This window comes from Perognathus longimembris, unplaced genomic scaffold, assembly GCF_023159225.1.
Source record: "Perognathus longimembris pacificus isolate PPM17 unplaced genomic scaffold, ASM2315922v1 HiC_scaffold_5660, whole genome shotgun sequence".
Taxonomy (NCBI): domain Eukaryota; kingdom Metazoa; phylum Chordata; class Mammalia; order Rodentia; family Heteromyidae; genus Perognathus; species Perognathus longimembris.
This window is the reverse complement of record NW_025961112.1, coordinates 269926-340952: the sequence shown is the minus strand read 5'-3', so window position 1 is coordinate 340952 and position 71027 is coordinate 269926. Positions and strand designations below refer to the sequence as shown.

Sequence of the window (71027 nt, the reverse complement as noted above, 5' to 3'; positions counted from 1 at the left end):
AATAATGAAATAATACAATTTTAACTTTCTGTTATAATTCAGAGAAACTTTTTAGAGAAGTATTTTGAGACATTAACTAATCCAATCGAAGGGGACAACATTGAATGGGAAATACTGACATACCATTTCCGCAGCAAATTAAGTTTCCTGTAGTGAAATTATGGCAATGAAACCAATGTGCTACAAAAAAGTCTCTGCTACTTGAGCTTTAACAACTCAACAGAGACAGTGACATTCAGTACCAGGAAAATCTGTATATGATCACATCACCATAGTAACAGTATGTCACAGAACTTTCAGATTGGATCACAATTCATGCTGTTGGGCCTAACACTGTATACACAGTATACACAAACTATACACAGTATAGTTTAGCAACGAAAGAATCTCTTTTAAGGCTGGGAATGTGGCTTAGCAGTAGAATGCTTACATGAAGTCCTGAATTCGATTCTTCAGCACCACATAAACAGAACAAGCCGGAAGTGGCGCTGTGGCTCAAGTGGTAGAGTGCTAGCCTTGAGCAAGAAGAAGCCAGGGACAGTGCACAAGCCCTGAGTTCAAGCCCCAGGATGGGCAAACATAAAAAAAAGTATAAGAAGAGTGAGAGGAAGGGTGAGTAGAGGAGGGATGGGTCAAAATATTGAAAGGGGTGGCATTGAAAATATTGGTATTGTATTCATAAACTTCTTGATCAAATGGAAAATCCTTTGCCCCACTACTTAATGATACTCCTCCTCCTAATAATAACCATAATGATTATAAAATGAAGTTTTCATTGGTACATATTCCACAAGTGTTTAGAATTTTCCCTCTCCCAAAGATGTAATTTGGTTATTATATGCTAGATGAAATATACTCCTGACTTCTCAGATTCTCATTGTAAATCTGGACTTGAGCCAGTAAAGATGAGGGTATAGTTATGAAAGGAAATGTGAGGGGATCCTAGAACCTGTTCTTCTCCAACAGATTAAAGGAAACATGAGGGGACAATCTGGATCATTGGCAGCTGCCTGAAGCTATAGGGGCTTCTGGGGCTATTTTATTTCTGTCATGGTCATGCAGACTAAAGTTTTGTCCAGGAAAACAGCTTAAGGCTGGTGCTTAAAGGAGGATCCGGTTGAGCTGACCAAATGCTATTGTTTCAGTCTTATTCTACAAAGCAAATTCTTGATTTCAGAGTCTTTTTGATTGCTCAATATAGAAATCAGACCAGGTTTCTAGTTTGTGGAATCCACAATATTAAAATCCCAGTGAGGCTGGGGATATGGCCTAATGGCAAGAGTGAGTCAAAAGAATCTATTCAATTACTTGAGGGTATAAAGGACAGGAATGAAGTGATGGGTTTTTCTGGACTGAAGAGGGGCAAAGTCTTTCCTGGAGCTAAAATGTCTCATCCCAATAAAAGGGTGAGACTCTCTAGTATGTCACGAAGACATGAGTTGGTCCTGGGGCTTGAACTCTGTGTCTATGTGTCTGATAATTCAGATTTGAATCAAAAACCTGTACTGCCCTATGGCCAGCTGCCGTGTGTCAGCGGCTGATGGTGAGCATTCTACGAGGGCCTGTCACTGTAGGGATGTGGGGATGCCTTCCAACCCAACTGTCAGTCTGCTTTGAGCTCCTAGCGGAGGCAGAGTTGAGGTGCTCTCAGAGGGATACCTACACTACTGTGAGATGGGAAACCTGAACTGTTGCTACAGAAGTATGTCCATGTTGACTTTCTCAATGCTGCCCTTTGACTGGTCTACTTCAATTTACTTACCACATAGTCTTAGTGTGTTTTCATCCTCCCCAATACCAATTTCTCTAATGATTTTTTTTTCTTTGGCCAGTCCTGGGGCTTGAACTCAGGCTTGAGCACTGACCCTGGCTTTTTGCTCAAGACTAGCACTCTACCTACCACTTGAGTCACAGTGCCATTTCCAGCTTTTTCTGTGTATGTGGTACTGAGGAATTGAACCCAGGACTTCATGCATGCTAGGCAAGCACTCTATCGTTAAGCCACATTCCCAGTCCTCTCTAATGATTTTTAAGTATATTTCTTACATTTATAATATCGCTCAATTTTTATGTTTGATTCCTCTTTGATGGCAGCTGTCCTAAAATGATGTACATTTAGAAAAATGACATTTCTAATATCGATATTGCAGATTTCCTTTTGGAGAATAAACTCAAAGGTGCACAACCATACTGCTCCATCAACTCAAGAGAAGGTTGACAATAAATGTAGAAATAGATAATCCACGAGAGGAGAATCACTGGCCAAACTCTTCTGAATGCCAAGGTCAAAACCCAAATCTAGCAAGGTTTAGTGAATCAAGTCTGTCACATTAACCACATGGGAAGTAGATTTGGGAGATTGTGTTTCAAGACCTGCTCACACCCTAGATTCTGTCTGGAAAACTGCTTCAATCCAGAGGGACATGCTGTGTTCTCAGTAACAGAAGCAAGGACAAACAGGAGGATCTAGGCCAGCCCATGTACAAGAGAGGCCCTCTCTCAAAAATAAACCAAGCCTGGTAGATAACCTGATTCACAAACCTAGGCCTTTGACTTTAAAATACCTAAGCTTCAGCAGTTACTTTTCCACAATTCTTTAGGACAATGTTCATTAATTCAGAGAACTGTAATTAAAATGTATTTGAAGTAAACCACAGTAAAAGGAATCCTCATTTACCAGAGTTGTAGAGATGGTTAAATATACAGAGTCCAGAAAAAATTATTGAAGTCGTCATTCATTAGTTCTATGTCACACATACGTCCCTAAAAAAATATGGCTTTATACAAAGTAGAGCTCTATAATTCACAATTTTGAGGGCTTTTAAAAAATAATTTAAATAACCACTCCCTGCCTCTCACATCACAGCTTTTGAAAATTATTGCTTTTCTTGATGACTTATTTCAGGTTTCATTACACATGAAGTCAACACACAGAATTCAGTACATTGCAACTATGATCAATAATGTAGAAACATATACTCTCTATATTACCCCTAAATGCAGGAAAACAGTCACCTTATCTAAAAATAATGTTAACACCATAACCACAACACCCCCCAACCAATCCATGAAGCTGCTTCTTATGCTTTTCATTCAGAGCGTGTGGCTCTTTCAAAAACGATGTGGCAGCTGCTCTCTGTTCAAACAAAGGAATAAGCTTATCACAGCAACTATTTCCAGGCCTCAGGTAAAGGGTGATTAGAAACTGAATACACTTTTCAGTGCAAATAGGAAATAGGGTCATCCGTAAGCAGCAATGGTCCTGTGGGTGCCGCTCACACACCTTGAACTCCCCAAGGACAGTCATCACCCACTGTACCAACAACGGCAGGGAGCAATCTCTAGTGCTCTTAGCCAAATCTCTAGTGCTATTAGTGCTGTTAAGATACTCGTTAAGTTGTGTGCCACTTCTTTCCATACCCTTTTTTTAGGTTTAAATACTGAATACTACTGCTGCTGAGGACCATGGCATGCCTGAGGAGATATTCATTCGGCAGACCATTTTCTTCCGAAGTCTTAACCTGCAGTTGCAGCTTTCCCTCCTCATGTTGAAAAATTAGTTAATGACTGCTTAAAGCAGCCATCAAAATAGGACATCATTTCTCATAAGCCAGCTAAAGCTACAGAAATCTCCAGATCTGTGTAGGACCCTGACTCCTTGATGGTAATGTAGAACAATTTGATGCAAGTACCAGTGCAGATACAGGCAACTGCAGCTAACCATGGACTCTAGGACGTGTTGGAAGAGTGCTAAGGCAAGGCACTCTCATGGGCTCTTAGACCATTTGCAGCACACTATGTACACAAGTCAATCCAGCACAGTGAATGGTAATTGTTAATAATGCAGTAAAACCCTGCCAAGACAACTGCTGCTACATCATTCATGTATTTATGCTTGTCTGAAAAATTCACATAAATAAGACTAAAGCTGTTTCAAACAAACTAAAAAAGAAAAGAGTCCAATGGATCCACTAATGCTACTTTAAAAAGACATGCAGGAATGTAACGTGACATGTAATTTTGTTTAAAAAAAAAAAAAAAACGAAGAAGAAAACCCAAAAAGTATACACTAAAATGCCAGTGGGCTACAATTCATTCAAAGCATCTTTAGTGTTCATTCCAAAGATCTTGATCTGCTCTGTAATTACTTCACAAGATCTAGCTCAGCCATCTTTTGTAACGTTTGGTTTGGCTGGTCCTCCTGTAGTAGTAGGGGCAGTCTTTTTGAAGCTTTAAGTATATGGTGGTACTTCCTGCTGGTCTTCTTCCAAAGATGGGGCACTTACTTCTGGAACTATGAATCTTCTACAGCATTATCTGAAATTTCTATCTTTTCACTTTCTGAAGGCTCATGTGCTGATTCATCTTGGTATGGTACATCATCTGCGGTGGGGGAAAGTCTGTCATCCTCTACCACTGGTTCACTGAGATCTGGGATTTCCTGGTTATGCATCCTCTCTTCCATATCCTGATGATGGTCCTGTAAAACTGTCTCCTCTACAGAGAACTTATCCTGAATTTCTTCATACAATGTCCCAGGTTCCAGGGTCTGCCCTCTCTCAGTGACATCAGCTGCTGGAAGGACATCCTCATCCTCAGGCCGCGGTTCTCCTGCTAGTCCATCTGCATCTAGCTGCAGGTCTTCATGTTCTGTGTGTACCGTTTCATGGGGAAGAGACTGAATCTGTTCTTTTATTTCATCTTCAATATTCTGGGGTTCTGAGCCCCCGGGATCCTGGACCTCGGGCTCATCGTGTGGCTCAGCCTCCTCCGGTGGGAATGTTGGCTCAGAAGCAGATCTTTCTTTAAGTCCTAATAGAACCTTGGCATCATCCACATCAAAGTCTCCATCACCATCAGCATCATAGACTCCTAGTTTTCCTAGGACTTCCTCATAATCACCAAGATCAAACCACAGGACAGCCACAGATGCCCACACTCCTAGCAATGCCATGACCATAAACCACGTGAAAAAGGAGCTTCCGGAAAGTCCTCCTTTCCTCCCGTTCTTGTGTCCTCCATGCTTCGCCTCTCTCCGAGCGCCGGAGCTGCTACTGCCACCGCTGCTGCCCGTGCTGCTGCTGCCGCCCGAGCCGCCCGAGCCGCTGCTGCTGCCGCCGCCACCTCTGGCGTTCTTGCGGGGGCCAGCGCTCACTCCGCGCGCGCGGGCGGGGGGGCTGGAGAGGACCCGGGACGAGGGTGGGGAGGGTGGGGAGCCGCAGGTGCCCCGGCACGGATGACACACACATACACACACACACACACACACGGAGGACTTTCCCCGCGTGCCGCCTGCGCGCGCCCAGCCCACGCGTGCACCCCGCCGGTGACTCTCCCCGCCAGCGGGAACGCGCGGCTCGCGGGTCCCTCCGCCACGCCCCTGCCCTGCCTCGCCCCCGCCCACGGAAGCCTGAGTGACAGCGGGGCCAGCCAATCGACAGCGCCCCTACCAAGGGGCGTGTCCCCATCGCGCTTCTCTCCCGCCCCCCCAGCTCCGCAGTCTCCGGGCCTTTATGACGCGGCTCCGCCTCTGAGGAGCAACATCCACTCTTAATGGCAACGCTGAACACATTTTCATTGTGTAGATTATATATTTCACTTTTTAGACAACAATTTCATATTCCCAGTATGGTAATCTATGTATCTGATAAATTCAATTTTGAATCAAAACCTGTACTATCCTATGGCCATGTGTCAGAGGCTGATGGTGAGCATTCTACGAGGGCCTGTCACCCTGGGGATGTGGGGATGCCTTCCAACCTAACTGTCACTCCACATTGAGCATCCTAGAAGAGGCAGTTGAGGTGCTCTCAGAGTGATACCTACACTGCTGCAAGATGGGAAACTTGAACAGTTGATGCAAAGGTATGTACATGTTGACTTTAAAATGCTGCCCTTTGAATGGTCTAGTTCCAATTTACTTACCACATTGTCCTAGTGTGTTTTCATCCTCCCCAATACCAATTTCTCTAATGATTTTTTTTCTTTGGCCAGTCCTGGGGCTTGAACTCAGGACCTGAGCACTGTCCCTGGCTTCTTTTTGCTCAAGGCTAGCACTCTGCCACTTGAGCCACAGCACCACTTCTGGCTGTTTTCTATTTGCGTGGTGCTGAGGAATCAAACCCAGGGCTCCATGTATATGAGGGGAGGACTCTACCACTAGGCCATATTCCCAGCCCCAAGACAGGTATTTTAAAGTATAAGATATACTACCAAAGGCACACTATACACATGGACATGTTCTCAAATATCACACTATACTCCAGCATATGCACAAATATTAGGGAAAAAAACCTATGTTTTAATGGGAATAAATCATTACTTGTTAACCACCAAACATCTAGCCAAGCAAGATGTCCACCCCTGAATCTACTCTAATACATTTGACAGGTTGTTGTTGCTGTCGTGAGGAATCACCACCTGTGAGATCGAGATCGTTGTCGAGTAATCCAGACTATTATGGCAGAAGAATTCGTCTCTGGCCACCCAATAATGGAGACCCTGAGCTAGAGCCAAATGAAGGTACTGGGGAAATTCAGTCATGTGTCCATTCAGTAATGACTAGGATAGTGTGTATTACGTTTAAAAAAAAAAAGATAACACACATTTACATTTTTGAGAAATTCTCATCATTAAGCACAGGTTAGAGACTGGGAGTCTGTTTGAGGAAGGAGTCATTGTGGATTCTTTCATACTGCAAAGGAAAAAAAATGCCTTCTGGGAAAGTGAACTGATTTTTTTTTTTTTTTTTTGGCCAGTCCTGGGCCTTGGACTCAGGGCCTGAGCACTGTCCCTGGCTTCTTCCCGCTCAAGGCTAGCACTCTGCCACTTGAGCCACAGCGCCGCTTCTGGCCGTTTTCTGTATATGTGGTGCTGGGGAATCGAACCTAGGGCCTCGTGTATCCGAGGCAGGCAATCTTGCCACTAGGCTATATCCCCAGCCCAAGTGAACTGATTTTTAATCAAACATTTAAGACTAGAAAAGTGAAAAAAAAAAAGAAATTTAAACCTCTTACTAAATTGAACTGTAGAAACACCATTACTGGAAATGAATTGGGACTTGAGACCTTTCAGAAAATGTGGACTTGAACTGTTACTGCAAAGTATGTACATGCTGACTTTCTCAATGCTGCCCTTTGAATGGTCTACTTCCAATTACTTACCACATTGTCCTAGTGTGTTTCCATCCTCCCCAATACCAATTTCTCTAATGATTTTTTTTCTTTGGCTAGTCCTGGGGCTTGAACTCAGGGCCTGAGCACTGTCCCTGGCTTCTTTAGCTCCAGGCTAGCACTCTGCCACTTGAGCCACAGCACCACTTCTGGCTATTTTCTATATGTGTGGTGCTGAAGAATCGAACCCAGGGCTCCATGTATATGAGGTGAGTAACACTAGGCCATATTCCCAGCCGCAAGGCAGATATTTTGAAGTATAAGATATACTACCAAAGGCATACTATACACATGTTACACACTATACACACTATGCACACTGTACACACTGCTTAGCTTTTTCCACTCAAGGCTGGCATTCTACCCTCTAAGCCATACTTCTACTTGTGGGTGTTTGTTTTTCACTGGTTCATTGGAAATAAGACTCCTGGGGAATTTTCTGCAGTCCACAGAGTTCTACATACTGAGTAAGCTAGGACTACAGGTATGAGGTACTGGTACCCAATTCCATCTCCTTCCTTCCTTCCTTCCTTCCTTCCTTCCTTCCTTCCTTCCTTCCTTCCTTCTTTCGTTCTTTCTTTCTGTTCTGTGTATGGATCCTGGGACTTGAACTCAGAGCCCAGGTGCTGTCCCTGAGCTTCTTTGCTCAAGCTAGTGCACTACCACTTGAGCCACAGCTTCACTTCTGGCTCTTTTGGTGAGGCAAGAGTCTCAAGGAATTTTCCGGCCCAGGATAGCTTTGAACCGTGATTCTCAGACCTCAGCTTCCTGAGTAAGGGTGATAGGTATGAGCCACCAGTGCCTGGCTTCCAATGTTTGTTTTAGACCCCGACATGTTTGTACTTCACCGTGCCTCAATTTCCCTATCTGTAAAAAAGGGCAGGGAGCAGTGGACAGGCTCAGGTGTGGCCACGATGTCAGAGGGTGGGTAGGGTGGAAAGGACCCCATGGTGGGGGGAGCCCCTATTTCTAGGGATTGCCATACTCCACATCCCCTTCACCTATCCCCCCAACTGTTTCCCACACTTGGTTCTCCTTTGCACTGCTCTTTGCCCGTCCTCAGGTAATGGAACCGTGAGTCACCCTGGGGCTTCTAGTGTGGGTGTGGTGGCAGGATTTGTCACTGGAATCTGTTACAATGCTGCTTTTCAGTACTGGAACTCGAGGCACAGACAAAGCCCTCTCGGCTGTGTTGGCCTCAAGGGAATTTGCCGTCATTTCTTACCTGTCCCCAGCGGGGCTCTGGATCCTGTTCACTCTCTCTCTCTCTCTCTCTGTCTTTTCCTCTCTTTCTCATCTTGCTATCTAAGCACTGTCCATGGCTTCTTTTGCTCAAGGCTATCAGGCTCCTTTTGAGCCACAGCACCACTTCCGGCTTTTTTCTGTATATGTGGTGCTGAGGAATTGAACACAGGGCTTCATATATACAAGGCAAGCACTCTACCACTAGGATGTATTCCCAGCCCCCATGTTAGTGTTTTTTAGCATCACAGGAAGGTTAACACACACACACACACACACACACACACACACACCCTGTGATTAGAATTTTCAGAACACACATATCAATGGACGTGGTCTCCAGAGGTACATGTGCACACACATGAACCAACACAACACAACCAACACAAGTGTGCACACATTTCCCAATGTATCAGCATAGAAAAGTGTTGGAAACAGTCATGCCAGGTATTTAATTCATGTCACGTTGTCAGACTGGAAATGACAGCCCTGTCTCATTATCCTCCTTTATAAATTAGAAATCGCAAATCTTGGAGTTGGAGGCATGGCTCAGCTGGTAGAGGGCCAGCCAAGGATCAGGTATCAAGTCCCAGTCTCAGATCTTAAAAAAAGAAAAAGAAAAAGAAATCATTTCATAGGTTTATGATGAGAATTTACCTAGTTAATGATTGTAAATCATTTGACACATAAAACTCAAATTCTTAGGGTCATGATGCAATAGTAAATTTGTAGCTAGCCCCCACCACCAAAAAATATATAGATTTTCAATGAAATTAAGGCTGATTCCTTTGCCTGTCTTTGCTACCCTCTGGTGGCCATAGTTGAGAATGCACATATTGCAAGGCATGACTTCTTTGCCATTAATCTTTTTCTTTTCTTTTTTTTTTTTTTTTTTTTGGCCAGTACTGGGCCTTGGACTCAGGGCCTGAGCACTGTCCCTGGCTTCCTTTTTGCTCAAGGCTAGCACTCTGCCACTTGAGCCACAGCGCCACCTCTGGCCATTTTCTATATATGTGGTGCTGGGCAATCAACCCAGGGTTTCATGTATACAAAGCAAACACTCTTGCCACTAGGCCATATTCCCAGCCCTCTGCCTTTAATCTTGTTCGTTCATTCTTTCTCCTCTCCTATCTGTCTCACCCTCCCCTCTCCTCTCCCTCTCTCCATCCCCTCAGTATTGGGGCTTGAGCTTAGGGGCCTAGACACTGTCCCTTAGCTTTTTCCACTCAAGGCTAGCATTCTACCACTTGGCCACAGTTCCACCTCTGCCTTAATAACTTCTGGGTAATAAATGAAGTGACCCCCCCCGCCATGTTTGTGAGACAAAAACCCTAAGCATACATGTAAAATACTTAACACTGGTCTTCACACAAAGGAATACTGCAGAAATGGTCACTACTGGTATGTACACCTATTTATATCCATTTCATGGGGAGAAACTTGAGGCTCAGGAAAAGGAAATGCAGAAAAAAAATCGGTTTTAGTCAGGTGCTGGTGGCTCACATCTATAATCTCAGCTACTCAGGAGGCTGCAATTTAAAACCAGCCTGGGCAGGAAAAGTCTGAGAGACTTTTATCTCTAATGAACCCCAAAGGGCCAGAAGTGGAGCTGTGGCTTCAGTAGTGGAGTACTAGCCTGGACCACAAAAGCTCAGGGACAGCGCCTAGGCCCAGAGAGTTCAAGTTCCAGGACCCAGTAAAATAACAGCAACAATATCTGCTGAAAGGGCAGCGACCTGGAGCCCCCAAGTGGGCAATTGCTGGGAAGACTTAGCACCTGCCCTGAGCTTTCCCTGGGGGCCGCTGGGCTGTTCCCACCCTGAGCTCTCAAGCAGAGCTTCTCCCTGGGTCACTCCCCTCCCCATTCCCTGGGGCTCCAGGCCTGTTGTGGACTGTTTCTTCCTGTCCGGAGGAGCCTGCAGGACGTGCCCTATTCTAACATCTCCTGCTTTGAGTGCTGGCCCAATCCAGGACCCAAACTAACTTCCACCATCCCACATGGAGTCTTGATAACAAACTTTCGATAAGGAACTTGTCATTTAGACTGATTACTATAAGGGAATTTGCTTTGTTTGGTCCAGAGCTCATATGAAACAAGACAAAGCTCAGTTGGCTGTCCGTGGTCCAGACAGTGATGTTGTGAAAAGGACTGAGCTCTTTGTAGTGTGGGACATCATATAAGGATATTTGAGAGCTGGTAAACTGAAAGGAAAAAAAAGTACATGAACTTGAACATTCATGAAGAGGATAGAAAAGAGAAGGAAGGATAAGATGGTTACAAAGAAGCAGGAAAAAATGCACACTTACCACTGTGCTTATTATGGTGAGGACAGATGACCTAGAGGTGGACAAAGGTAAAGCTATGAGAATACTCAAGGCAGTGCGAGGTAGACTTGGGTTGTCTCTGAGGGTGGAGGGAAAATACCATGTCTTCAGTATCCCAGCTTCTGTCCCTCCCAGAGATTCTGGGGTGCATCCTTCTAGGGTAATGTCAGGAAGAAATCACAGTTCACCTACCATCCTGACTTCTACCCTTTCTATTGGGGTCAAGATTGCCACAGTGCTGGAATCTCTTGGTTGGATGCTTAGATCTCTGGAAAGTAGACTGTTCATGGTCAGGACTTTGGGTGGTGTTCACAACCCCTGGTGGTGACGGTGCTCCAAAGCTATCAGTCCAAGCCCCAGGACTGGCAAAAAGAAAAAAGAAATGAGTGCTTCTCATGATCAAGTGAAGGGCTGGGAATGTGACTTAGTGGTAGAATGCTTGCTTAGCATGCATGAAGCCCTGTGTTCGATTCCTCAGCACCATATACATAGAAAAAGCCAGAAGTGGGGCTGTGGCTCAAGTCACCGAGTGCTAGCCTTGAGCAAAAAGAAGCTAGGAACAGTGATCAGGCCCTGAGTTCAAGCCCCAGGACTGGCAACAAAAAACAAAACAAAAAGTTATGCACTGCCTTACGTATGAAACAGTAACCCCTCTGTACATTACTTTGACAATAAAGAAATAAAAAGAATAAAAAAGAAGTTTAAAAAAAACAATAAATAAATGAAAAGGAAGCCAAAGAGAGGAGCCAATCAGAAGTTTTAAAATCATGGCTCAAACCTGTAATCCTACCAGCTCAGGTCACTGAAATCTGAGGATTGCGGTTTGAAGCCAGCCTGGGCAGGAAAGTCCATGAGAAAATTTTTAGTGAGTGCCGGGGGTGGGCTTGGACTTAGGGTGCTATGCTCATGAGGAAAGCTCTACTACTTTCTGTCTTGTTATTGGTTAGAGATAAGAGTCTCATGGACTTTCCTGCACAGGCTGGCTTTGAACCACAATCCTCAGATTTCAAGCCTGTCCCTAGTGCCCAAGGCTTTCCATGGAACTCTTATTTCCTATTAACCACCAAAAAGAAAAAAAAAAGGACAGAAGTTGAGCTGTAACTTAAGTAGTAGAACCTGTTAACCTTGTGAGGGGGAAAAAACTGAAACAATGTATCCATGTGGGGCTGGGGATATGGCCTAGTGGCAAGAGTGCTTGCCCCTTATACATGAGGCCCTGGGTTCAATTCCCCAGCACCACATATATAGAAAATGGCCAGAAGTGGCGCTGTGACTCAAGTGGCAGAGTGCTAGCTTTGAGCAAAAAGAAGCCAGGGACAGAGCTCAGGCCCTGAGTCCAAGCCCCAGGACTGGCCAAAACAACAACAACAACAACAAAAACCCACAAAGTATCCATGCCCCAGTTCAAGCCCCAGAGCTTCCACAAAAGAGAGAGAGAGAGAGAGAGAGAGAGAGAGAGAGAGAGAGAGAGAGAGAGAGAGAGAGAGAAAGAAGAAAAGATTGGCAGACAGGCAGAAGTGGAGCTGTGGCTCAAGGAGTGCAGCCTGCTAGCCCTGTATTAAAAAAAAAAAGTGGGCTGGGGATATAGCCTAGCGGCAAGAGTGCCTGCCTCGGATACACGAGGCCCTAGGTTCGATTCCCCAGCACCACATATACAGAAAACGGCCAGAAGCGGCGCTGTGGCTCAAGTGGCAGAGTGCTAGCCTTGAGCGGGAAGAAGCCAGGGACAGTGCTCAGGCCCTGAGTCCAAGGCCCAGGACTGGCAAAAAAAAAAAAAAGTAACAAAACATCCCAGCAATCCAATTGTGGCTCTACTTGTACACCTTCTTTGAATTAAGCATAACAACAAAAGCAAAACAAAAATCACCAGCTCTAACAGTGATGAGGTACAGATTTCAAGCCCTAGCAAAAGAATAAAAACAAAACAGTGGTTGACCTGGTGCTCAAGTTGTAGAGTCTGCTAATTTCAAATTGAAAAACAAGGCAAAAAACAAAAAACAAAACAAAACAGAGAGTAAGTGGCTATGTTCTAACATCAGGCCACAGGAACTGACCTAAAGAAGAAGAAGAAGAGAAAAAAAAGAACAATAAAATAGATTAAAAGGAAGATGATAAAAGAGAGAGACATTTAAAGATTTTTAAATTATGGCTCAAACCTGTAATCCTACCTACTCAAGTTGCTGAAATGTGAGGATTGCGGTTCGAAGCCAGCCTGGGCAGGAAACTCCATGAGACATTTTTTAGTGAGTGCCTGGGGTGGGCTTGAAATTAGGGTGTTTGGTGCATGAGTAAAGCTCTATTACTTTCTGTCTTGTTGGTGGTTAGAGATAAGAGTCTCATGGACTTTCCTGCACAGGCTGGCTTTGAACCACAATCCTCAGATTTCAAGCCTGTCCCTAGTGCCCGAGGCTTTCCATGGAACTCTTATCTCCTTTTAACCACCAAAAAAAAAAAAAAAAAACCCAGACAGAAGTTGAGCTATGACTCAAGTAGTAGAGCCTGTTAACCTTGTGGGGGGAAGAAAGAAACTGAAACAAAGTAGCCATGCCCTGAGTTCCAGCCCCAGACCTTCCACAAAAGAGAGAGAGAGAGAAAGGAAGAAAGACACAAAGACAGAAAGAAAGAAAGAAAGAAAGAAAGAAAGAAAGAAAGAAAGAAAGAAAGAAAGAAAGAAAGAAAGAAAGAAGGAAAAAGAAAAAGAAAAAAAGGAAGGAATGACGGAAGGAAGGAAGAGAGAAAGGAAAAAGGGGGAACAAGGTCAAATCACCAAAGCCCCAGAAGCAATAGTAGAGGGCATCTATGGAAATCATGTGTCTTTTCTATCCAACTAATTGGATTCCTTTCTATTAATCTTGTGGGAATTGTTAAGTTTATTTTCTAAAAAGTTTGGCTAGGTGGCTTGGCCCTTGGTAGTTACATTTTGGTTACATCTCTTTAAAGGTGCACATTAATGAAGACATCCTGTTTGAATCTCCTTGAGTTTTTGTGGCCTACTGTTAATTGAGGCATAGCATCCTTTACAGATGGAGCTGAGCTCAACCAATCTGAGCAGAGGGGCAGGCCCTGCTGTGTTAGGCCCACTGTGTTAGGTTCACTTGCCAGATTTGGAGCTGATGGTGCATCCTTCTGTAGATTTGGAACTGATGGTGCATCCTTCTGTAGAAGTGGAGTCCCTTTTGAGTGCTTTATTCCTAGGCTACACTCCAAACACGCTGAGCTACTTCTAACAAAGGCTAACACGTTTTATGGTTATTCTATCTGAAAACATTTGAGTGAAAATGATGAAACTGTTGGCTGGGAATGTAGCTTAGTGGTAGAGTGCTTGCCTAGCATGCATAAAGCCCTGGGTTCGATTCCTCAGTACCACACACACAGAATAGGCTAGAAGTAGCGCTATGGCTCAAGTGGCAGAGTACTCCTACTAGCCTTGAGCAAAAGCAGCTCAGGGACAGTGCCCAGGCCCTGAGTTCAAGACCCGGGACTGGCAAACAACAACAACAAAAAGATAAAACACTTAACATGAAATAAGAACAAGAATTTTTTTTCAAGTGAAAAGGCCTCTTAATGTGATCCTGACCTCATATCTACAATTTTCTTTGCACTAATTAGAAGAGGATTGTATGACAAGATTCCTAATGCTCTTACCATAGTAAATGTACAACCGTTCTTATTCTTATATACTATGTTAATGAAAACATTTAAAATATGGTAGTAACATTCGTATCTCAAGCTAAGAAAGGTCATCTTACCTCTCCCTGTCGAATTGCTGATTCTTCTTTAGGAAGAACTAGAACACAAAACAGGCATGCTCTGTTGTGTTCAAAGTCTCAAAATGACCCCTCCCTCTGTATCCATACCAATTTGCTGAAATTAATTATTTCAATTAATGGAATCTAAATTATGTGGAAGCCTGCATTAGAAAAGGCTATTTCCAGGTGCTAGTGGCCTAGACATCTGTAATCCTAGCTACTGAGGAGGCTGTTCTAAGGATCATGGTTTGAAGCCAGTCTCAGTAAGGTCTGTGAGACTCTTGTCGCCAATAAACTACCAAAAAGCCAGCAATGTAGCTGTAGCTCAATTGATAGAGCACCAGCCTTGAGCAAAAGCAGCACAAGGACAGCACCCAGTCCCTGAGCAGCACAAAATAAAGTAGTTTGTCAATTTTTACTTTTTGAAATATTTGGGAAAACTTCACTAGTGCAGTTTGTATTGGGAATTAATGTATATTATTAATGAAGAAATGATTAAAGACAAGGTATTGGATAGAAGATTCAAATACATGAACTGAATAATGAAATAATACTAAAATACAATTTTAACTTTCTGTTATAATTCAGAGAAACTTTTTAGAGAAGTATTTTGAGACATTAACTAATCCAATTAAAGGGACAACACTGAATTCGAAATACTGATATACCATTTCCGCAGCAAATTAAGTTTCCTATAGTGAAATTATGGCAATGAAACCAATCTGCTACAAAAAAGTCTCTGCTACTTGAGCTTTAACAACTCAACAGAGACAGTGACATTCAGTACCAGGAAAATATGTTTATGATCACATCACCATAGTAACAACATGTCACAGAACTTTCAGATTGGATCACAATTCATGCTGTTGGGCCTAACAGTTGCTATATACACAGTATAGTTTAGCAACGAAAGAATCTCTTTTAAGGCTGGGAATGTGGCTTAGCAGTAGAATGCTTGCATGAAGTCCTGAATTCAATTCTTCAGCACCACATACACAGAACAAGCCGGAAGTGGCGCTGTGGCTCAAGTGGTAGAGTGCTAGCCTTGAGCAAGAAGAAGCCAGGGACAGTGCCCAAGCCCTCAGTTCAAGCCCCAGGATAGGCAAAAGTAAAAAAAAGTATAAGAAGAGTGAGAGGAAGGGTGAGTACAGGAGGGATGGGTCAGAATATTGAAAGGGGTGGCATTGAAAATATTGGTATTGTATTCATAAAGTTCTTTATCAAATGGAAACTCCTTTGCCCCACTACTTAATGATACTCCTCCTCCTAATAATAATCATAATGATAATAAAATGAAGTTTTCATTGGTACATATTCTAGAAGTGTTTAGAATTTTCCCTCTCCCAAAGATGTAATTTGGTTATTATATGCTAGATGAAATATACTCCTGACTTCTTAGATTCTCATTGTAAATCTGGACTTGAGCCAGTAAAGATGAGGGTATAGTTATGAAAGGAAATGTGAGGGGATCCTAGAACCTGTTCTTCTCCAACAGATTAAAGGAAACATGAAGGGACAATCTGGATCATTGGCAGCTGCCTGAAGCTATAGGGGCTTCAGGGGCTATTTTATTTCTGTCATGGTCATGCAGACTAAAGTTTTGTCCAGGAAAACAGCTTAAGGCTGGTGCTTAAAGGAGGATCCGGTTGAGCTGACCAAATGCTATTGTTTCAGTCTTATTCTACAAAGCAAATTCTTGATTTCAGAGTCTTTTTGATTGCTCAATATAGAAATCAGACCAGGTTTCTAGTTTGTGGCATCCACAATATTAAAATCCCAGTGAGTCAAAAGAATCTATTCAATTACTTGAGGGTATAAAGGACAGGAAATGAAGTGATGGGTTTTTCTGGACTGAAGAGGGCAAAGAGCTAAAATGTCTCATCCCAATAAAAGGGTGAGACTCTCTAGTATGTCACGAAGACATGAGTTGGTCCTGGGGCTTGAACTCTGTATCTATGTGTCTGATAATTCAGATTTGAATCAAAACCTGTACTGTCCTATGGCCAGCTGCCGTGTGTCAGCGGCTGATGGTGAGCATTCTACGAGGGCCTGTCACCGTAGGGATGTGGGGATGCCTTCCTAGCCAACTGTCAGTCTGCTTTGAGCTTCCTAGCAGAGGCAGAGTTGAGGTGCTCTCAGAGGGATACCTACACTATTGCGAGATGGGAACCTTGAACTGTTGCTGCAGATGTATGTCCATGTTGACTTTCTCAATGCTGCCCTTTGAATGGTCTAGTTCCAATTTACTTACCACATAGTCTTAGTGTGTTTTCATCCTCCCCAATACCAATTTCTCTAATGATTTTTTTCTTTGGCCAGTCCTGGGGCTTGAACTCAGGGCTTGAGTACTGACCCTGGCTTTTTGCTCAAGACTAGCACTCTACCACTTGAGTCACAGTGCCATTTCCAGCTTTTTCTGTGTATGTGGTACTGAGGAATTGAACCCAGGACTTCCTGCATGCTAGGCAAGCACTCTACCATTAAGCCACATTCCCAGTCCTCTCTAATGATTTTTAAGTATATTTCTTACATTTATAATATCGCTCAATTTTTATGTTGATTCCTCTTTGATGCCAGCTGTCCTAAAATGATGTCCATTTAGAAAAATGAACATTTTCTAATATCAATATTGCAGATTTCCTTTTGGAGAATAAACACAAAGGTGCACAACCATACTGCTTTCATCAACTCAAGAGAAGGTTGACAATAAATGTAGAAATAGATAATCCACGAGAGGAGAATCACTGGCCAAACTCTTCTGAATGCCAATGTCAAAACCCAAATCTAGCAAGGTTTAGTGAATCAAGTCTGTCACATTAACCACATGGGAAGTAGATTTGGGAGATTGTGTTTCAAGACCAGCTCACACCTTAGAGTCTGTCTGGAAACTGCTTGGATCGGGAGGGCTATGCTGTGTTCTCAGTAACAGAAGCAAGGACAAACAGGAGGATCATAATCTAGGCCAGCTCATGTACAAGAGAGGCCCTCTCTCAAAAATAACCAAGCCTGGTAGATAACCTGATTCACAAACCTGTGTCTCTGAGTTTAAAATCCCTAAGCCTCAGCAGTTACTGTTCACAATTCTTTTTAATTTTAATTTATTTATTATTATTATTATTTTTTTGCCAGTCCTGGGTCTTGAACTCAGGGCCTGAGCACTGTCCCTGGCTTCTTTTTGCTCAAGGCTAGCACTCTGTCACTTGAGCCACAGCCCCACTTCTGACCATTTTCTGTGTATGTGGTGCTGGAGAATCAAATGCAGGGCTTCATGTATACGAGGCAAGCGCTCTTGTCACTAGTCCATATTCCCAGCCCTTAATTTTAATTTTTTATTTTGTCAGTTACAGGCTTGAACTCTGAGCCTGGGTACTGTCCCTGAGCTCTTCAGCTCAAGTCTAGTGATGTACCTCTTCAACCACAGCACCACTTGTGGTTTACTTGAGGTTCCTCGAGATAGTCTTTCAGACTTTCCTGTCTGGGCTGGCTTCGAACCCTGTTCCTCAGATCTCAACCTCCTGAGTAGCTGGGATTACAGGTGTGATCCACCAGGGCCCAGCGCAAATTGACACTTTTTTTTTTTTGGCCAGTCCTGGGCCTTGGACTCAGGGCCTGAGCACTGTCCCTGGCTTCTTCCTGCTCATAGCTAGCACTCTGCCACTTGAGCCACAGCGCCACTTCTGGCCGTTTTCTGTATATGTGGTCCTGGGGAATCGAACCTAGGGCCTCGTGTATCTGAGGCAGGCACTCTTGCCACTAGGCTATATCCCCAGCCCGCAACATCGACTCTTAATGGCACATCTGAACACATTTTCATTGTGTAGATTATATATTTCACTTTTTAGACAACAATTTCATATTCCCAGTATGGTAATCTATGTATCTGATAAATTCAATTTTGAATCAAAACCTGTACTGTCCTATGGCCATGTGTCAGAGGCTGATGGTGAGCATTCTACGAGGGCCTGTCACCCTGGGGATGTGGCGATGCCTTCCAACCTAACTGTCACTCCACATTGAGCATCCTAGCAGAGGCAGTTGAGGTGCTCTCAGAGTGATACCTACACTGCTGCAAGATGGGTAACTTGAACTGTTGATGCAAAAGTATGTACATGCTGACTTTCTCAATGCTGCCCATTGAATGGTCTAGTTCCAATTTATTTACCACATTGTCCTAGTGTGTTTTCTTCCTCCCAATACCAATTTCTCTAATGATTTTTTTTCTTTGGCCAGTCCTGGGGCTTGAACTCAGGGCCTGAGCACTGTCTCTGGCTTATTTTTGCTCAAGGCTAGCACTCTGCCACTTGAGCCACAGCACCACTTCTGGCTGTTTTCTATTTGCGTGGTGCTGAGGAATCGAGCCCAGGGCTCCATGTATATGAGGCAAGTACGAGCAGGACTGTGGTAAAGAAAAAAACAAAACTTCTGGCCATCTCCATTTTTTCCCTCAAAGCAGCTAGGTCATTTTGGTGTATGGTTGGTTGTAAATGGAAAGCTTGTCAATATATTTTTGAGGGTTCATTTCACTATAAAATCCACATCCACAGGCAATACCAATGTAAAGTTTTACAAAGTAATCCATTACCAATGCATTCTTTGGTTGGTTGGTTGGTTGGTTTTTGGTCCGTCATAGGGCTTGAACTCAGGGCCTAGTCACTGTTCCTGAGCTCTTCAGCTCAAGACTAGCACTCTACCACTGGAGTCACAGCACCACTTCTGGCTTTTCCTGTGTATGTGGTGCCGAGGAATTGAATCCAGGGCTTCATGCATGCTAGGCAAGCACTCTACCATGGAGCCACATTCCCACCACACACTAACACGTGTTACAGTGACAAGTAACACAAGGTTCATCTTTTTTTTTTTTTTTGCCAGTCCTGGGGCTTGAGCTCAGGGCCTGAGCACTGTCCCTGGCTTCTTTTTGCTCAAGGATAGCACTCTACCATTTGAGCCACAGCACCACTTCTGGCCATTTCCTATATATGTGGTGCTGGGGAATCGAACCCAGGGCTTCATGTATATGAGGCAAGCACTCTTGCCAGTAGGCCATATTCCCAGCCCCACAAGGTTCATCTTGATTGCAATTTCTGTGTATAGCCCCCAAACTTCCAGTCTCTAGGACACCTGGGTTAGATGGCATTCCTATCTACCTCCTGCCCAATCCCAGGAAGACTTGTGAGTTTGGAGGCTACTTGCTTGAAGTACATGTACACCCCCCCCCCACACACACACATTTTCTACATCAGTAACCAAATGACATGGTAGTAAATTTTGCTAATGGCATCAGTTCATTGTTTTTGATTTTTTTATTTGCCGTTTACCCACTGAGAATGGATTAGGAGGTATAGGGAAGAGAAAGACTATTGAGGTTTAAAACAGGTCTCCTAATAACTGTTGTCTTCGATACAAAGAATTCCAAATGAGTAGACAGGTATGACAGTACCAAGCTAGTAGAAATTGGTTTCAGCTTTTGAAAGGGAAGGTGTTCATTGAAGCAGAGCATGCATTCTTACCCTGCCCCATACCTTTTGTTTTGTCCATTGTTGGATTTGAACCCCAGGTCTGGACACTGTTGCTGAGCTCTTTTTTTTTTTGCTTGAGGCTATCAATCTACCACTTTGAGTTACACAGCTCTACTTCCAGTTTTGTGGTGGTTAATTCAAGGAAATAATCTCAAGGACTTTCCTGCCCTGGCTGGCTTTGAACTAGAATCCTAAGATCTCAGCCTCCTCAATATCTAGGACTAGAGGCATGAGCCACTAGTGCCCAGCTAGTGTGTTCTCACACTCAAACCCATTTTTCACCGATGAGGTTTCTTTGCTCTTCTCCTTAACCTTCTTTCTATTCTTGACTCAAGTTAACCCAACTAATGATAATTGAATAATTTCAAGCAACGCTGTCATTGTACTGAGCATCCACCTGTGTCTTCCTAGTAGCCTCTGAAACCATTCAGAATTCTCTTCCTCAACTCGGGACAAACGAGGATGAGCAGACAAAATCTGCAGTGTCGTATCGTGTCTTTGTGGGGAATAAAAGCATTGCTTCCTGATTTTTCTTTTTCTGTAGTAAAATTGTTTGTTTGTTTTTTGCCAGTCCTGGGCCTTGTACTCAGGGCCTGAGCAGTCCCCTGGCTTCGTTTTGCTCAAGGCTAACACTCTGCCAATTTAGCCAAATAGGGAGAGTTGAATAGGTATCTTATGGAAGAGCAGGTGAATTATGGATGACATTTTCCTTACACACACACACACACACACACACACACACACACACAATGGAATAGCAATGGAGAGGTATTTTCCAACTGAGATCTGATTGGAGACAGCATTCAAAATTGGCCTCCATCATTTACAATGTATGTCACTATGAACTTTAATTAGAGAAGCATTTTTCTTCCAAACAAAGGAAGTGTTATCCATGGGCTGGGAAGGTCGCTTAGTGGTAGAGAGCTTGCCTAGCAGGCATGAAGTCCTAGGTTTGATTCCTCAGCACCACATACAGACAAGGCCGGAAGTGGTGCTGTGGCTCATGGTAGAGTGCTAGTCTTCAATAAAAGAAGCTCAGGGTCAGTGCTCAGGTCCTGAGCTCAAGCCTCCTAATACTCTCACTTTGCCTAGGTCAAGGATATCTTGTGCTTCTTTGCAGCAGTTGTTTTACTGTGAAATTTTGGGTTGTCCTGTGTGGGGACTGCTCTCTCTGCTCCGGCTCAAGTGCTCATTTCCTTCTCTCTTATTATCCTCGCATCGCCTTCTACCCCAACCCTCGGCCTGCAGGTTTGTCGGGGTGAGACGTGGGGATGTCTCCGTCCTGGCGGGCGCGCGACCCGCGTGGTAATGTGACCACTATCCTACTCCGGAAGCAACGGACATAGACCACGGGTCAGCTTCTGAGAGCGAACTGACTTTATTGAGAGAGGGGCAAGGGTAGATGATCGGGGGGAAGGGGGTTGGCCAGGATTCCCATAGGCCATGAGCTGTCAGGTGACCTCCAAGGGGCTGGTCACTTGACCTCCAAGGGGCTACGTCACTCTGAGCGCGCCAAACCAGGGCGGGCTGGTAGGCGCCAGGCTGGCTGCCAGCTAAGTCGGGGGTCTCTTATCGGACCGGTTTCTCCAGATTCCAATGTAGAGAGGATGGAAGGGCTGCATTCCCCAGCTGGGGGAGGTGCCTCAGGCCCCTTCCATCTAGGGGGGAAGATGGACCCCAACAGTCCTGCCTTGATCTCTTTCTCATCTGCTCTCTGATGTCACCAAATGCACACACCTGTGCACAGGAGACAGCGCAGTCTTGTGCTCACAGGCACGGCTTTCTTGCCATTGCAGGATGACGCAGGAGGAAGTGGAAGTGACAGTGAGGATGGACTGAGTCATGTTCAAGAGGAGGACATGGATGGTGAGAGACGTAGAAGTGTCTGGTCTCTTGGTGCGCATAGCCATTCTGATCCCAGATATCTTTAGCCACATATTCTTGCATATTAGGGAGAGAAAGATGACATGAACTCGGAGTATGTGCTATGGATTTAGAGGCTTTCTTGTAATTAGTGTGCATCATACTCTGGAGAATGAATAAACACCTGGTCAAAGGACATAAATCACCCAGGTGGCAATCCCACATGGCACTAAGAACTGTGTGAGGCCTTACTCGTGAAAGGTCTCTCCAACTCCCAACATTGTTAACTCTCAGGAACAAGACCCCAAAATGTGCCAGTTTGGGCCCAAACCACATCCAAACAACATAGGGCACATATACTATAAGGTGGTCTAATGTAGAATCAGTGATTGACTTAGTGTCTCTAATAAATTTCTACCAACCGTTTGGGTCTCCAAAGCCTGGGATATGCAGGAATATGACTGGACTAGTGACGAGGAAGACTATTCAGGTAGGGAAACTCCTTAACAAAAGACCCAATGGTAAAAGTTCCTAGGAAGTATATGGTTTGCAACTGCTCTGAAGACCAAAGCAGGTAGAATGGAATGAAAACAAGAAGTGTGTACCCCCTTCATAATTAGTGACATAGTAATAACTACCAGATGATTAAAGGTATCCAACATTCTTTCTCAATGCTTCTCTCTACACAATCATGTTCTCCACAGCTTTCCTCTTCCTGCCTCCTCTGCCTCTGGCAAACATGACAGCATTTGGATCGACATAGCTGGGGATATTCTTCCCATGATGGGATGAGTCTAGTGGAGCAGGCTTAGCTCTAAGATTCAGGGCCACCAGAAGTTTTCTTCAGTTCTGTCAGAAAATTGAGTAACAAGTCCATTTTTGTCCTCTGCATTTTCAGGCCTCAGAGCATCACTTCCTGTTCATTTTTTTGGGGTGGGGGTCAATTGTGGGGGTTGAACCCAGGGCCTGGGTGCTGTTCCTGAGTTTTTTCACTCAAGGCTAGGACTCTACCACTTTGAGCCTCAGCACCACTTCATTTTCTGGTGGTTAATCAGAGGTAAGCATCTCATGGGCACTTTTCTACCCAGGCTGGTTGAACCATAACCCTCAGATCTCAGGGTCCCGAGTAGCTAGGATTATAAGTGTGAGCCGTCGGCGCGCTGCTTAGAGCATCCCTTTTGCTTCCACATTCTCTGATTGAAAAGACAGTACCCAGGTGCAATGAGATAGAGACCACTCCTAACGGGCACCTGGCCACTTTGAGGGCCCCTTGGGAGGGGAATGGTGACACATGTGTTCTCCATTTACTTCCACTCTTGAGCCAAACCCCATCTCCTGGGAACAGGTGTAACCCCAAGGACAGGTAGGGAATTGTGATGATCTAATGTCTCCCCAGTCACTAGCCTCATCTCACACCTGAGAAAACTCATGCTACCTGTGGTGAATGTAATTCTCCCCGAGACCAAAGCGAACCCAAGTCAATGGCAGTTACCCTGGGGCAAAAAGAATCTGAATAATTACAAAAGGAGGCATTATATCCTTCATTTTCACTGCGTAAGTGAAACCTAGGAAGGTTCAGGATTGTAGAAGGAAATTCGTTAGGAAGGAGGAGAAAAGAGATAAGTATCCTTGGGGAGTGATGGACGGAAGTGAGTCACAACAAGATAAGTCCATAGAGTGTCTGCTTCTTCAAGCAAAAGAAAAACTTGCACACTTCCTACTCTGGTGGCAGAGTCTTACACTGGAAAAGAACCAGAAGATGCTAGACAATTTCCTTACTGCCATATAACCCAACTATGGCCTAGTGGCAAGAGTGCTTGTGTCGTATATATGAGGCCCTGGGTTCGATTCCTCAGCACCACATATACAGAAAATGGCCAGAAGTGGCACTGTGGCTCAAGTGGCAGAGTGCTAGCCTTGAGCAAAAAAGAAGCCAGGGACAGTGCTCAGGCCCTGAGTTCACGGCCTAGGACTGGCCAAAAAAACAAAACAAACCAAAAAAAGTAATTTGACAAAATTTAAATAAGATTTGATATAGTAATTTAGTAACATGCAATTGATATATTAAATAGAATTAAACAATGTTAGATTAAAATGCCAATACTAAAATTGTATTAACCTACATGATTAAATAAGTTAAATATAACATAAATATAACTTAATATAATTAAATGACCAAGTATAAATGATGCTATTAAAATATTACAATTTTGCTAATACTGAATTAAGAGTAATATTAGATATAGTAGAAATATAATTTAATAATATAAATATATATTATATATAAGTATATATAAATATATATTAAAATAATAAATAATGTAATAGTCTTTTTCTGGGTCAGTCAGGAGCCTTGAACTCAGGGTCTGGGTGTTGTCTCTGAGCCTCTTTCTGCTCAAGACTAGCAAATTACTAACTCAGCCACATCTCCACTTCCACATTTTTGAATGGTTATTTGAAGATGAGTCTCATGGGGACTTTTCTGCCCAGACCAGCTTCAAACTAAAATCCTCAAGATCTCAGCCTCCTGAGTATCTTGGCATGAGCCACCAGCATCCAGCTTAGCCATTCTTTTTAATCTTATACATATGTTCATACATTATTATATTAAGTAGTATTCACTTAGTATATTTTTCTATTAAGATCTATTTTATAATATACAGTGGATCATAGGACAAATCTTAAATAGAACTTAGTTCATCACCCGAGTGGTGCCCAACGCCACCCAGGTTCTTCCACTCATTCTTTGTCTTCATTGAACATAGTAACTGTGTAGCTGGTACTATCATATCTCCCCAAGTCAGCGCTTTTCTAGGTGTCTTGTTAACTGAAATCTGTTTTCCAATGGAAGCCTTCTTAGGATTAATATTCCCAAAGGTCTTGATGCCGTGTATTTCATGACCTTAGTATCTGACGCCAGCTCAGCTGATATCAAATCCTGATCACTTTGTCTTTTTTGGGGGGGCGGGGGGTGTCTCCTAAGTCCCTTCACCACCTAGCTGTTTTTTCTGAATGTGAGCAATCACTTTCCATCTTCTAGTCATTTGCTCTTGTGTTCTGACACTACAGGTTTTTTTTAAGAGTATATGACTTTCTAGTATCTAACTTAGTAGATAGGATGTGTTATTCTTAAGAATTTGTTATTCATTTGTTATTCATTAGAATTATATTTGAAGATAACAGAAATATCCCAAAGATTAAAAAATATATATAAAAAACTTCAACCACTGGAACAACTGTAGAAATGGAGATAAGTGTCTTGACACTATTAAAGTATAATTGAGATTTGTACCATAGTTTCATAAGATTTACTTTCATCACAAGGATGAGTGTAAAATTTACTCAAGATCTATTTGCATTATTTCTTATAACCACGTATGCATATACTATTATAAAAAAAAAACCTAAAAGTATAATTGAAATAAAAAAACCTAACAACTCAAATCTTTTGTTTGGACATACTACCTTCTCTTTCAGTGGACAACCCTTCACCAATTCTTTCATTACTGTATTTGTAAAATATGTGCTTGCCATCTCCTGTTGTCATATTTTACTTGATGAAGTCCTTCCATGCCTTGGCTCATTTTCTGTAGGGTGTTTTCCTTATTTGAGAAAAAGCGTATTTTCTAGAAATACACCTCACATCAAATCTCAAGAGCTCTCATGATTTCAGTGGCATTGCTCTATCCTCATAGTTTTCTGTTCCATTTTTTTTTTTTGGCCAGTCCTGGGCCTTGGACTCAGGGCCTGAGCACTGTCCCTGGCTTCTTCCCGCTCAAGGCTAGCACTCTGCCACTTGAGTCACAGCGCCGCTTCTGGCCGTTTTCTGTATATGTGGTGCTGGGGAATCGAACCTAGGGCCTCGTGTATCCGAGGCAGGCACTCTTGCCACTAGGCTATATCCCCAGCCCTTCTGTTCCATTTTTGACATGAAATCCATCAGAGCTTTTCATAATGAGAACTTGTGCAGCTTCTTTTCTTTCTGTGCAATGATTCCACTTTTTTTCCTGCAGTTTTGTCTGTGAACGTATCCCACTGTTTACTAAAACATCTCTCTCATCAGAACTTGTATCTTGTACATATCATTTTACCTTTTTCTCATATCTTGTCCTTCTGCCCTGATATTTGCTCCTTTACATCAGGCATCTCTTTAAGGAAACAACTACCACTGTAGTGGGGCAGTGTGGACAGCGCGGCGCGGGGTGAGGGGTGGCATGGACAGCGCGGCGGGGGGGGGCGGGGTGGACCGGCAGCGTGGACAGCGCGGAGTCAGCACGCGTGGCACCTGCGCGCGGCCATGGTGTCTCCAAAGGCCGGTATCCAGCGGCGGCCCTGCAAACCCAGCGCCGGCCTGCGTGACCGTGGGGTGCGTTCCTTCCTTCCCTGCGCAAAGCCCGGTGCGCACGTGCCCCACGCACGCACGCTTGCCTGGGCCTGCCGGGCCAGCTGGCAGGGGAACAGAAATCCTGACTGAGGGGCGGCAGGGATACGGAAAAAGAAAAATAAGGCAAGAGAAAAAAGACAAGAGACAAAGATGGGGTACGGGAGGTCTGCAGCCATAAGGTTGAACCTCAAGACTACAGCAACAGTTTATTCTCAACTCCCAGCTTATATGCAGTTTTGGAACCAGGGAATAGCATAGGATTGTTAAAATTCCAGAACATAAAGAGTCTTTGAAGTTTGCAACATTTGATTACAGTAAACACAGGACAAGGTTGATTAACATAGGAATCTACTCCAGCGGACATAGCAAGGTGGGGACATAGCAAAGCAATTCCGGACAGTGGCTGAGGACTTTGCCTTTAGCATATCCTGGCGGTAACAGCACAGCCAGAGGTGAAAATGAACCTAGGTGCAAGTTTGGCTCCCGACATCTTGGCGACATCGGCACAGCCAGAGGTCAGGATGAGCTTAGCTGCTAGCTCGGCTCCCGACACCTGGGAACACAGGAGAGGAAGCGCTCGTCCCTCCCTCCTTCCAGGCTCGACCCTGGCGTCTGGGGAAGACCAGTCCCTGCTCCATCCTGGCCTCTGGGGAGGATCCAGCAGCTGCTCCGTCGTGGCCTCTGGGGAAGACCCAGCCGCTGCTCCTTCCTGGCCTCTGGGGAGGATCCAGCAGCGTTCCTGTCCCTGGGCACCTTGGCTGGGCTTGAACTCTGGCCCCGAGCTCCTGCTGAGCCGGGTGCGCCGCTGGCTGAGGCTCTCGTGGACCTTCCTGCCGGGGTTGGCTTCGAACCAAGACCCTCTGATCTCCGCCTCCCCGTCCATGCCATCTCATGGGCGGCCCCGTGCATGGCTTTGCCCAGAGGTCCACACTCGTGTCCCGGCCCCTCAGAATGTAAAGGAGAATTCCATGTCCCCCCCCCACCCCTACCCCAGCACGGCCCGGGCTGCCCGCCCGCCCGCCCTCCCCGGTTTGAACACGATCTCCACAAATCTCAGCTACCACCTAATTCCCGGTGAAGGCCTTCGCTCTCCTCCGTGCTCTGAGTTACTTGGCTCGACCCCAAGGCATTCTGCATGGAGAAGCCAGCGTGAGGCAAGCCGAGCATGCAAACTGCGCGAAAATGAAAGATCACATTTTATGACACTCGCCTAGCGGCTACCCAGGCCTCCAGTCTTAAAGGAATTTGCTCAGGTTTTGTGCTAAGCTTGGTATTGGGGGTGGCGGGGGGAGTCCTCCAGAGAACTGCTGAAAAAATGGAGGCTTTCACTAAAAATCCCCTTTTACTTCAATCAAATCATACAGAATGCACACGTTGTTCTGCATCCGAATGTGTAATCTGAATGGCAGTTAAAAATAAGTTGCAATTATTGTGATTCCTCATTATTCAAAGACCAGATCTATATCATGTCTCTGCCATGCAAGCAATAACAAAAATATCAACATAGTTAATATATCCAGCATCAATAAATACAACTGGTGTCCTATTTTACAGAGTGAAAACATACTGCTTAATAGGAGTTTCTAGTATTTAGGCTTTATAAAAGTTTTTTTTTGTTTTGTTTTGTTTTTGGCCAGTCCTGGGCCTTGGACTCAGGGCCTGAGCACTGTCCCTGGCTTCTTCCCGCTCAAGGCTAGCACTCTGCCTCTTGAGCCACAGCGCCACTTCTGGCCGTTTTCTGTATATGTGGTGCTGGGGAATCGAACCTAGGGCCTCGTGTATCCGAGGCAGGCACTCTTGCCACTAGGCTATATCCCCAGCCCCGAGGCTTTATAAAAGTTTTACTATCAGTCTTATTGGGAACCCAGCAGTGTGTGTTAGCATAAGCCATCCTTTGGATTCATTTGAGTTTTACTTTCGTGGCAGGTGTAATGTTCGCTATTCCTGTGTATGCTTTAAACAGCACATAAAAGTTGTATGGTACTCTCCTGATCAAGTTCACTTCACATTAAATACACACTATTTTGATTGAAAGTGTGGTCTTAAATTTGCTTTTTACTGAAAAATTAAAAAAAATCTCTTGTCTTTCTCTTCAGTTACTTCACTTTTCTGTCTCTTCAAGAGACCTGCTGAATAGAAATTATTAGTTCTAGTTTTGTTCTAGAATGTTTTACTCTCACCGTGTGCATCACCCTGTCCATTCCAATCCGACAGCTGGACATTCACGGCACAAAACTTTAATCCTAGTTATTTGGGAAGCTGAGATCTGAGGATTGCAGTTAAAAGACAGCTTGGGCAGGAAAGTCAACGAGACTCTTATCTCCATGCAACCGGCAAAACCCCAGAGCTGGAAGTGTGGCTCATGGGTAGAGTGCCAAGGGAGGGACTGAGGCCTTGAGATCAAGCTCCTGCAACAACACCACGAAAAGGTAATAGAAGATCAAGACTGCTAAACCGTCTTCTTCTCCCAGCCTGTCACCACCCATCCTGTGCATTTTCTCTTCGCTAAAAATTTTTATGTCAGAGAGCTGAACCTTAGCTAACCAACATGGGCATCAATAATGCATCGTGGGTGATGGATGTCATGCAAACAAAAACTTTCCATTAAATGAAGAGTTTTATTTTCTTGTTATTTCACTTGGGCTTGGCAATGGGCAGAAAGTGGGGCTCTGCAGCTTAGGTTTGGGGGTTCCTGATCTCCCGGGGCAAGCCGGGGATGGCAGGGGAACCCTATCACGTAGCCAAGCCTGTAAGGTTTGCACTAGGATTTACCTGGGCCCGGGACTCCCCCCCCCCCCCCCCGCCACTGGGCAATTCCCTGGCACACCCCCCGACGTTGCAGCTCTGCGCCATCTTCTCTAGAGCCCCCCCCAATACCTGCACGTGTCTCTGCTTCAGCAGCGTCTCGTAGTGGTTGGAGGGCGGGTACGGGATGATGACGCCGTAATTCTTACACTCGGCCTGGAAGCGTTTGTCCAAGAGGAAGCTGGAAAGGACCAGGGTGAAACAGACCCACTGAACACCCTGGTAGATAGCACCCCCCTTGCCTGGCCCCACACGGGGTTCTATCCACTGCCTTCTCTCTCTGCAGACCCTTAGATACCGCCAGGAGCTCAGAACAGAAAAAAAAAAAAAAAAAAAAAGAAAGTCCAGGTTACAGATGGGCCACTTGCCTCTTTTATTTATTCATATATCGTAACATGATGGAGTCTATGCTTAGTATCACCCGGGGAACATTCTAGATGCAGAGGGGCGGGCGCCGGTGGCTTACACCTGTCATCCTAGCGACTCACGGGGCCGAGATTGGAGCATGGTGGCTTGAAGCCACCCTGGGGGACACAGCTCCAGGAGACTTGCATTTACAGCTCCTCAGCAAAAAGCCGGGGGTGGAGGTGTGGCTCAAGTGGTCGAGCGCCAGTCCCGAGCGAAAGAGCTGAGCCAGAGTGTGAGGCTCCGAGGGTGTACATACACACAACGTTCACACACACACGTGTGCACACACGCACGGCACGGCATTTCCCATTCGCATCGTCTGTGTGCGCACGCACGGCTGGTGGCATTCACCCGCACTTCGGTGCTGACAGAAAAAATGTGAATTTGTCCTCAGGGTTCTTAAATCCCGGGAATTCACCGGGCGGCGGTGGCTCACGCCTGTCATCCTAGCTACTCAGGAGGCTGCGATCGGAGGATCGTGGTTTGAAGCCAGCCTGGGCAGAAAAGTCCTCGTGAGACTCTTAATCTCCAACGAACCACCGTGCTGTGGCTCAAAGTGGAAGAGCAACGGCCTTGAGCTAAAGAGCTCAGGGACAGCGCCCAGGCCCTGAGTTCAAGCCCCACAAGCAATGACAAAGAAAAAAAAAAAGGTCAGCAAATTACCTTGCAGTTACCTTGAAACCCTTCCTTCCTCCCTCCTCCTCTCCCTCCCTCCTTTCCTTCCTCCCTTTCTCCCTTCCTTTCCTTCCTCCCAGGCTAAATAGCTAAATGCATCATCAGTGCTGATCTCTTCCCCTCCCATCTCCTCGCAGTGCCCTCTTGTGGCTGCGGGCGGGACAACAACCGACACGAACCCCCCCAAACCAGGCAGGCAGGCAGGCTCTACAATTTTTGTTATTTCTGCCAGTGACTTTGCACAGGAAATCACTTCTGCCTGCAGTTTCCTGGAACATACTGCTTTCTTTTCACACTGCCTTTCCAGCTCCGCTCCCCGTAATCACCTATTTACTGTTTCCCATAAGCCTTTCTTCATGAGACACTACAGAAACTTCCTTGCCTCTGCGTATCTTTGCTCTTGTCCGCTTCTCTCTGCCCCATGAAGTGAGCACCATTTCTGCCCCCTTTTTCCTCGCCAAGGGGGGAGCAGGGAGCCATGCCTTCTAGACACGGTGTTGGAAAGATGGCTGCCTTCAGCCTGGCTCTCCTACCTGCCCGCCATGGCCTTGTAGTAGGCAAAGATCTGGTCCGCCAGCTTGTAGACAAACTGATCAAAACACAGGTTCACCTGCGGAGGGAAGCAGGGAATGTCAACACGGCAGCGCCCGGCCTGCTGTCACACTCACTCGAGGGCCGGGGATTGGGCAGCTCGGGCCGGCTTACCCCAAGAGTGTTCTGGGCTGCATGACAGCTTTGATAGAGAAAAGGGGAAAAAAGAAAAGAAAGAGAGAAAGGAGAGGGGAGGAGAAGAGAGGGAGGGAGGAAGGGAGGAAAGAAGGAAGGAGGGAGGGAAGGAAGGGAAGGAGAGGAAAGAAGGAGGGAAGGGGGGGGAAGGAAGGGAGGGAGGAAGGAAAGGAAAGAGGGAGGGAGTCTGTGTCCAGGCAAGTCCGTTTACCCCTTGTAATCACGGTGCTCAGTTAACAGATAGAGCAAAGTTCACGCCTGTCACCCTAGCTACTCAGGAGGCTGAGATCTGAGGATTGTGGTTCAAAGCCAGCCCAGGCAGGACTAAGTCTGTGAGACTCTTATGTCCAACAAACCACTCAAAAGCCAGAAGGAAAGTAAGTTAGGATTCAAGTGGCAGCACACCAGCCTTGAGTGAAAAGGCAAATAATGAGAGCGTGATGGAGTCCCTGAGTTCAAGCCCCAGGACTGGTGTGCACACACCAAGTCACGCAGAGCTCAATAAGGAACCAGCCCCTCCCCCTCCCCCGTCCCCCCCCCCCCCGCCCAGGGTTCTGCTCTTCAGCTGACCCCTGACTCGCAGCCTGTGCGGGAAGGGATGGGAAGCTTCCCGGGCTGTGTACTCACTCACTGGGCTCGTCCCCTCCAGCTACCCGCCTCCATCACTGCCCATAGACCATCTTGGTTTTTTTTTTTCCAACCCTGTTCTTTGATATTTGCTTTTTTTTTTTTTTACTTTGCTTTGCAAATCTGATTATAATGACATAGTTAGAAATATAAAGGCTCCTTTGGCCGCCCTCCCCATCAGAAAAAAAACCACCTTGGATTAAATAAACCGCTCTGGCTTGTTAACACCGGAGGTTTGCGTGGCGATCGCCGCCGTGGACTGTGCCGCCTCCGACGCAGTGACCAAAGCCAGAGAGAGACAGTGGTAAGCTTTCCACAGAAGGGGCCGCGGCTGCAGGGGGGATGCAAAGGCACACTTGGGGGGGCGGGGGGTGAGAGGGGGAGGGTAGGGGGAGGGTTCACCCCTGATTCTTTCCCTGTCAGGCCCTCAGCCCCAGAGTGATCGCCTTATGCAAACAGCACGAGGCCCTGGTGTGTGTGTGTGTGTGTGTGTGTGTGTGTGTGTGTGTGTGTTTGTCTGTCTGTGATAATCATAATGATGATGATAATGATAACAGTGATGATGATGATGACAGCGATGACAAGGGGGCGTGGCTCGTCACTCGCCTCGGCCTCGATCTCGTCGTACAGGAACTGCTTCTTGAACTTGGTCAGCGCGTAGTAGGCGCTGTCGTTATACAGGTCCAGCGGGTAGAGGACGTACCTGAGGGGGAGAGGGGGGCGGCAGTGACCCCACGGGACCCCCCGCCCCCCACGGCCCCCCTGGGCCCCGCCTCCGGGTCGCGAGGAATGACTCCAGAGACCCAAGGCGCCCAGCCAAACCACAGCCTGCAAAAATGGGCCTGGGATGGAAGGCTCAGGTCGGGGTCCTGCCTTCCTCCACCGGGGGCTGACTATGTCCCCCGCGTGGCTGCCGGAGTGGCTGCCCGCAGAGCTGCAGACGGGCACCCGACCGGCGGGCAGACCCCAGTCCCGGAGCCTCGCCGGCCAAGGCGGAGGCAAAGGAGCCCGTTCTTCCTCTGCAGCCCAGGCCCCGCCCCAGCGGCCTGGGCCCCGCCCCCTTGGACCAGGACACGCCCCTGCAGAGCAGGCCACGCCCCTGTGTGCCAGGCCCAGCTCCTGCATCTTAGGTCCCGCCCCCAAGAGACAGGCCCCTCCCCCAGGGGCCAGGCCCCGCCTCCTGCATTTCAGACCTGCCCTTGCAGCCCAGGTCCCGCCCCCTGAGGCCCAGGCCCCGCCTCCTGCATTTCAGACCCGCCCCTGCCCCCAGGCCCCGCCCCCGCATCCCAGGCCCCGCCCCCTCAACCCAGGCCCCCGCCCCCGCAGCCCAGGTCCCGCCTCTCACTCCATCATGGAAGGCTCCTTGGTCTCCAGGATGTGGTCTGTCAGAATCCAAGGCATGGACATCTCGATGGGGAACTGGATGCGCCGGCCCATGGTGAGCTCCAGGAAGAACTCTAGGAACCAGAGCTGGGAGAGGTCACAGCACTGCTGCAGCGCTTCCGTGAACACAGGGAGGGGTGGGGTGCGGGGTCACCTCGGGGAGGGCGCTGGAGCCATGGCTCCCGCCCGCCATGGGGTGCTGGGTCCGCAGGCTCTTCTCAGATCCCGGTCACTGGTGCTTGAAGGCACAGGGCAAGCCTAGCACCCTCAGGGGGCACCCTGCACTTCCCAGGTGGCAACAGGGCCTGGGGGGGAGGGGGGCGAGGAGGGGGGCTTGTGAGATCATTCCCACCCTCCCTTGTTTATAAAATGCATCTAGAGCCAGGCGTGGTAGGCCACGGCTGTAATCTCAGCTCCTCACGGAAGCTGAGATGGGGCCAGATCAGGATTCAAGGCCAAAGCCCAGGCACAGGTGAGCAAGACCTCATCTCAACCAGGAAGCCGGGGGTGCTGGCTTCCACCCAAGCACGAGGCATAGAGGACGGCGGTGGGAGCCGGCCTGGGGAAAAACGGCGAGGCGCCTGGGTGGTTAGTCAGCCCACTCTGCCCTGCTTGACCTCTAAGCTTGGTCCCCCGTCCCATCCCTCCTCCCTGAGGACTTCCGGATCTGTTCGCCATAAATGACTCCCAGACAGATCCAGCCCCAAGGTCCAGATTCCACCTAGGACCTCGGGGGGGGGGGGGGGTGCGGGCGTGTTTTCTGGGACTCACCGCTGATGTTGAGCAGATGGGTGAAGAAGAAGGACTGCTTGTGGAAATCCTCCATGGCCAGCACAATGGGGCCGTCTAGGCTGCTCCGCAGGGTCTTCTTGGAGCCGCTCTTGTCCGCGATGAGCGACTCGAGCATGGTGCGCACCATGTACAGCTTGAAAGAGAGAGAGAGAGAGGACAAGGTCAACGTCAAGGTCGAGGCCCAAGGCTGGGCCTCCACCCTGGGGAAAGGTTTTTTTTTTTTTTCAAGGTTATTTGTATGATCTGACATCCTGTCTTTCCTTCCTTCCTAAGAACTGTCTAGGTGGAGAAGTGATCTGGAAGTGTGTGTGTGTGTGTGTGTGTGTGTGTGTGTGTGTCCACGGGCGCCGTCCGGGGCCTGGCGCCATGGGGGATGGGCGCCACACCGCAGCCCTTGTGAAAAACCTCCAGGAGGGCCACTGGCCAGCTGGGAAGGAAGTTCTTCTTGATGCCCACGCAGCTCGAGGCAACACTGCCCGGCTTGGCCCCCGTGGTGGAATCAGGGGAGACCCCCCATGGTCTGTCACTGTGGTCACCCCTTCCTTCCCCGGGGTGACCCCATGGGGTGGAACACTGTGCTGGGAATCAGAAGACCTGGGTTCAAGGCCAGGTGGTCTTCCCGACTTGCTGTGTGACCTTAGAGGAGTACAGGCCTCTCTCGGGGCTCCAGTTGTGTCAGCTAACGAGCGAGGAGGTGGACCAGACACCATCTCAGATTTGCCCCGATGGGGTAAGATCACAGCAAGAGTGGCACCCCTCCCCCCTTCAGCCTCCCTCCCCTCCACAACCGACCAACCACCGCCGGTTGCCAATCCTGCTTCCTGAATGGGCACGTGAGTGACAGCGCCCCCCCCCCCCCCCCCCCCGTGGCCCGGAGCCGCAGGGCACGGCCTGCCTCCCCGGTGTTCAATTGACACCAGTACTTAGCACCAGTACTTACACAGGACACTACTAGACAGACAGGGAACTCCCGCTTTCATACAGCGCGCCCGGCGTGCTCGGGGCACGGGCGCAGCGGGAGACTGTTCTCTCTGCTATGATCTACACCTTTCCACACACCATTGAATCTGAGGGCCGGAGGGGGGGCGGGAGGGGGCTCCATTCTGCTGCCCCCCCCCAGCGGGGACCCGACCCAACCCCGCCAGCAGGCCGTAATACCAGGGATCGGCAGCCTCTTCGGCCCTGTGTGCCACCAGTGGGGTGAAACAAAGCCCTCGGGGACCACTGGCAGGCCTAAGACACAACGGGAGAGGAGGAAGGGGGGTGGGAGGGAGGGCAGGAGAGACAGGGACGAGGGAGAGAGAGAAAGAGAAGAGAGAGAGAGAGAAAAGCAAGAGGCATTGTATACAACGGGAAGACGTCGCCATGCCGGGGTGGCCCGAGACTCTGCAGCCGACCAGCACTCCTGCACCACACCGTCCTGCCTGCCATGTCTCCCCGACACCCGGGGGGGGACACGCTGCCCGGGTGGGTGGGCTCCTCACCGCGGGGAGAGCCCGCCCACTGGGCCTGAGGAGCGAACCCCTGTGCTAACGACGGAAACGCTGGCTCTAACCTGCTTCGAGCACTGACCGACGGGGACCAGGGCGGGGTCGGCCTCTTCCCCTCCACCTGTGCGCCAGGGCAGAAGGCAGGGGGCCCCCGGGGAGTGGGGGGGGGGAGAGGGCGGAGCCCCGGGCGGGAGTCAGGAGACCTGGGTTCTTGTCCCACTCCGTCCAGATTCACCTGTGACTCGGACAAGTCACCTGCCCTATCTGGGCCTCGGTTTTCCCATCTGGGAAATGGGGTGACTGTACGCTCTCTCTCTCTCTCTCTCTCTCTCTCTCTCTCTCTCTCTCTCTCTCTCTCTCTCTCGGGGCAACTCCCGGTGTGGCAGAGCTCATGGAGCACATCTGTGCCTTCCTAACCTGTGGGGGGGGGCACTCCCCAAATGGACCTTCCCCACTGGCAGCGTCCTTACAGATCTCTCCCCACCTTTTCTCTCCCTTGCCATCCTCTCCTCCTTCCTCCCACCCTCCTCCTCCTCCTCCTCCTCCTCCTCCTCCTCCTCCTCCTCCTCCTCCTCCTCCTCCTCCTCCTCTCCCTCCCAAGATGCTCTGATTCTAGGATCCCCACAGGACTTGGGGTTCAGGTTATACTGGTTCACACTGGCTGGAGGCTGGACGCCAAGGAAAGCTACGCCAAACCTGCCCACCGCACCCGCCCTGTCTGACACGTGCACACACACACGGGGGGGGGGGGAGCACCAGACAGGCTCACAGAGAGAGGCTCAGAGGTGTCATCAAGTGGGGGCCCCCCTGCACACAACCCGGGGCCTGCACAGGTGGAAGTCCCTGCTTCCCCAAGCACCACAGAGAGCGCAGGGACCCTGGACCCCCAGACGAGGAAGGAATTCAGCTTTCCTCCTTGGAGGATGAGAGACTTCAGTGGACGTGTGTGTGTGTGTGTGTGTGTGTGTGTGTGTGTGACAGTCCTGGGGCTTGAACTCAGGGCCTGGGCGCTGCCCCGCCGCTGTTTTCGTCCAGGGCTAGCGCCCTACCAACCCGAGCCACAACTCTGCTTCCGGCTTTGTGGTGGTTGCATTGGAGATAAAGAGTCTCATGAGGCTTTCCTGCGGAGGGGGTGGCTTTGAACCCTGATCTGCTGCAGATCTCGGCCTCCTGAGTATGCAGGGCTACACCTGGCTGATCATGTGACTTTCTTGGTGGGGTGAAGGGCTGCGTGTCCCTGTGGCTGAGGGGAAGTTGGGGGGGGGGGAAGGCAGCAGCAAGCTGGTAACCAACGAAGACAGAGCCCAGAGAGGCCCGGGCGACGGGGTGACGGGGGGCCGTGGGGAGGGAGGGTGGGGGCAGGGGTGCCATCATATCCATTTTTTTTATTAATGGGGGGGCTCGAACTCAGGACCTGGGCTCTGTCCCTCAAGGCTAACAATGCTGTTACTTGAGCACAGCTCCACTGATGGCTTTTTATGGGGGGGGGAGTTAATTGGGGATCAGAGTCCCGTGGGGTCCCCTATGCAGGCCGCTTCGGAACCGCGATCTTCGGATCCCCGCCTCCTGAGCGGCTAGGATTCCAGGCCTGAGCCACCAGCGCCCGGCTTCATCGTACCCATTTTACAGACGAGGGAAACCGAGGCCTGGTGGCGGGGGGCACCTGACTCGCGCACGCAAGCCGGCGCTGGGAGCGGGGCTGTGTGGGGGCGCAGGCCGGCCGGGATGCTGGCTGAGTCTGGCGTGCCCCCTCGGTGGAGGGGTCCCTGAGACCTACCTGATGAGGACGTTCTTCTTCTTGTGCACGCCTTGCCTGAGCGGCTCCCGCAGGGTCACCTGCGCGAAGTCCTGCAGGGCGGCGTAGATGGTGTTCCGGATCGCCTGGTTGAACACGCTCTCCATGCGGCCCATGAGCACCTGCAGGCCTTTGATCATGGCGATCACCTGCACGGGCACGGAGCGGGGTGAGGCCCGCCGGGTCCCCGGCACCCAGGCCAGCCGCCGCCCACCACCACGCCCCCAGGAGGGGACAAAAGGAGAATTGGCGTTCTGCTCCCTTCTCTCCACCTCCATCTCCACCACCATCACCACCACCATCACCATCACCACCACCACCATCACCATCACTACCACCATCACCACCATCACCATCATCACCACCATCATCACACCACTATCACCACCACCATCATCACCACCACTACCACTATCACCACCACCATCATCATCACCACTATCACCACCACCACCATTTCCACCATCACCACCACCCCCAACACCACCATCAACACCATCATCACCACCACCACCACCATCATCACCAACATCACCATCACCATCACCACCACTACCATATTCACCACCATCACCATCAACACCATCATCACCACCACCACCCTCACCATCATCATCACCACCATCACAATCAATACCATCACCACCACCACCATCAACACCACCACAACCATCATCACCACCACCACCACTACCACTATCACCACCACCATCACCACCAACACCACCACCAACAACAACACTGCATCACTTCAAAAGCGCTACTTGGGGGCTGGGGATATAGCCTAGTGGCAAGAGTGCCTGCCTCATATACACGAGGCCCTAGGTTCGATTCCCCAGCACCACATATACAGAAAACGGCCAGAAGCGGCGCTGTGGCTCAAGTGGCAGAGTGCTAGCCTTGAGCGGGAAGAAGCCAGGGACAGTGCTCAGGCCCTGAGTCCAAGGCCCAGGACTGGCCAAAAAAAAAAAAAAATACAAAAGCGCTACTTGGGGGCTGGGGATATGGCCTAGTGGCAAGAGTGCTTGCCTCGTATACTTGAAGCCCTGGGTTCGATTCCCCAGAACCACATATACAGAAAACGGCCAGAAATGGCGCTGTGGCTCAAGTGGCAGAGTGCTAGCCTTGAGCAAAAAGAAGCCAGGGACAGTGCTCAGGCCCTGAGTTCAAGCCCCAGGACTGGCAAAAAAAAAAAAAGCGCTACTTGAGAGGACTCCAATACACCCAAGAGGCCACAAGTGTTCCATGCGCCCCGTCTTAGCATCTTATCACTATCTTATTATTATGCACTGGGTGGACCCCATAAATACGTGCAACTGCTTGTGTCAAGGAATAGGAAGATTGGGTGCCAGGCGCCGGTGGCTCATGCCTGTAGTCCCAGAGACTCAGAAAGCGGAAGTCTGGAGGATCACAGTTCAATGTCCAGCCGGGCAGGGAAGTCCACGAACCTCTCACCGAGCCACGAATCTCCCAGCGAACCAGCACAAAGCCAGAGGAGAAGGGGTGGCAAATGTGTCTTTGCCTGAGGAGTTCAGATCTGCTTTAGCTACTCGGTGTTTCTTTTTGCTGCTGGTTTTCTTTCAGCCCATTTTTCCAGTAGAGTAAATAACATCTATTGGGTTTTTGAGGACCAGATGAATCTCTAATTGTTTCTGAATAACAACTCTGTGTGTGTGTGTGTGTGTGTGTGTGTGTGTGTGTGTGTGTGTGTCCTGAGGTTTGAACTCAGATCCTGGGCACTGTCCCTGAGCTTTTTGTTTTGTTTTTTGCTCTACTACTTGAGCCACACCTCCACTTCTGGCTTTACTGGTGTTTCATTGGAGGTAGGAGTCTCAGGGACTTTCCTGGGCAGGACTGGTTTTGAACTGTGATCCTCAGATCTCAGCCTCCTCAGTAGCTTAGAGGACAGGCGGGAGCCACCGGCGCCCGGCTTGAGTGACGGCTTTTGACCAAAAGAGATGACGCTTGATGGACAGGGGACAATGCCGTCGCGGTGGGCGGAGCACCGAGGGCTGTGGCCTGTGGCCAGGGTTCGGGGCCGGGTCGGCGCCTACCTCCACGAAGGCGAACTTCTCCTCACTGGTGTAGTTGTAGCGCGTGGCTCTCTCGTATTCCTCCGCCGTGCCCGGGCAGTCCTTGTTGCAGAACTTGTCTGTGGGGTGAACCAGCTTCCAAGAGTACTAGAGGAGAGGGGGGAACCACCAAGGGAGCCTGTCGGTGCCAGGCACGAGACAAACCCCGTACCGTGGAATATTACCAGCCCCCCAAAAGGAAAAGGTCCTGAACCTTGACTGAGGGAACTACAAGAAGCCAGGTAGCCAGGCACCGGTGGCTCACACCTGTCATCCTGGTGACTCAGGAGGCTGAGACCTGAGGATGGTGGTTCAAAGCCAGCCCGGGCAAGAAAGTCCGTGAGCCTCTTATCTCCGGTGAACCACCAGAAAACCAGAAGTGGTGCGGTGGCTCCAAGTGGTAGAGCGCCATGAGCAAAAGAGCGCAGGGACAATGCCTAGTCCCTGAGTTCAAGCCCCACGACTGACAGAAAGAGAAAAGGAAGAAGCCAGGTACGAAAGACCACACACCACACAATCTTATTTGTAAGGAACGCTGGACGTCGAGAGCAGAAGCACCAATGAGCCAGCAAAAACCTGGGCTGGAGGCGTGGCCCCCGGGGTAGAGCACCAGCCATGGGCAAAAGGGAAAAGGACCCCAACCTCTACCTCCATGACCCGGGCCTCCACCTACCACCTCCATGACGTGGGCACTCCACTTGGATAGGAGCTTCAGGCCCCGCAGCGCCAGGTCGAAGAGCTCCCGGTACTCCTCGTCCGACTTCTGGCTGTCCAGCCCCGAGCCGGTCACCACCCGGGAAGCAGGGCAGAGACGCTCAGCCTTCGCCACCCGCACGCGCGACGCCTGACCTCAGCAGGGCCCGGGCACCGTGTCTGGGCTTTATTCTTTATGTGGTGCTCAAGGCTCGTGCTCTACCCCTGGACCCACAGCTTCACTTCTGGCTTTTTTTTTTTTTTGGTGGTGCACCGCAGATGAGAGGCTGGCAGACTTTCCTGCCTGGGCTGGCTTCGAACTGAGATCCTCCGGTCTCAGCCTCCTTGGTTGCTAGGATTGCGGGCGTGAGCCACCGGTGCACCGGCGGCAAATGTGGCGATCCAGCGAATCCCGTGTCTTGGTTCTCCTTCCTAGCAAATGCCCATCGCAAGCCACGACGGTGGATGTCACACAAACCTCTTTTGGCTTGTGGAATATGCCGCAATGAAACACGGCCACGTACGTGGCCCCCACGTGGCAGGCGGTCGTCCCTCGTGATGCTCGCTGGGATCTGTCAGTCTTTACAGACCGGGTGAGACTCTCAGCCCTCCTCCCGCGCGCAAACGCCCCGCGACCATGGGCTGGCGCACCGGGCCCGTGTTTGTGCTGCTGAGCGGTGAGTTCACCATACACAATGGCGCCCACACGCAGGGACGGGGTTACACTGCATGTTAGCTGAACTTCTCCCACGCGGTAGATACAGCAGCTCTGCATGTGCAGTAAGTCAAATACGTGCGTGATTTGTTACACATCCTATACAACGCACATTGCAGCACAGAATTCTATATAAGCAACATGTGGCATACATTTAAATATGCATGGTGACACATTATTGTTCGTGCTGCTTATTAAACACACTACGATGTGTATTGTATGTGTTATTTCGTTTACAGTCAAGGGTCTAAGTGCACACGGAGGCAAGGCTAGTATCCACGGGGGTGAGCACAGCCACCTGGGGCTCGTGGGAGCTCAGCCAGCTTCCTCCCTGCCGAATGCTCGGGGGCTCGCCCGTGTCCAGTTGGGAACCGTTGCAGGATCAGAACTCCCGTCGGGACGGGAGGACCGGGCTTCTGAAGGCGCTCCCTACATCCGGTAGCCCTCACTAGGAAGCAGCCGACCCCGGCTTGCGAGGTCAAAGCGATCAGGGCTGTATGGCGGATGGACACACTTGCTAAGAAAGCTGAAGGCTTGGGTCTGGGGGCTTCACTCGAGTGAGGGGTGGGACCTGGGGCTTGATCCCTGGAAAGGAAGGGAGGAAGAGAGGAGGAAAGAAGAGAGAGAGGAGGGAGGGAGGGGGGGAAGAGGATAAAGGAAAGGGAAGGAGGCGGGCAGGGAAGCACGCAGGCAGGCTAGCAGTAGGTGTGGGCCCCTGGTTTGACCTCCACCCTGCCCGCATCTGTCGGGCCGACCCCATTTCAAGGTCTGTACCTTGCTTGCTCTATGATCAGACAGAAATGCCCGCCGCTGGCCACAGGGTGGGCAGCAGTGAGCGCGGGGGGGGGGGGGGGGGGGAGGGAGGGCCTCCGCAGTCAGGGGGCTGAGGAGGGGCCTGTTTATCCATCAACAGATCAAGAGAAGAGCCAGAAGCCCAGCAGGCCTGAGCGCCCAAACTCCAGGCGGCTGGGCAGGGCCAGCTTCTCCTTTTGCAGAGCTACCTTATCTCTTAGGTTTGCGGACTGATCTTGTTTCCATAGATAGATGGATGGATGGATGGATAGATGAGAATCTGAGGATCCTGGTTCAAAGCCAGCCCAGACCAATAAAAAAGGGGGGGGGCTATGAGACTCTTATCTCCCATTAATCAGTGAAACGTCCCAGGCACTGAGTTCAAGCCCCAGGATACACACACACACACACACACGCACGCACGCACGCACGCGTGCAGACCGTGCGCATTCAAAGCGGTTTCCCTGGACACGCGGGTGGGGACAGGACGGTGTCCCCCAGCTCACCCTGTGCCAGTGACCAGGCCCCGGCCCGGCACCCCCCCCCCCCGCACCCCCCCCCCCCCCGCCCCCCGCCTGTTCACCTCGCTGTTGCTGTAGCGGGCCAGCTCGGAGATGAAGCGGATGTGGTCGTCCCGGATCTGCACCATCTGTTTGCAGATGTTGTACTGGGGGCTGATGCTGCTTTGGGTGCAGGTCCTCCTGGGGGGGAGACCGCAGCGTTGGGGGGGGAACCCGGGGGAACCCCTCTCCGATGGGGGAGGTGGGCGGCCACCCCAGCAAGCGCTTGCCCAAAAGACTTCCAAGGAGGGCTCGGCTCGCACCTGTAACCCGGCTGCTCGGGGCCGAGAGTGAGGATGGCAGCTGAAGGCCAGCCCGGGCACCAGCGTCCGCGAGACACACACACACACGCGCACACACACACACACAGCCCGTGCCCTCTCCCTCCGCCCCTTCTCTTCCCGCCACTAACGAAGAGGCTGTGCCTCAGTTTCCCTCCCCGCTCCTCCTGCCTGGCCCTCGTGGGGCCGCCTGGCGTCCGCCCCACCCCCGCTCCGTCAGATGGACGCCCAGATACAACGCGCCCGTTCCACACAGAGCCGAGGGGCGCGCGTGTGCGTGCGTGCGTGCGTGCGCGTGTGCCCGCGTCGTACTTTCTAGAGGTGGGAAGAGCTGGCACTGGAGCAAGGAGCCCAGGTGGGCGCCTCCTGCCCGCCCCCCTCCCCCGTCCTCCCCCTTCCCCGCGGGAAGATGCCACTAGGAAAGCCAGGCTGAGCAGCAGAAGGACGGGGTGGGGGTGGGGGGACAAGGGGGCCCCTCGCTCCCCTTCCTCCGCCCAGTGCTGGGGTCCGGGCCCCGACAGGGAGCGGGGGAGAGCCCAGCGCTCGGCACCGAGGGGCAGAGCGGCCAGGGACTTCTTTGCACTTGCACGCTACTTCTGTAGGGATGGGCACACTCGAACCCGCGTCTCTGGGCCTGGCTGCAGGTGGCCCGGTAGCCAGGCAGGGAGAGGGCGGGAGGGGGTCCCGGCTCCTCCACAGGCCGCCAGCCCCCCCTGTCCTGGGGTCCCAGCGGCAGGGCTCCGGGCTAGGGGGGGGTCGAGACCCCCTGCGAGTGTCTTTAGTTCCTTCGCTTGTGCTGGTTCTGGGGCTTGAACTCGGGGCCTGGGCACCGTCCCCGCGCTTTTGTGCTGGGAGCTGGTGTTCCACCAGCGGAGCCACGGCGCCGCTTGTGGGTTTTCCGGAGACGAACTGGAGATAACGAGTCTCACGCACGTTCCTGCCTGGGCTGGCTTTGAACCGCCCTCCTCAGATCGCAGCGCCCCGAGTGGCTGGGATGACGGGCGTGAGCCACGGCCGCTCGTGTCGGGGGGCAGGGCGGGGCCGGGTTTCCTCCACCCGAGGCCCGATGGAGCCGCCCCGGCCGGCGGGCACTGGGGCCCCGGTGCCCGGCGACGCCCCCACCCACGCGCTACCCCCTACTTACTGCGTGGCCACGCAACCTGAGCCGGGGGAGGGCGTCTCTCTCTCCGATGCCCCCCTCCAGGGCCGAGGGGCGTGGCCAGTGCTCCGAGCCCTTTTGAGCCGGGTGGACGGCAGCGGGCAAAGGAGTGGGAGCGCCTGGGGCTGGTCGCCGCCGAGCCGGTGGCGGTGCCGGGGCTCTGGGGAGGATGGGGGGGGGGCTGAAGCGGCCCCCCGGCCCCCGGCCCAGGGCTGGGCACTGTCGAGGACGCCGAGAGACATTACGGCACGCACTCACTTGGATTTGTTCTCCTCGTAGTGAGCACTGGTCTTAATGTATCTGGCCAGCTCGATCTGCATGTCCCCGAACAGAGGCACCACCTGCAGCTGCTGCAAGAGAAGCGAAGGCGGCGGTGAGACGCGCCCGCAGGCCGGGGGGGGGGGTGGTGGGGACCCCCACAGGACCCCCGGCCAAGTCCTTCCCCCGGCTCCAGCCCGCCTCGCTCTTCTAAGCAGCCCGAGCCTGAACCCCGAAGCCCCTCGCTGGGCAGCGGGCGGCTCGCACCCGACATCCTAGCGACCCAGGAGGCTGAGATCGGAGGATCCCGGTTCAGAGCCAGCTGGGGCAGGAAAGCCTGGGAGACGCTCATCGCTACCACACGTCTCAGAAAGAGCCGGAAGTGGAGCTGTGGCTCAAGTGGCAGATGGCTAGCCATGAGCAAAAGGAGCTCAGGGACAGGGCCCCCAGGCCCGGAGTTCAAGCCCCAAGACTGACAAAGGAAAGACAGGGCGGAGCAAGCCGAGGTGAGGAGGGAGGCGCCGGTGTTCACCCCCGGCCTCTCCAGCACTAGAACCTGACCCCCCCCAACACCCGCTATCCACACCCGCTCAGGAGCCCTGGGACTTTGCGGTGATGCTGCGAACCCCCTCGCATCAGCTGCGGATCCTTACACACGCTTTCTGGCCAGAAGCAGGATTAGATCCCTGGGCTCACACCGCAGAATCCTGCTAAATCTGGGGAGTACTGGGGAAACTGAGCTCCAGGGGAGATCTAGAGCTTTGCCCAAAGCCCCCGGACCACTGGGCCCCCGGGAAGCCTGCCCTGTCTGTGGGGAGTCCCCCCCCCCCAGTGCAGGCTGGAGAAATGGCAATGTTCTGTCTTGAAGAACAGCCCGGCCACGCCACGCCGCGCCCCACGGCTGCTCGCCCGGTGACTCAGAGCTGTAGTGAGGCCCAGGCTCGGCCTCCTGGCCTCCAGTGCCTTTGCACCACAGATCTCCGTGCCAAACCAAGCCTGCACCGTGTACAACCCTCCAAGGTTTGCTTGAGCCGCCGCCTTCTTCTTCTTCTCTAACGATCTGGGGTGAGGAGGCCAGATCTGGGGGCGCCGAAGCTGATGGTGTGTGTGTGTGTGCCCGTGAGGGGCTTTTGCCACCTGGGATTTGAGTTCTAATCCCGTCCTTGGCCCTCCTCCCAAGAGCTCTGGTTTCTACCGGGCACTAGCGCACGGTTCCCTGGAGGTGGGCAAGGACTTCCGGCCAGGGAGAGCGGGAAAGGCGGGAGCAGCAGTTAGACGCCCAGCAGAATCAAGCTGGGTGCCGAGGTCTTCGTGGGCCGGTGATACCCCCTCTGCCTAGGGCAGCTCCGATACACCCCTCCTCTCCCCTCCCCTTCCTATCCTTCCCCTCCACCCCCTCTCCTTCTCTCTTTCCTCTTCCTCTCTTCCCCTCCCCTCTCTTCCTCTCCTCCCCTCCTTTTTCCTTTCCTCTCCTGCCCTCCCCCTTCCTTCCCCTCTCCTCTTCCTTCCATTCCCCTCCCCCCTTCTCTCATCTCAGCTCTCCCCTCCTCTCTTTTCCTCTTCTTTCCCCTCCCCTCCTCTCCTCTCCCCTCCCCTTTCTGTCTTGAGAGTGCCTGTCCACCTGACAAAGCCCACAATTTCCCCAAAGGGGTCCTGGGTGTGACTGGGCCGGCCTGTCCATGGCCCCGGCTAGTGGCTGACCTTGAAGAACTTGTCGATTTTGCTAAGGTTGATTCTCTTCTTGGCATCCAGCTTGTAAATGTTGTTGACGTTCCCATCCATCAGATAGAGGCCGAAGCCCATCACCTAGGGCAGGACGGGGCAGAGAGCAGATGCCGTCATCGCCATGGGGCTGTGAACCCCCTCTCTCCCCCCGACACATTCTATGCATCCTCAAATAAGGACAGGAAATGCCAGGCTCCTTCCAACTGGAAGTTTAGCACATCACTATGGTGCCCATTTCCAGAGCCCTAATCACTGGGCCAATGACTTTAGAACAAGCATCGTCTCTTGTGAGTCAAGTTCATAGCAAGAGCCCCATTCTACAGACAGGAAGCCGAGACACACAGAGGTTCCAGAGCCTGGCCAAGTCACACAGCTGAGCCTCAGCGACGGTCACTCGACAGACCCAGCGCAGGGTCTGTGCGCCAAATGTGCCCATCTAGGTCCTTGAGAGGAAGCCCCAAGATGCCTGAGAAGTGTCAGTGTGTGTGTGTGTGACAATTCTTAACACTTCAGTCCCTTTAGTTATCCACTGAAAGAGAACTCGTTTTTCTAAAACATTTTTTTTTTTAAACGCAGAGCTTAAGTGTGGAGGGTCCCACCCACTATGGGGACGTGGGAATGTCACGTCCCCACGTGCCTCTGTTTCTCGGGGAACACTTGAGGGGCGCGGACAGGAAGCTGTAAGGATCACTTCCTGTTTGGCCTGGGAGCATCTTGCTCTGCAGGACCAGCATGGGGACCTTTTTGTTTAGGGCTTGGCGCCCCCTGCGGGCATAGGAACTGACTACCAGGAGCCGTAGAGGTGAAGGAGACCAGAAGGAAGGGGAGGAGGGAGGAGGAGGAGGGGGGAGGGGGGAGGAGGACGTGGCAGGGACCCCCCCCCCCCCCCCCCCGCCCACTTTGAGCAGCATGTGCTTCTCGCTGGGCGTCAGGTACATCTTGTTCTTGTAGTAATCCACGCAGATGTTCACGATGTCGGCCAGCAGCTCCTCGTAGCCCGGGATCACCTCCAGTTGCTGGTGGAGACACTGGACCACAGCGCCACCCCCCGGTGAGACGGGCCCGACATTCCCCCCGTCCGCCCCCCCCCGCCCCGCTCGCACCCACGCCCAGGGCTGGGCACAGCCAGCCAGCCCAGGGTACCCACGGCTGTGTCCCCCCGGGGGAACCGGAGCCCGCACGCCAGCCCGCGCCACCCACCCGCCCGTCAGGCCCCTGGTCGGTCCCCCCTGGGCCTTTGCACACCCAGCCCTGGTTGCGATGGAGGACGCAGGGCGGCACTCGCCCCGCTGGGAGGATGCACACGTGCTCCCCATCTCCTCTAGGTCTCCTCAGGCCGGGCCGTGTGGGGAGCAGAGGCGGCTGGGGTCTCCACCCTGCCACAGCCCCACAGGGCAGACACAGCTCTTGGGGGGGGCAGGGTCTGAGGTGCCCCCGCCGCCCTTCCCGAGCCCTTTGGGTCAGGGGTCCGGGCCCTCAGAGCCCCAGAACTTGCAGGACGCCCCCTCCCCGCCCGTTGGCTTGGGGGTGCGCAGGTAGACCTGAGGGTGCCTGCCTGAGGTGAGGTGACACAGGGCGGATGGAGCTGGGCGGGGCAAAACAGGCCAGGGGCGGCCGTGCGGGCGGGGCCCGGGAAAGGGGTGCCGGTTTCCTGAACCGCGGGGCTGGTCAGCCTCACGCAGCCTGCCGGATACGAGGCCGATTCTCAGACCCGCAGAGCCAGATGGGGGGGCCGAGGCCCCGAGGTTGCCTGTGGCGTCATGGTGGGCCACGAGGTTGTCCTGCTTGGACTCACGCTCTACAGGGCCAGGGCAGGGGGCCTGGGGTCGGGAGGGAGGGAGGGAGGGAGGGAGGGCAGAGGAGCTGGCCGGGACCCCTGTGCCCTCACCTGGGTGATGCGGTTGTGGTTGGCCAGGAACATGGAGAGGTTCTGCGATTCCTGGATGGACTGGGGGTCGGCCATCTTCCTCAGGAACTGGGCTGCCCTGAAATGCGGGGAGGTCGGGGGGGGGGGGGAGGGCAGGGAACTCAGAGCCCAACACCCAACACTGGGCGTCGGTCTGAACCCGGCCTAGGTGACCCCTGCGCCCCGGCGGCGGTGCGTGAGGAAGGTCAGGGCGGCTCGGGGCAAGGGGAGCACTGCCTGGAGCCCTTCCCCAGGAGACGGCCTGACACCAGGATCAACTGTGCGAGGACATGAAAGCATTCACAGTACTTATTAAGAAAAGATTGCTTAGGCAGATCCAAGAATATAAAAGCTAAAAACAAAAAAAGAAATGGTTGTTAGGCTTGAGATAAATCACTAGGTCTCATAGGAAAAACAAATATATCAACACGGCATTAGTTGTCAAGGAAATCAATAATCAAAATTAAATCACTTGAATGAACAATAGGAGAAACATTAGCAAAATCTGAGTGGAGAGGTGGAAGTACTGTTGCAGACACAGAACAAGATCCATAGCTTCTTGGATACATGGCACATATTCAGTACACTCATTCTAAGAGGTGACATTCGATGCACTCATTCTAAGACCTAGGTGACATTGATCAAAATACACTAAATTCATAACTAATTAGCAAACGACAACTTCTTTGTACAACTACTTACAGATAATAAAAATATTTTTTAAAGTTTGCTGATTAATACTAAGTGCAATGTAAGTTTAGTAATACTACAATTCAATAATTTTAGTGAACTAAATTCAGTCTTTATTTTAATGTAACAATTTACTTATGACATGGAACTTCTTGTTATTTTTGCTATCTGACAGATCTTTTGAATATTAGAGTTTGACCAAAGAAAATATCTTTGAAGGCAAGAAAAGAATAAAATAATATATATAAATATATACATATATTTGCCTTGCAAAATCAATATTAAATCACATATCTTTAATGAATCTTCTAACTTCCCATTCATTTATGTCTCGAGGTTAAGTAATTTATATTTATTTTCATCGTAAGTTGCATTTTCTCCAGTCTGTTATGCTTACTTTCTCAATTTTTCATTATTATATAATATAAGATGCCACTAAACACAAACAAATTTTGTGATGCCAAAGTTCCAATGAAATGCTCACCCTTTGGGGGGCCTATACTCTTGTAAGATCCTACCAGAGAGCTATCATTTTTTACTTTATAGCAGCTAAATGCTTATTTATTTTACTTCTAATCCTAAATATCTCAAAAGAAATGAAAAATGATTCAAATAGAAAGACTTATATAAAAGGTTTTGCTCTTTCTTGATGCGAGACTACCCACATGCTGGTGATTCATTCCTATAATCCTCGTAACTCAAGTGGCTCAGATCTGAGAGTCACCATTGTTCAAAGCTAGCCTGGGCAGGAAAGTCTGAGAAACCCTTATTCCCCCCAAACCACCAAAATGCTGTAAGTAGAGCTGTGGCTCAAGTGGTAGAGAACCACTGTGGGCAGAAAAGCCAAGTGAGGGGCTGGGAATATGGCCTAGTGGCAAGAGTGCTTGCCTCCTACACATGAAGCTCTTGGTTCGATTCCCCAGCACCACATATATGGAAAACGGCCAGAAGGGGTGCTGTGGCTCAGGTGGCAGAGTAAGCTACCCTTGAGCAGGAAGAAGCCAGGGATGGTGCTCAGGCCCTGAGTCCAAGGCCCAGGACTGGCCAAAAAAAAAAAAAAAAAGAAAGAAAAAGAAAAGACAAGTTAAGTGAGAGCTAGAGGCATTGAATTTATACTTTGTTTCTCTCTGTGTGTCTCTCTCACACACACATACACACAAACAACAGCTGGCTCAAGCAAAGCAATCGACTTCTCAGCAACAAATACATGAACTGAGCAGATTTGATCCGCTTCACAACATAATCAAGGACCCATACTCACAACAATGTCGACGGATCGCGCATTACACTTAAGGATGCACAAAGCCGTAAACAATGGAATTCGTTGCTTTATTCGAAATCTTCTGTTCACTTGAGCAGAGAGAGCAGGAATACAGTCACTTCTGGCAATGGAAAGGACAGGACAGGCTGGGCATAGGTCTCCCCGATGCCAGGCCTAGTTGGGAGGCCTCGATTTGAGCTGACAGTTAATTATGGGACCACACATATTGAAAAATGACCAAATTGTACACTTGAACTATATTTATTTTGCTTTATGTAAATTATCTTCATTTGAACAAATACAACAAGTAAGAAATAGCTGAAAAATAATCAGGACTCTGATGAAATCAATTTGATCTAGACATCTTGAAATATTCTTAAAATTGGATTACACGTGTAAACCTTCAAAACAGCAGATATTTTCCCATAAAACAAGAATCTGTTTATATCACTTAATCCCCTCCTACTTTGATAGTTCTAAAAAAAAGAATCTGGTAGATCATTTATAATAGTTTTTCATGTTTGGGGTTGAATTTAGGGCCTTCTCTGTGTTAAACAAGAGCTTTACCACTGTGCCATGCCTGCCTGGTCACTATATTTTTTTATATAAATGCTAAATAAATGTATTTTTCACATCCTTGGTTTTATGGATATGCACGTGTGTGATTTTTGTAGCTTTTTCATTCAAACCTCCTTGCTCAGGATGGAGTTCATCCATTCACAACGTGACACAGGTATGAATTTCCCTCATGGGAAGCGGGCAGTAAGACCCGAGTCCGGGGAGAACCAGGCAGAGGGCAGAGAGGAGGGCAACGCTGGTTCTGAACCGGCAGCACCTCAGCTGGGCCTGGTTACCTTGCCAGCCCTCTGTGCAACCATTGGAAGCTCAGACAGCGTTTCAAAGGAGTGCTGAAGGTCCGTGGGGAAGGCAGATCAGTCCTGAAATTATTGGTCACACAGGATAGCTCGGATAGCCCGGAGCACCTGCAGCTGCTTCGCTGAGGCGCGGCCTCCTCGCCTCGGATGGGTGGAGCACGCGGGGTGGGGGGCAGGGCGGGGAGGAGGCAGGGAGGCTTTCCCGAAGGGGTGCAGGAGGCGGCGTGCCACGTGCAACACAGTGTGGCCTAGCATGGCCCGAATCCCTTTGGTTCTCTGAGAGCCTGAGCCAGGCTGGTCCTGTCAAGGCCCCTGGCACCTGGAGCCAAGGCCGCGCCATGGGGCCGTGCGCCTCCGCCCCACATGCCTCCGCCCTCCCCGGTCCACCTGGGCTTCGGGCCGGGCCGGCCTGCGTTCCGCCCTCATCTGTGTCTCCATGGGATCCATGGGGACCTCCAGCCCTTTCCCAGCTCCAGGGAGGCCCCCGCTGCGCCAGAGGGACAGGCCAGCACCCGCGCCCCGGTTTGGAGAGCCTCTGGTGCTTCCTTTGATATTGTGTTTGCTGTTTTTGCCCAAAACTTGAGCAACAAGGAAAATTAGCTTTAACTTCGTTTGACAAGTATAAGACTAGAGAAAGAAGCCGAGTGGCTGGCTGGATCTTTCTGATCACAGAGCCCCGTTCCAGACCGCACCCTCCTGCCCTGTGCTAGAAGATCCAGCACCACTGTACCCTTACTGTATCACAAGAGCTGTGACGGTCCTGACGGCTCCCGAGGTCCTCCACAAAGAGATTTGGCCCTCCAAACCCTTCTGTAGAAAACAATATTGGCAATTATTTAATATTATAGGTATACTTAAGGCCAAAAAAGGTATGAGAAACTTGAGACTGGCAAAAATTAAACAAGAAAGGAAAGGAGCTCAGTCATCAGGCACTGGTGGCTCACGCCCTCAATCCTAACTGCTCAGGAGGCTGAGTTCTGAGGATCAAGGTTTGAAGTCAGCCGGGGCAGCAAACGCCATGTGAACTAATCACAGACAAAGCTGGAGGTGGAGCTGTGGCTCAAGTGCTAGCCTTGAGCAAAAAGGAGCTCAGAGACAGCACCCAGGCCTAGCTGCCGCCCATGACTGAAAAACAAGAGAGAGGAAGCAAAGCAAAGCAAAGTGCTCAGAGATCAGGCACCATAAAGACTTCTCTAAAAGCCTGGGCACATGCCTGCACACATGCAATCCCAGCGGCTCAGGGTGCTGAGGTAAGAGGATGTCAGTTCAAAGCCAGCCTGTCAGAAAGCCCAAGATGTTGGTGCTCTGTAATGCATTGGGATGCATTTTGTCAAGGGTTTCTGTGCAGAGCTTTCATCAGAGGGACACTGGCTCGGGCTCTGTATAGAAAACAGCATCACCTGACCACTGTATTTGTTAAAAACTCAAGCTAATTAGCATCTGCTGAATAAAGGAATAAGTTGACTTGCTTCCTTGTGTCAAAATCGTCAAGTATTTCGAATGTCTTCATTTATAAATACCATTTTAGTGTCATTTTCCAAATCCCAAATCACGTTATTTGCCAAAATTATGGAAAAGTCTGTTTGCTTGTTATGGTAATAAAAATTGCTACAGAAACATGGTGTCCCATGACAGGTTTTATAGTAGAATGCAGGGCTACAACTGGTATCAAGAAAGCTGTGTTTGAACACAAGTTCAAGTCCCAGGATTTTATAATCAGAAGCAAAACATAGAAGCAAAACATCATGTCTTTTAAAATGACAAATAATCAATTTTCTCCACACTATGATCTTGATGATTTTATTCATTTAGCTAGACTTTAAAATACATGGGGTTATTTGAAATTCAACTAGAGCTCTGACATAAAGTAAAATGAGGGCATTTGCTTTTAAAGTTAACAATGTAATCACCTTTAAAATCATTGCAACAAAGCCTAAACATGATTGGAAGCTAGACCTGAAAAATACTCTTTTGGCACTTATTCTTGAATTCTCTCTTTAGGAGTCATATTCTTTATTTATTGGTCATAAAACCTTTAAACCATATTCTAATAAATACCAGGTTCTTTCTGGGTACAGTGGCTCACAGCTGTAATAAAAGTTACTGGCTGACGAATGTCAAGTATAAGAATCTTAAGTTCAATGGCCTCGGCGGTGTTTGAGGGCACATCGCTGGTGAACATGTTCGTGCGCGGCTGCTGGGTGACGGCATCCGCAGGCTTATCGTCAGCCGGCTCGGCAACGACTAGGAGTTCTTCGAGATCCGCACCGAGTGGTCAGACCGCAGCGTGCTCTACCTGCACCGGAGCCTCGCCTATCTGAACCACCTGTGCAAGCGGCTCCGTGACGCCTTCCCCGAGGACTGGCCCGAACTGCGACAAGTATCACCTATTTGAGGCCTGTGACGTCTGAGCTGGCCTGGTCACCCTGCTGCCACAGATCCTATTTCTAAGTTGTCAGGGCTGGTAGCCATAAAGGATGCTCACGACATAGAGACTAGGCTCAATGAGGTGGAGAAGCTGCTTAAGACAATCATCAGCATGCCCTGCAAGTATTCTAGGTCAGAAGTTGTGCTCACCTTCTTTGAAAGATCTCCTCTGCATCAGGTGTTAAAAAATGATAATGTACATAAAATTCAACCCAGCTTCCAAAGTCCTGTCAAAATATCAGAAACCATGAGGTCCAATTTATTTTGATTAGCAAACACAGAAACGATAGTTATTGACCAGCACTTGGGCGACGATCCCACAGAGCATTTGTTTGAAAACAGCAGCGAGTTCACCTCAGAGATGGAAGATGGTGATGACCCTGAGGCCTATGTCAACAACCTGTCCTATGACCACCTGGTCCCCTTCGAGACGGACATTTTGGATTTCTCCAGGGGCCTCCCCTGCTTCAGCCAATGGCTGCATGTCCTAATGCTGTCCACTGGGTGGCCCCAATGGCAAAAAGCTGTGGGCCCACCCAGAGGTTTTGTCACCACCCCTTGTGAGGCCCAGTGTCCTGCAGTTGGCACTGCAGAGGCTCCTAGTGGCTACAGACTGATAGTAGGTTCAACAGTGGAACTCCACACAGCCTGAGGGGTCATCTTTGGGCTTCTATCACCAGCCTGCCTCTCCCCCTGCCCCCCCTCCCAGGACCTACTGCCCTGCTTGGAGTGCCACAGAGCACATGCTCCAAGTGCTGTCACTGCCTTTTCTTGCTGTCACTGCCTCCATAGGAAGAGCATTCTTCTTGGTCTAGGGGCCCTGGCCCCCCTGACTCCCCACCATTTCCTCATGTGTCAGAGATACAAAGCATTTAGGAGGAAGTTTTGATGAGTCATGGCTTCTGGACAACAGGGTCTGGATGTTCTGGGGTGCGGGGTGTCCCTGGGAACCAGGATGACTGGTTTCTGTTGTGGTTTTTTATTCATCTTCTCCCTGGAAACTAGTTTTTAGAATAGCATAAAGGACTGTTAACAGAAGGTCAAGCACAAGTAGAAGTTCTGGCTACAGAGAGGGGAGGTTGCTGGCAATCAGGTGAACCATGAACTTGACCCAAGAGATAAGTGTCTCCTCAAGAGGAAAGGAATTCTACCCTGGCTGCCAGCCACTCCCAGCCTTTCTGTGCTGGGTATACACTCTGTCACTACAGCCCCTGAGAACGGCGAGCTCAAGTACTCAGCTCAGGATGGGCTCTACATCGGTGTCAGTCTGTCCTCCCCAGCGGAAGTCACATCCTCCCTGGGACAGGATTCCTGGTGCGCTCTGGCCTTGGCCTGAGTCAGTGCTGCTGGGGGACAAGGAGGATCCCCCCTCCTCCGAGGGCCTCGAACCAGCAATCCTTATGGTGACAGCCAGACAGACTGAACATTCCTCCCATGCGTGATTTCTGTGCCTTTGTTTTGAAAGCGATGTGTTTCCCAAGAGGCTTGCTTCTGGGGAAGGGCCAAGGACAGCAGCGCATGGCCCGCGCTCCTCGCAGCTGGGCCGCCTCCAGCCAGCCTGCCTCGGCATTGGCCCCTGCACTGCTGGCAGAAACTGAGACCAGGACAATTGAGATTTTTTTTTTTAAGTTTAATGTGTATTGCCCCAAATCATATGCTTCTTTGGATCGATTATGGTTTTTCTAGAAGTTCTTCATATCTGTGCCACATGCCAAGCTCACGGTTCGTGGAGATCATTGGAGGCCGTTTGGTACTCAAGGCAGCGAGGATTGCTTTCTGAGGTGTATTGTCAAGCGCAATTGTCAGTTTTCAAGACTGCCAACCTGTGACTGATGCTTCTGCAAGCTCAGCTTGGATGACGGATCTGAGCTCACTCAGAATTTGTACACAGGGTAGCAACCAAGATATTTTTTTTCTTCCATGTACACAATAATTTTTTTTAAAAGTGCAATTTGCGTTGCAGCAATCAGTGCTAAATCATTTGCATACGATTTAACAGCATTTTTTTATAATGAATGTAAACATTTTAACTTAATGGTACTTAAAATAATTTAAAAGAAGAAAAATGTTAACTTAGACCTTCTTAGGATTTTACAACTGCATCCCATTTCTATCTTCCTAACTGTCTGAAGAAAACTCATGTCCGAACAAATCCCTCTCTCAGGAAAAATTGCCTTTCTCTATTTGTTAAGAATTTTTTATACAAGAATACCAAATACACCCCCTTTCTTTGACTGTGGATATGTGCTGGAAAAATTGCAACAGAAACTTTACTACCTAACAAATAGCATTTGTAAATACTCTAGGCGTCTGTACACACTCTGATGAAGTCTGTATAGTGTGACTCACCATAGGTTGGTTTACACAAATGTTTTAAGGGTTATTAGCTGGGCGCCAGTAGCTCATGCCTGTAATCTTAGCTTACTCAGGAGGCTGAGATCTGAGGATCTCAATTTGAAGCCAGCGGGCAGCAAAGTCCATGAGACTCCAACAAACTACTCAGAAAAAAAAAAGCCAAAGTGGCTCTGTGGCTTAAGTGGTAGAGCGCTAGCCTCGAGCAAATGAAGCTCAGGGACAGTGCCTAGGCCCAGAGTTCAAGCCCCAGGACAGGCAAAAAATAAAAAGGAATGTCATGGAAACCTATTTCACCAGAGTTTTAAACGAAATAAAAAGGGTATTGTTTTGTCTTCTGAAAAAAAATAATGAATAAACAAAACTGTTTCTGCACTCAATATTCTTGGCTTAGTCTTTTTTTTTTCTTCATCTAATTTTTTCCCCTACCAATTTTGTTACAGATTTTCTTGGCATTGATTTTTCTTAGAATTTTTCCAGTGAGACAGAAAGGTCATATTCATGCTAGATATATAATTTGCCTCTGCCTCAGAAAAAAAATTCTCCAATAATGTGATTCCATATATTTCTTTACTAATTATTCTCTGTTTGGTTAACAAAAATCAATCATAGGATGGTGATTTGTTCTATTTCAAAGTCTGTCATCTGAAATACTTTTTTAGTTCATCTCTGTCATATTTCAAATAAATGATTGTGTTATCAGCACACTATATTTAATTTTGTTAATAATCTATAGTTTTCTATTTCAGTTTTCTTACTTTCCACTTACGTTCTAAAACACAAGGCAGGGGAACTATGATTGACCTTGTGCTTTGTGAGGTGAATTTCATCTCGTTTTTTATTCCTCATATTGCAACAAGGAGATCTTTTAGGCTTCTCTTCTTGATTTTTATTTGGAAAAACAATATGACTATCTTTTCCAATATACTCTTATTTCTGCTTTGGGAATGCTGTACGTGCATTATGAGGGCCTTTTAACTGGTCGTTTATTGGATGAACAGAGTTTACTCTTGGCCTTCAAATTGCAGAAAATCACAGGGTAAGGAATGAAGAAATGACCAAAAAGAGCTGAAAACTGTTTCCAAAATTGTCATCCTGTTTAATCACACATACTGGCTTCATTTCCTAATATGGGTGAAAATGCTGTCCAAATGTTTTGCATTTGTTAGATTTGACAATGATATTCTCATAACTTATTGATAGTAAAAGGCAAGGCTACAATTCGGGAAGGAGCCTGGCTGACGTGATAGAGTACTTTCTTAGTCAGCCCAAGGCACCGAGTTTAGAGCTCACATATAAAAAGGTAAGCCCATTGATGGCATGTGTGGGCATGTGCACATGTGTGTGCGCACACACACAGAGAAAACAATGATGGTCAAAGATAACACCCAGGGGGCTGGGGATATGGCCTAGTGGCAAGGTGCTTGCCTCGTATACACAAAGCCCTGGGTTCGATTCCCCAGCACCACATATACAGAAAACGGCCAGAAGTGGTGCTGTGGCTCAAGTGGCAGTGTGCTAGCCTTGAGCAAAAAGAAGCCAGGGGACAGTGCTCAGGCCCTGAGTCCAAGGCCCGGGACTAGAAAAAAAAAAGATAATACCCAGGCTTGAGTTCAAGTCCCAGGAATGGCAAAAATAAAAATTCAATTATCAGCCAGGCACCGGTAGCTCATTCCTCTAATCCTAGCTACTCAGGAGACTGAGATCTAAGAACCAAGGTTCCAAGCCATCCCTGGCAGAAAGTCAGTGAGACTCTTATCTCCAAATGACCACCAGAAAAAACAGAAGTGGAGCTGTGGCTCAAAGTGGTAGAGAGCTAGCCTTGAGCAAAACAAGCTCAGGGGCAGCATCAAAGGCCCTGAGTTCAAGCCCTATAACTGGAAAAAAAGTTCACTTATCTAGGAAGCACTAAAGCTTAGACTAATTCCAAAGCTTGTATCATAAAACTTTACTATATGATCCTGTAGTTTATGGGAGCTAGCAATACAATCAAACAAGATAATAAGAATCATTCTTGATCTTTTATTTAAATTTAACATCTACTTACCAAATTTTCAATCAAAGAGTCCTTTTCAGCCAACTGGCTTTGCAAAAGTTCCTGGTTACTTTTTAATTCTTCTATTTCTTCTTGCAACCTACTAATTTCTTCTGGCTGAATGCCATTCATCTGAGCTCCATCATTGTAAGAACCTTGGTGATGATTGTCTTTTCCTATTAAACAGGAACAAAATTGGAAAAGCCAGATTGGAACTTAGGTTTTTCCCTTTTTTATCTAGAAGGCTAAAATATTAGATTAGTATAGATGTAAGACTCAAATATACAACTTTCTTAGATCATCCAATTCAGCAGCATACAAAATGAAAATTTTGTATCTGCATAAAAGTATATTGATACAAATACTGAATTGGTATTTTCAGGGTTCGTAGGAAGAAAACAAGCCTAATCTTACTAAACTGCATGGTTTGGTGACCTATGATTAAAAACTACAGCAGTTTTAGGGGCTGGGAATGTGGCTTAGTGGTAGAGTGCTTGCGTAGCATGTATGAAGCCCTGGGTTCCATTCCTCAGCACCACATAAACAGAAAAAGCCAGAAGTGGCGCTGTGGATCAAGTGGTAGAGTGTTACCCTTGAGCAAAAAGAAGCCAGGGACAGTGCTCAGGCCCTGACTTCAAGCCCCAGGACTGGCAATCCCCCCGCAAAAAAAATATTTTTTAATACCTAAACATTATACCAGATTAAATAAATCTTAAATTCCAGTGGGGTCTTGCAGCATTGGTATTTTATCAAATAAAATTTTAATGTTATTACTAAGATGTTGTACATTGAGGTTGCCATTTGTAAGTTGGGCAATGTGTACATTTATATTGTGAATGCTGTCAGTCCCTCCTTTGCCTTCCCCCAGTTTCCTCCTCTGTCCCTGCCTACAAGTTGCACAGTTCATCTTCCATGGTATCTACTGTGAACTGCCACCGTTCATTCTTCCTCACTCCAATTCTGTGTTCCCCTTCACTCCTCCAACAGAAAAAGAACCAACAAAACAAAGCAAAAACACAAACCACCACCACCACAAACATGTTTCATTTCCTAGCATTTGTTTCAGAAACTTTTTTTTTTGGCCAGTCCTGGGGCTTGAACTCAGGGCCTGAGCACTGTCCCTGGCTTCTTTTTGCTCAAGGCTAGCACTCTAGCACTCTGCCACTTGAACCACAGCGCCCCTTCTGGCCATTTTCTGTATATGTGGTACTGGGGAATTGAACCCAGGGCTTCATGTATACGAGGCGAGCAGTCTTGCCACTAGGCCATATCCCCAGCCTGTTTCAGAAACTTTGCTTGAAAAAAACAAAATGAATGGAAAGAGATTTCTGCCAACTTATCTATTGCAAGGAAGCAAAATACAGATGAGAGTCGGATTACTAATGTTGCTTAAGGCTAGCTCTCACTTCTGGTTTTTTGGTGTTTAATGGAAGATGAGTTTCACTGGACTTTTCCTGCCCAGGCTGACTTCAGACCATGAGCCTCAGAACTCAGCCTCCTGAGTAGCCAGGATTAAGGCATGAGCCACTGGTGCCCAGCTTAACTACTCTTAATTACCAAACCACTTGGCTTTAAACTCTTCCTGACATCTCAGTCGCAATGACTAAAGTTACAGGAAAAAGGAATGTTTGTCTTGTCTACCTCTTAAAGCCAGAATGACATGACACTGCAGCACTGATGACTAGCTCTACTTACCTAACTGTATTTTAAGAAGATTATATTGATCTTTGTGCTGCTGAATTTGAGATACTTGCTGTGTGACTGCTGTCTGGAGCTGTTCATTTTGACATTTTAATGTAGAAACCCGCTGTTTTAAATCTTCTAGTTGCAGATCCTGTGAAACAAAACGTAATTCAAGTGTGTTTTTTTCACAGCATTACACAAAAAATGAACCATTAAAAAGTGTAGGGGTTTTTTTTGGTCAACAATTCAAAGTACCAACACTGTCAAAATCATTTAATAATTAAACATTGATACATGAATATATGCCCCAAAGCAAAGCCAATTAGCATGCAGCAGAAATCCAAGATTTCAAGCAGGGCCTCATTAACAAGCACTATGGCACCACCTGAAGTCTTGCTGCAGTTATCGAGAAAATTCAAATGAAAAACTCCATTTTATGGTTAGGAACTATATACCTGTTAAGGAAACCTAGTTTGTTCAGATATATATGTAAATTTACATTACCTTTAACACTAAAAGACAATCAGAATATATATATATATGTATATATATATATATATATTTTTTTTTTTTGCCAGTTATGGGGGGCTTGAACTCAGGGCCTGAGCACTGTCCCTGGCTTCTTCTTGCTCAAGGCTAGCACCCTACCACTTGAGCCACAGCGCCACTTCTGGCTTTTTCTGTTTATGTGGTGGTGAGGAATCAAACCCAGGGCTTTGTGCATGCTAGGTGAGCACTCTACCACTCGGCCACATTCCCAGCCCACAATCAGAATGTTTAAAGGTGGAAAAAGCTTTCAACTTTCGCCATCCTAATACTACTACAGTGGGAAGTTGATCATTTCTTTATTTTCTTTTGTTTTCCAGTGCATGTTTTCTAAACTTCTTATAATCGGTCCACACATAAGTTTGTAATGCTTAGTTTAATTACTATTTGTCTTACAATTGTATCATATTGCCACATAGTTTTCACAATCATAATTTTTTGTGTTGGTATTGCAGCTTAATCTCAAGGGCCCTGAGGCTTTTTGCTCAATGCTAGAGCTCTTCCACCTGAACCTCAGCCCAGCTTTTGGTGATGAACTGGAGGTAAGAGTGTCATGGAGGCTGGGAACATGGCCTAGTGGTAGAGTGCTTGCCTCGTATACAGGAAGTCCTGGGTTCAATTCCTCAGCACCACATATATAGAAAAAAGTCAGAAGTGGTGCTGTGGCTCAAGTGGTAGAGTGCTAGCCTTGAGCAAAAAGAAGCCAGGAACAGTGCTCAGGCCCCGAGTCCCAAGCACCAGGACTGGCAAATAAATAAATAAATGAATTTAAAAATGAGTCACTACTATGGGCTGGGGATATAGCCTAGTGGCAAGAGTGCCTGCCTCGGATACACGAGGCCCTAGGTTCGATTCCCCAGCACCACATATACAGAAAACGGCCAGAAGCGGCGATGTGGCTCAAGTGGCAGAGTGCTAGTCTTGAGCGGGAAGAAGCCAGGGACAGTGCTCAGGCCCTGAGTTCAAGGCCCAGGACTGGCCAAAAAAAAAAAAGGGGGGCTGGGGATATGGCCTAGTGGCAAGAGAGCTTGCCTCGTATATATGAGGCCCTGGGTTCAATTCCCCAGCACCACATATACAGAAAATGGCCAGAAGTGGCGCTGTGGCTCAAGTGGTAGGGTGCTAGCCTTGAGCAAGAAGAAGCCAGGGACAGTGCTCAGGCCCTGAGTTCAAGCCCCACAAGCAATGACAGGGTTGGAGGCATGACTTGGGTGGTAGCATCAGACAATGAATGAGAGAATCAAATACTGAGTTGGAGTACCAGTCACAGACAACAAAAACAAAAGCAAATCAGAAAATGGACTGGCCTGTAGTCAGTCATTACTCCAGAGCAATGACAGGTATTTGGCAAAATGAGCCAGCCAGGATATGGAGCTGGTTCCTGACTCCTTTGTATAATTGGCACTCCCTTTCTACCTACCTACCCCACACCAGCGGTAATCTTGTTACCACATGGTCGATAAATCCACTGAGCCTGTCTCATCCAAGTACCCAGTCCTCAGCATCTAGTGCTGCTAGTACACAAACACATCTCAGGTGACCAAAAGATGTTTGGCAAGGCCTTGGATTCATCCCAGGAATGCCAAGACAGTTTCTGAAGCTCACATTTCCCCAGCCCTCTGTCCTTTCTTCCTCATAGCCACAGGCTAATAGCTCTGCTTTCATTGTCAGACCGTCAAGCAAGGTTTGTGAAAGGAAAGCTTTTGCTCCAGGAAGGGCATGTGGGAAGTACTCAGCTATTATAATGATTACTGTGATCTGGCTTAATGAAATCTCCTGGTCATTAAATAACAGTTTGCAGAGTGTGGCTTGTAATGGTTATCGATAGGAATATTTCCTTTACCTGAGACGTGCCTGCTCTGTGCTCTAGGCAGAGGAAGGATCCATAATCCTTACAAAGATGCCTAAGATGCCATAGCCTGCTGAGATGACCTTGAGGTGACATTACTCCTTGGTGACAGCCTGCACCTGGACTCACCTATGAACTCAGCTATAAGGCCTGTTCATGTCTGTTGCTTAAAGCTACTGGGAGACAAGTTCTGCCCAGGCATTAACTCCTACTATGCATGTGTGGTGTCTGTCTGTCTGTCTGTCTGTCTGTTTGGAGGCTTAAATTCAGGGCCCGAGAGCTCTGTTCCTTAGCCTTTTTGTTCGTTTATTTGTGCAGGTCCTGGGGCTTGAACTCTGAGCTTTTGTGCTCATGGCTAGCACTCTACCACTTGAGCCACAACTCCACTTCTGACTTTTTAGTAGTTAATTGGAGAGAAGAGTCTCATGGAGCCAGGTACCAGTGGCTCACGCCTGTCATCCTCAATACTCAGGAGGCTGAGATCTGAGGATGGCAGTTCAAAGCCAGCCCAGATAGAAAAGTCTATGAGATTCATTTCTCTAATTAACCACCAGAAAAACAGAAGTGACGCTGTGGCTCAAAGTGGTAGAGTGCTAGCCTTGAGCAGAAAGAGCTCAGGGACAGTGGCCAGGCCTTGAGTTCAAGCTCCCATGACTGATCAAAAACCAAAAAATGAGTCTCATGGACTTTCCTGCCTGGGCTGGCTTTGAACTGCATCCTCAGATCTCAGCTTACTGAGCACTAGGATGATAGGCATGAGCCACCAGTGCCCAGCTGTGGCTCGACCACTCGAGCCACACTTCTATTTCTGGTTTTTGTTTGTGTGTGTTTGTTTGGGGTGGGGGGGGGGGGGAGTGTCGTTCATTGGAAATAACAGTCTCACCGATTTTCCTGCCCAGACTGGCTTTGAACTATGTTCCTTAGATCTTAGCTACCTAAGTAGCCAGGTGCTTAGCTTATTAGTTATATTTTGTGGTCTGAACAGGAACAGATTTCCACCAATGAGAATTCAAATACACCTCACTCTCCCTCCTCACGTCTGGCCCCATTCCAGGTGGCAGAGCCCATCTCTGCAGGTCAGAGGCGGCTCAGCATGCCAGGCTACCAGATTTTCCAAGGCCATTCAGGGAGTAAGGTCCTGATAGACCATGACACACTGGTTCAGGTGACCGCAGAGGCCCCGGCTCAGTTTCAGAGCAGCTCATCACAAACACCACTGGCTGCCACTCTGATAAAATTCAAGTAAATTGGGGCTGGGGATATAGCCTAGTGGCAAGAGAGCTTGCCTCGTATACATGAAGCCCAGGGTTCGATTCCCCAGCACCACATATACAGAAAACGGCCAAAAGTGGCACTGTGGCTCAAGTGGCAGAGTGCTAGCCTTGAGCAAAAGGAAGCCAGGGACAGTGCTCAGGCCCTGAGTTCAAGGCCCAGGACTGGCCAAAGAAAAAACAAACAAACAAAAAAATTCAAGTAAATCCAATGAAACTGGGTATTGCCTGGAGGCCTGCGGACACCTGCTGGAAGTCCCTGAGGACAGGCTGGGCCTCTTTGCTCACCCTCACTCTGCCCCGTTTGAGCCTCAGTTTCCTCATCTGCCCTTAATTGATTCTCAGGCTACTTCATTGCTTGCACCAGAGCTACAGGTTCTGGGTTCAAGTCCTCCTGATAGCTGGGTCTGTGGACAGGGCTTATCCCAGGGGTGGGGGGGCAGATGTGATCACTGTTTCAGGGTCTCGGGGAGGTACCCCAAGTGGGACTCAAACCCATGTCCCTCCACAGTCCACCTTGCAGAGACTGTCTCAAGCAAAGATGGATTTACTGGGGAAGGAAAAAGCGAACTGATGGGCCAGGGATGCAGCACAGGCTCTGGAGCTGAAACTGCGACCCCTAACAGTCCTCAACTGGGGTTTATAAAGGTGAAAGCATGGCACAGATGTAGGAGTTGACATAGGGGTACAGCAAGCAAGCCATTTACAGAAGCAGAATTTTGCAGTCGGGTTGACCTAATATTTAACTTCATTTGAACAATGGTTACCATATTTTTCCTAACCAAGATGGAGTCAGCTCTACTCCCCCCAACATTTGCTACCATGTTTCCCTAATCAAGATGGAGTCAGCTCTACTTCCCCCAACATTTGCTACCATGTTTCCCTAATCAAGATGGAGTCAGCTCTACTCCCTCCAAAATCCACCCCCCTCAGTTTCTTTCAGCCTAGTCAAATCCTTGACACATTTCATTAACAGAGAGCTAGAGCAAGAGCAAGACAGAGCAGGAAGGAAGGAAGCTAAAGATGGAAAAGAAGGGAAGGAAGAAAGAAAGTGTAAGGCCGAGACAAACTATCAATACAATCTAAATAATTTAGGTAGCCTGAAGTCAGTGGGGCTAGGATACTTTGAGTCACTATTCAAAATGTACCAATGGCCCTGCCTAAATAATTGAGCTTGAATAAAACTGTTTTACTTCCCCACACCCAGGCAGTTCAAATCAGTCCCTCTCAGCCACAGCCAACTATTAATAATGTTACTCCCTAGCAGCTATTCTAAGAAAATGCCAAGGACTTAGACTCTAGGACACAGATCTCAACCCCACTTTTTGTGGTAAACTCCCCAGTTTCAGCCAATCACCAGGTGGCAGAGGAGGCCTCAAGGTCTAGCTGCTGCTTCAGGCAGCAACATAACGGCTAGACAGCCCTGCAGGATGGCACGTATGTCATGAGGGCCTGGACCATCCAGCTTAAGTGACAGCCCCCATGAGCCAGCCAACCACCTTTTCTAGACCTGTTCCCACCAGTTGCACCAACCAGCTTTTAAAATTGTTTTATTATTTTCCCGTGGCATAATGTAATTTGCTGTATGACACTGTGGTGCATGAAATGCCCCTGACAACCCTATAAAAACCCTGCTAGAAAGGGCGGGGCTCTCAATCCAGATCCGCTGCATGGGTGAAGGCTGTGAGTCCAGGCTCAAGCTTGCAATAAAGACTCTCGTGTACTTACAATTGAATCGGTTCCTTGGTGGTCTTTGGGGACCCCTGAAATCAGGGCTTACCAAAGGGAAACCCAAGTAACAAGACCAATCTTAAGTCAAATCTTGTAGCCAGGTACTGGTGACTCACACCTTTAAACCTAGCTACTCTGGAGGCTGAGAACTGAGGATAGAGGTTTAAAGCTGTCTGGGGCAGGGAAAGCTGTCAGACTCTTATCTCCAATTAACCAGCAAAAAGCTAGAGTGGAGGTGTGACTCAAGTGGTTATAGCACCATCCTTGAGCAAAAAAAACAAAAACAGTAAGGACGAGTGTAAGGCTTCCAACTTAAACAGAAGGCAATAGTAAAGCTGTAAGTCCTCCGTACCAATTTTTGAGGGGCTGTGGAGAAGCTCCCAGCCACACAGCCCCAAATGTACCTGTTCAACGAGGCCTGGTCAGAAATCACCCAACCAAAGCCAAAGCCTGCGTTCACTCTCTGCCTCTTAAAACTGTCTATCTTTCAACTAGGGGAGTTGGCTGCCAGTTCCAACATTTGTCTCCCACCTTTCTTCCTCCTACCTCATCTGGTCATCCAGTTGCCCCTCTCTGTCTGTCCCTGCCTCCCCAAGTATTCCCCTGCCTCTCATTCAAGATGATGCCTCTCTCTTCCCATCCTCTCTCTGCCTCCATGAGTAGCTGCAGCCATAGATCTAGGATCCCAGGCAGGCTATCGATCTCTCCCTTTATAGTTCTTCTCTCCCTCTTGCTTTAAGAATGCTTTTATGGTGGCTTCCAGCACAAACAGATGTTGGGGCTTGTTTGGGAGTTGGGGGGGCAGGAACTCTCAGACAAGTGTTGTGCTGGCATTCCTTCAATTCTTCTTTCCTCTGCAATACAAGAGGAGTCTGGGAAGAAATGCATCCATTCATTAACTCATTAGGCAATCACGTTATATGCCAGTCATTGAAGTAGGTGCTGTGAAGAGAACAATAAGTAACACAGTTCTCGTGGAATGTGTAATCTAACAGGCAGAAGTAGATATTCATCTACTAGCTTCTCCACTCTCCATAATAACGAATCATTCAAGTCACAAATGGTGACCAGTGCTCCGAGCAACAGAGCCCAGGGCTCTAATAACAACATTTGTTAGATACTTGGCACTGTGCTAAGCATTTCACATCATTTTTTCTTTCTTTCTTGGGGGTGGGGTGGAAAATATCAGTACTGGGGCTTGAACTCAGAGCCTTACCTTCTCATTTATCATTTTTGTTCATGGCTAGTACTCTACCACATAAGCCACAGTTTTACTTCCAGGATTTTGCTGGTTAATTGGAGATTAAGTCTCAGGGATTTTTCTGCCTGGGCTTGTTTTGAACCTAGCTCCTAAGACCTCAACTTCCTGAGGATCAAGATGACCAGAGTGAGCATCTTTGGCCAGCTCCCTTTCTTTTCTTTCTTCCTTCTTTTCCTTAACCAAGATTTCCACGATCCTATCTTACAGATGGTGACACTGAAGAACAGAGTGGGTAAGCAACTTGCTCACAAGCACACAGCTCGTAGTGGTAGCAAAAGCACTAGTATCCAATGTCCTGAATCACAAATGAATGTGTGTCTAAAGGCCCTGTGACTCAAACTCCTAAGCAACATGGGATTTGATAGAAAAGTAAAGTGCATGCAAGGTGACAGGAGGCAGGAAAACGTGTCTCCTGCTTACACGAACTGGTGATCTAGGAAAGGAAGAATAGTCATGTTATGTTACCTGATACTGGTGGCTTGTGCCTGTATCCTAACTAATCAGCAAGCTTAGTTCTGAGGATCACAGTTCAAAGCCAGCCCCAGCAGGAAATTCTTTCTGACTCTTTATCTTCACTAAACTACAAAAAAAAAAAAAAAAAAAGTTCCTAAGTAGAACTGTGAGTCAAGTTGTATAGTGCTACCTATGAGGAAAAAAGCTCATGAACAGCACCCAGGCCCTGAGTTTAAGCCCCAGAACTGGCACAAAACAAAACAACAACTCAAAAAGACCACGTGTGTTCTCTATGGCTCTTCCAGTGTTAACACTGTGCCTGACATGGAATGAATGGACAATTGTTAAAGAATGGCCAAGTCAAATGACGTGGAAATGATGGCAAATATGACGTGGAAATGATGGCAAATAAATGAAGCCAGGTGCTGGTAGCTCAAGCCTGTCATCCTAGCTACTCAGGAGGTTGAGGTCTGAGGACTGCAGTTTGAAGCCAGCCAGGGAAGGAAAATCTGTTAAGGCTCATCTCTAGTTCACCATCCAAAACCCAGAAGTAGGGCTGTGGCTCAAAATGGCTTGCATTGAGCCAACGAGCTCAGGGACAATGCCCACCCTGAGTTCAAGCCTCATGATGGATTAAGAAAACAAACAAACAAACAAAGAGGAACAGATGGAACCCATGTTTTTCCAAACTAGGAATTTATGGCCCAAATAACTATATTTCTTTTCTCACCCTCCCCTGCCCCCCACCAGCCAACAGCATGGAGATACCCTGCCCCCCCACTTTTCTGGAAAACTTTTCTTTCTTTCCATCCGCATACTCAAGCTATTTCTCTGCTGTAACCCAAGAGTCTCTTAAGATTTCTGGTTAGTTTTATTTGTTTATTTTTCTTCTCCCATATTTGGAAGCTTCAATTAGGATCTGAATCTGATCTAGAAACATTACCTCTTGTTAAATACCTTTTGTAAACAGTCCCCAGAGGACTCCTCTCTTTGAAGTCTGGTTATGAGCCTTGGTGCTGAGTAAATTGTCGACCACTTTCATGATAATTACACTGGAACAGACACATTGCTCCTGGAGCCTGTTTCCTAATGGAGGAAACACAGCCTGCTCTTATTTATGCTCTTGTAGAGAATGTGCTCAGCCTTCCTGCCTTTTGTTTTTGGGTTTTTTTCCCACTTTGTCTGCACAGCTGACTGTAGGATTTTTTTTTTTTTAATCTCTGAAGCAGAAAGATGGAAGACATGTTTGGGAGAACATTTCCACAGGAAATTTGGCCAGGAGGAGACCTTGGGCTCAGGGGATGGTTCCTGGAGGCTTCAAGTACATTGCATAGTTTTCCCAGTTCCAGAAACTCCATGATGAATCCAAGGACCAATTAGCAACCTCAGGACAAAACAAGTGGAGAAGCTGAGGAGAATGTGCTCAGCCTTCCTGCCTTTTGTTTTTGGGTTTTTTTCCCACTTTGTCTGCACAGCTGACTGTGGGATTTTTTTTTTTTTAATCTCTGAAGCAGAAAGATGGAAGACATGTTTGGGAGAACATTTCCACAGGAAATTTGGCCAGGAGGAGACCTTGGGCTCAGGGGATGGTTCCTGGAGGCTTCAAGTACATTGCATAGTTTTCCCAGTTCCAGAAACTCCATGATGAATCCAAGGACCAATTAGCAACCTCAGGACAAAACAAGTGGAGAAGCTGAGTGCCAGTGGCTCTTGCCTGTCATGCTAGCTATTTGGGAGGCTGAGATCTGAGGTTCACAGTTCAAACGCAGCCCAGGTGGGAAAGTCAGTGAGACTCTTATCCTCAATTAAATACCCAAGTAGCCAGAATTGGGGTTGTGGCTCAAGTGGTAGAGTGCTAGCCTTGAGCACAAAAGGAATAGCACAATAACAAGAAAGTTCAGAATTTGAAGGAGCTTCTCTCTGGAATTTGGCAATGCCTGGCTCCTGGTGTGCCCTCTTTTCAGTCCCAGCTTGGCCCCACATCTTATATTGTTTGCGGGGGGGGGGGCAGTCCTGGGGCTTGGACTTAGGGCCTGAGCACTGTCCCTGGCTTCTTTTTGCTCAAGGCTAGCACTCTGCCACTTGAGCCACAACACCACTTCTGGCTGTTTTCTATATATGTGGTGCTGAGAAATCAAACCCAGGGCTTCATGTATGTGAGGCAAGCACTCTACCACTAGGCCATATTCCCCGCCCATCTTGATGCTTTTGAGTTGAAAGCCCTTGAAATTCTGCCCACAAACCCTGCAGGTCTCCTTGGTCCCTTTCAGGTTAGGCAGAATTATTTAGGGAGCTCTGTCTTGCCTCTCTTGTTCGAACCATGAGTTCTATCCAGCCATCTCTTGCCTTGTACTAGCAACTGATCATGGACTGGGACCAGAGAGGACTGAGATGCAGTTCATCCCAGGGCAAATGACGCAAAGGAAAAGGAAATGAGAGATTGAGCTTTCACTCCAGCCTGCAGAGCAGAGAGAAGGGAAGAAGGTCACCTTGGTGATTAGATCCTAACTGGCTCCCTATCTCGCCTGAAAGTTGCCCATGAAATCTCATCATCTTTGGAGTTTAAAAACAGTCCTGTGTGATCACATGTGGATGATAAGCAGAAGTGATTATTAAGGTGAAAAATAAGACTAGTGACTTCTAGCTCACCTGTTGTTTGGCAAGTTTTTGGGGGGTGGCCTCAGTCCAGAAACTTGAGGTGGGCACCAGCCATCTTTGTTTAACAAGGCCTCCTGATGAGTCTGAGCATTCAGATTTAGACTCTAATGAAGACATGGGAGCGTCATAACTACTTCAGAGAAGAAAGTGTGAAAGTCATGCTCCGCAATGCATACTTATTCAGTCTCTTGGTAGGGTCTCATGCTTTTGCCTATCCCCAACTTGGGTGCTAGGCACTGGAGATTCAACACTTGCTTGTCTCCTTTATCTGCTCACAGCCGAGCCGACCAAGTAAATGGACTCCTGCAACAGCATGTGACAACTGCTGACATCCTCAATAGAAGGCCCCAGGACAACATGGGGCGGACAAATCCCTGAGATTGCTCAGTATAATATTCCTGCTGGCAAAAACTCTCCTGGACCAAATTTTTCTAGTCATGATCCTCCGGGCCCTCTTCTCTACGAGACCTCCTGCTTGGCCTTCAACTCATCATCCGTCTGCCCAGCAACTCTGAGTCCTGATCATCTTTGTTATCTGGTCAAATTCGGAATCCCTTAATGTGGATTAAGATATATGAATGTGAATTCATATTTTCTCTTTCTCTCTCTCACTGTGTGTGTGTGTGTGTGTGTGTGTGTGTGTGTGTGTGTGTATCCTGGAGCTGTTACTGAGCATTTTTGCTCAAGGATTAGTGCTCTACCACTTGAGCCACAGCTCCACTTCCTGCTTTTTGGTGGTTCATTGGAGATAAGAGTCTTATAGACATTCCTGCCTGGGCTGGCGTTGAACCCTGATCTTCAGATCTCAGCCTCCCAAGTAGCTAAGATTATAGGTATGAGCCACAAGCACCCACCAGGTACCTAAATTCTTAAGGAGTCTCCAAACCCTGATGTCTTTTTTTTTTTTTTTTTTTTTTGCCAGTCCTGGGGCTTGGACTCAGGGCCTGAGCACTGTCCCTGGCTTCTTTTTGCTCAAGGCTAGTACTCTGCCAGTTGAGCCACAGCTCCTCTTCTGGCCATTTTCCAGATATGTGGTGCCGAGGGATCGAACCCAGGGCTTTATGTATAGGAGGCAAGCATTCATGCCACTAGGCCATATTCCCAGCCCCCCCGATGTCTTCTTTTAGTGATTGTTTCTCCATTGACCTCTTCCTCCTCCCCTTAGCTGTGATCTCAGGTTCCTGAATGGCTAGGATGACACGTGTAAGCCACTGGCACCCAGCTAAGAGTACTTTTAAATAATCTGAAAAAGAAATCTCTATTGTGAGGGTAAATCTTTTCATTTTTAAATGCTAACAACTCATTTAACAGCGCTTACGTTTCTGTGGCAGACCAAGTAAATTTGGGGTGGGTTATGTTGGTACAAGCAAGCTGATAATTACTGGGAAAGACTGTGAGACACATCATATGAAGAGTCCAGACGGGAGTATCTGTCTTAGCTTAGCATGTATTAGTAATGTGGTTTATGAGGCATACCAAGTTTCTATAGTACTATTAGCAGGTTCTGGAGATTAAACTTTGGGCCTGGATGCTGTCCCTCAGCTCAAGATGAACACTCTACCATTTGAGCTACAGCTCTACTTCCAGAATTTTGCTGGTGTCTCATGCTTTCCTGCTTGGGCTGGCTTTGAACCTTGATTTTTTGATTTCAGCCTTCTGAGTATCTAAAATTACATGCATGAACCACTAGCACCCATCTTGTGTTTTTTTTAACTTAAAAAATATAATTTGTGGCTTAAAACTAAAAGCAATAATGTTATAATGGAGTTTAGTGCTTCTGTCAAAGTAAAATATACAATGAGAAATTTCTTGTATTTAATGAGTTGATACAATATTCATTCTAGTTCTACTGTGGTAGATAAATCAATCACTAAATATGAAACAAGGAGAAATAATGGCAAGAAGCCCCACAGAGCAGATAAAGTAGAATATTAAAAATAATGCAAATGAATGCAGAAAGGAAAGGAATATTTAAAGAAAAGAACAACCAATGAACAAATAGAAAGAGAACAGTAAGATGGTACACTCAAAGCTAAGCATATCAATAATTTCATAACTTTACATTGCAAAAATCCATGACAAAATCCACGTTCAGACATGCAATCATCAGGAAATGCTCTGTAAATATAAAATCCCTGATAAGACCAAAAGCAAACAGATGTGAAAGCACACACTATACCGATGACAAGCTTCAAAAGTCTAGAACTGGTGAGAATTTCCTGGATACAACACAGAATGCACTGGCCATAAAATAGACATTAATAAATGTATCTTCCTCAAATGAAAATTTAAAACAGATGTGTGTTCATCAAAAACATCACAGAGAGAATGCAAAGGCTACTTCAGAAGGCTGAGGTTGGAGGCACTTGGTTTGGAACCAGCCTAGGCAATCAGAATCTTAGGATTTGTAGTTCCAATGAAGCAGCAAAAAGCCAGAAGTGGCGGCTTAGTCCAAGGGGTGGAGGACCAGCTGTGAATGAAAAATCCCAGCTAGACAGACAGACAGAGACATAGAAAGAGAGAGAGCAGAAAGAGGAGGGAGAGGAGGGAAAGGAAGAGAGAAGGTGAGAAAGAGAGAGGGAGAGGTGGGAGAAGAAAAAGAGAAGGAGGAGGGGAGGGGAAAGGAAAAGGGGGGAGGAGGGGAGGGCAGGAGGGGAAGAGAGGAGAGGAAGGGGGATGGGAGAGGAAAAAGGGACGGCAGAGTAGAGGAGGGGTAAGGGGAGGGGAGGAAGGCAGAGAGAGGGAGGGAAGGAAGGGAAGGAGGGAGGGAGGATGGGAAGGAGGGAAAGGAGGAGGGAGGAGAGAAGGGAAGGAGGGAAAGA

The 71027-nt window shown here is 48.6% G+C and overlaps 2 protein-coding genes and 1 pseudogene across 2 annotated transcripts; 1 reads left to right on the top strand and 2 right to left on the bottom strand.

The window, feature by feature from the left end:
• Window positions 1-4027: 4027 nt before the first annotated feature.
• On the bottom strand, window positions 4028-8121 carry LOC125345413 (aspartyl/asparaginyl beta-hydroxylase-like). Its single transcript, XM_048337586.1, is given in 3 exon segments — window positions 4028-4300; window positions 4303-5177; window positions 8021-8121. Coding segments are annotated over 3 exon segments (1044 nt in total). The 3' UTR covers window positions 4028-4232.
• A 20490-nt stretch (window positions 8122-28611) lies between these two features.
• LOC125345412 (cytoplasmic FMR1-interacting protein 2-like) lies at window positions 28612-50194 on the bottom strand. The gene is made up of 17 exons (XM_048337585.1): window positions 50022-50194; window positions 47096-47192; window positions 46107-46235; window positions 45184-45288; window positions 43483-43574; window positions 41808-41925; window positions 39698-39817; window positions 39007-39132; window positions 36935-37101; window positions 34795-34900; window positions 33647-33800; window positions 33359-33434; window positions 32838-33008; window positions 32048-32195; window positions 30673-30749; window positions 29129-29237; window positions 28612-28659 (listed from the first exon to the last, which is right to left on the bottom strand). Exons 1-17 carry the CDS (start codon window positions 50192-50194, stop codon window positions 28612-28614), a joined length of 2016 nt encoding a protein of 671 aa, XP_048193542.1.
• A 1886-nt stretch (window positions 50195-52080) lies between these two features.
• LOC125345411 lies at window positions 52081-53018 on the top strand (annotated as a pseudogene).
• Window positions 53019-71027: the final 18009 nt, after the last annotated feature.

Excerpts from the sequence above, each read along its gene's own strand:
- LOC125345412 (XM_048337585.1), bottom strand. The coding sequence starts at position 50,194 with ATGCTAGGCCACACTGTGTTGCACGTGGCACGCCGCCTCCTGCACCCC. Across the intron at positions 47,193-50,021 it reads CGGGCTATCCGAGCTATCCT|GGCAGCCCAGTTCCTGAGGA; the intron begins GTGTGACCAATA and ends CCCGCATTTCAG. Across the intron at positions 39,818-41,807 it reads CCCGCTACAGCAACAGCGAG|GTGGTGACCGGCTCGGGGCT; the intron begins GTGAACAGGCGG and ends CCTGCTTCCCGG.